This window comes from Helianthus annuus, chromosome 17 (genome assembly GCF_002127325.2).
Source record: "Helianthus annuus cultivar XRQ/B chromosome 17, HanXRQr2.0-SUNRISE, whole genome shotgun sequence".
Classification (NCBI taxonomy): Eukaryota; Viridiplantae; Streptophyta; class Magnoliopsida; order Asterales; family Asteraceae; genus Helianthus; species Helianthus annuus.
The window spans coordinates 40,720,721-40,781,668 of record NC_035449.2 but is presented as its reverse complement, the minus strand read 5'-3'; the positions used below and the strand labels follow the sequence as shown (position 1 = coordinate 40,781,668).

Below are 60,948 nucleotides of genomic sequence, written 5' to 3'. Positions count from 1 at the left end.
TATTAAATATCAATACATAATTAGTATACGTATACAAAAAGGTTTAATGTTGGGCCAAGCTAATGAAAGGGTGATGGGTGGGCCAAAGGGTAATGGATAGTATGCATAAATAACCTGGGCTGGATCATTAATGTGTGGTGGCCCCAAATACTCAAAAAAAAACAAGTGCGGTGGCCCAAATATATTAACATGTAACGTTTAACAAAAGTTACGTATAACAAAGGTTCATACTTAATAAGGTTAACACACGTTTAGGTTTAAGTTCAAACTAATCTGAAATTGCATAAGGTCAATCTGAAATTCCGCCTAACGGTGTGGAAGTAAACCAACTCACTCTTCAGGAGGCAAGTCAGAAAATTCATGGATAAGTGGAAGACACTCGATCTTCCTTTCTTAAAGCGGCAAATCGGTGACAAGAGTTAGTATGGCAGGGTAGCCCTTCCGTAGACACTTCCGGGCTTTCATGACTGTGACAATGCCAACAACGGCACCACTACGATGATCTTAAACTGATAAGGATTCCCCACTGGGGAGAGGGGACGCACGATTTTCTGTTTGCAGAGAATTTTCCGCTTGATACCTAGATAACCAAGTCCATGTCAACGACCATGTTAAAACTTACAAGAGTATTGGGAAGTAGGTCAATGTCGAACACTTGACCCACGAGATCAAGTTTACAACCAAAAAGAACATGAGAAGCTTAAGGGTCGAAATGAGGTAAAAGTCGAGTATCACATTGAAATCTACAAACTACCAAGTTTACACACAATAGGGCAGAACCCTTCCCACGCTCGTTAAGCCTCACTGGGACTTGCATGCACCTCGCGTTATTATTATGTGTGCACCCATAATAATAAGACGATTTGCATGCTTATCTCAGTGCCTCTTAACTTGCGCTAAAAGGTTCCCCACATTCAAATAGCAAGCGTAAGGTTTTATAGGATCAAGAATCACAATAGTCGAAGGGTAGTGTCACACTAACAGTTCACATAACAGGGGTTGGTAACATAAGGGCTCATACTGCTGTGTCAAGGGTGCATTCATGTGTAATGCTATACATAAGTGTACACTAGATATACTATGCAATAGTAGATGAGAAACGAACCTTGCAGTCTGGAGCTGAGTGTCATGGTCGATTTCGGTACTGTTCGGTTATAGTCTGGTTTTATGAAAACGTTTTTAAAACCGAGTTCTCTATAACCAGTGGCTCTGATACCAAACTGTCACACCCCCAAATAACCACCTAGGGCATGTCCCTATTGGAGGTGCAACGATCCAACAAAGAGCCACCAATCATATCAACACAAGTTATAATAAATTACCAAACTGAAATAAATATAACGTTTGAAAAGTTTAACCAAAGCTAAAGTATTGAGCGGAAGCATAAAAGCATAAATGTATAAATGTGTCGAAACCCAATCAATATAAATGTTTATCATGACCATAACCACTCCAGCAGCATCAGACAGCAAGTTCCCAAGTTCCTCCAGTAATTACCTACAAGCATGTAAACAAGTGTGTCAGACTACGCTGGTGAGTTCAAGGTTTGCGGTTGTTTACCAAGTTGTGTTACCGATCATGTGAGTAAAACAGTTTACAAAACGATATGTTGTTTGTTGTTATGATGTTTGATGTTTCGATGTTGTTCATGTTAGATACCCTAGGGAGTGTGCCCATGTGTATCCGGGGAGTGGATACCCCTTAACGACCGTTTGCTATGTTGCCATCGTTAGATACCCTAGGGAGTGTGCCCATATGTATCCGAGGAGTGTGCCTCTAACAACCATAGCCATACCCAGATAATTAGTTCACGCCCGTCCTTACGGCCCGGTGTGAGGTTTCCCACCTAATAGCGCTATCAACTAATCACCCCCATTGCCCTCCAGGCAATAACCAAAACCGATTAAGTTATTTACCCAATGTTTCCCTTCCAAATGTTTACCAGTTGTCCCAAACCACCGGGACGCATGCTTGAGAAAAGTGCAGTGAACTCACCTTTGGTTTGCTCGGTAAGGTTAATTACTTGTTAATAGTTGGACACCCGGATCCTAATATAGTTTCAATGCCAGTCAGTTACATACACACATAAATCACATATTCTTATTATACAAGTAATGAACAAGCATGGCACATATTATCACTCGTGTTACAACCCGTGTTCGAGCCGTAAATATACCCACATCTCATAATCGTATCTCCCCACGTCGTGCATTCAAACAGTTCAGTTTACTTTCAAGCAACATACAAGTTCACATAATACATTATAAGCATTCAGATCATAAATGATTTCATATCACAAACATTACCTACCCAACAACACTTGGTAGCACATTGCACTAATTGAATTAAGGTGCGGCCCACTATACTTAACCGATGTACGCGGCCCATAAACAATCTGTTAGCCCATAACAGCATGCGGCCCTCTAAACATAATTCAAATCAAGTGTTATGGCCCATAGTCATATGCGTAACCCACATGATCAGAACTATCATTACAAAATCCACATCTCATAGTTGGCATTAATTATAATCCATCAACAACAGACATGATGCAAACTAATAAACACATCACGTGAAGGTTAACTTAGCATTTATGACTTGCATACATGTGGGACTTTGATTGGACCTCCAACACAAGTGGTGGACATGGGGGCTTGGTTTAGAAATTAACTTGTGAAGGGCGGCCGACATACCAGGGGTTTTCAGAATGCATCATCCCACATCATCAACCTTCACACACTTCAAGAGGTACATGCAAGTCAACTCACAAACAACCACACCAATTCCTATGTTTAATTCAAGTCAACAAATATATATATATTCTGTGAATTCCATGAATCGTGCCAGCATGTGTAACCCAATTGATTTGATCAATTTATTCGGTTCACATACATCACATGCAAAAGGCATATAAGATTCGATCCACCCTATCCTTTACTCTTAGATTATCACCACCTAAAATCACAGTTCCTAACAGTCCTATACATCGGGTAACATCACAATCTAAATCAAGCACTACATTGATTATTCCATGCAATTAATCAGAATCATACGTTGCAATACATAATCAGAATCATACAATCAGTTTCGGTTCATGCTAATCCATCTATCGTTATTCCATGCAATTAAGTGTTATCTTATTCTTACAATAGTTCAAGCATTAAAAGATAGCAACAAGCAGGTTACATGAATTAAATAACATACTAACCAAGGTGTAGGAGATACGGAAATAAGACCTTGATGACGAAGAGGGGAGGGGTTTCCTGCTGCCGTAGGTAGGTTTGAGAGAGAGAGAGATATGGAGTTTGTTATAGTTTTAAACTAGATTGAATTTGATTTAGATTACAATTCGTATGAGATGTTGGGCCGGTTCACCAAGTAATAAAGATGTTGGGTCAGTTAACAAATTAACAAGGATGTTGGGCCGGCTCGCTAATTTACAAGGAGGTTGGGGCCGGTTGGTCATTTAGTCGGTCATGGGCTCAAGCCCAAGTATATATATATATATATGCGATACATGGGCCGATACATTAAATAAACATAATCATGTGAGCTGAATCAAGCAACACCTACACAAATGGGCCGATCGTTTGTTGCCAAGTCGTGTGGGCCGAAGATAAGCCCAAACCACGTATATGATTTGATTCGTATGGGCCGGACTAGGTTACATGTTTAACCCGTTTAGCAAAGCAAAGATCATGAAAGAGAAATAGCGCGGAATCGAGATTACAAACTAACCTCGGAAGCTCGGGTTGTCACAAGGTTCTCGACCGGTTGAACCGAGTCGAACAAGTGGTCCGTGAAGACCGCGAAAGCAACCGAGGCTTCTTCAAAGGTCTGTCAGACTTGCTCAAGGGGAAGTCCAAGAGAAGGGGTCATTAAAGACCTTGTTATTTATTTGTTTAGTTGTAATCAGTCCCTACGTGGACTTGTTATTTCTGTACTCAGCCCCTGCGTGGGCTTGTCTTTCAGTATTCTGCCCCTAATTGGGCATGTCTTTTAGTTAACTCCTGCGTGGGTTTGTTGTTTATTTTCCGCCCCTGCGTGGGCACGTTATTTTGTAGAAGTCCCGTTTAGGGCAATTGATGAACTATTTAATCTTTATTAATGGAATGATTGAATTTAAATTTTCATGATTGGTTATTATTAAATATATGCATAAACTTAAAATAAAAAGTAAAATGAAATAACATTCCTAATAAAGAAGATCTACCATTTCTATTAAATGGCAAAAATCTAAAAAGGGACAAGACCTAGCCACGTGTCATATAAAGACAAGGCCAAGATGGTACCTCCATAATTAGATTTAGATCCATAATTAACGTCTCAACTTAGGATTGATCTGCGTTTAAAATTAAAAGAATCTTAGGGGTAAAACCTAGCCACGTGTCATTATAGACATGGCCAAGATGGTAGAACCTGTCTAAAAGATTCCAAAATTTTGTTAACATTTGTAGATATGTTAGCATTTTGGGCAAATTGTGATGCAGTATAAATCACATAGGCCATCTTTAAAATCAGGTTAATTTAAAATTCCCTGAAATAGATAACCATCCCTTGGGGATGAAGTACCTACGGGTAATAAATTAATGTCCTCTGGGACAAAGAGACAGTCGAAGTCTGCAACTCACTGTCTAGAATAAGGTAATGAACTGTGATTCAGACCCTAATACCTTGATCCTGTAAGAATCTGGGTTATAGATTAACACTGTCTTTGTGACTAAGTTATATGTTAATTCTTAATTGTAATAAAGGATTGTAATAAAGGTCCTGAATAAATACTTGATTAATAAATTAACCAGCAATGGCTATTTAAAACCATGGTTAATAAAAATATAAAATGCTATATTAGCTTCTAAATAAAACCTTGCCTATTATCTCTTTATGTAGCAAGAAAAGCTACATGGCTAGGTCGGACGAGGTGAACAGTCGTCCGGTGGAAAATCACGAGAATGCAAAGATACAGTTAACTGGCGCAAAGCTGAAAGCGCTTGTTGATGATGCGGTTACAGAGGATTTAGAGCGACGGTACAGTGAGTACAGTGGGACCCATAGTAGGACCCTGTCTACACCGCATAATAAGTCGAAGACTCACTTAGAGTCTCACGGCAAGCCACCCTCTGTCCAACCCAAGTCTAAGAAGGATGAGACTAAGAAGGATGATGATAGACATTCTTCAAATGAAAACAGTGGTCATTCCAAGAAAATTGTGTTTGATGATGCCCCACGTGCCAAAGGTTGCACGTATAAATATTTTGTGTCATGTAAACCCCGGGATTTTAATGGGGAGAAGGGGGCAGTGGACTGTATGACTTGGCTGGATGAGATGGACACTGTTGTGGACATCAGTGGTTGTGCTGAAAAGGATATTGTAAAGTTTGTATCTCAGTCATTTAAGGGTGAAGCCTTGGCCTGGTGGAGGTCATTAATTCAGGCTACTGGAAAGGTTCCGTTGTATAACATGTAATGGGAGCAGTTCGTTGCTCTCATCAAAGAGAACTACTGTCCCCAACACGAGGTGGAAAAGATAGAATCTGATTTTCTGTCATTGGTCATGAAGAACCTGGATTGCCAGGCTTATCTCACGAGTTTCAATACTCTATCAAGGTTAGTTCCTTACCTGGTGACGCCTGAACCAAAAAGGATAGCCCGTTTCATTGGGGGTCTGGCCCCAGAAATCAAAGCGAGTGTCAAAGCCTCTCGACCCGCTACATTTCGATCAGTAGCTGACATATCTCTGTCCCTCAAGCTGGACGCAGTTAGACAGAGATCACTAAGAGCTGCGGATGCCGAGAAAAGAAAACGCGAAGATGATGATTCGCGACGCTCAGATAAGAAACGCAAGGGAAACAACGACCAGAAGAAAGGGTCGGGATCTAAGAAGGGTGATCAACAGTCGAGTGACAAACCCCGGTGCAAGGTTTGTAAGAAGAACCATTTTGGGAAATGCAGGTATGAGTCAAGATCTCAATCCCAGCCAAAAGTGTGTGGAATTTGCAAGTCCCCAGATCACAAGGCATTAGACTGTAAGAAACTCAAGGATGCCACATGCTTCAATTGTAATGAGAAGGGGCATCTTAGGCCCAACTGCCCGAAACTTGCAAAGAAGGCTGAGGAGGGAAAGAAGACCAATGCAAGGGTCTTCCGCATGGATGCGAAGGAAGCTATTCAGGACGACAATGTCATAACAGGTACTTTTCTCATAAATGATGTCTACGCAAGAGTATTATTTGATTCTGGGGTGGATAAATCTTTTGTAGATAATAAGTTCTGTGAATTATTGAAATTACCTGTTAAAACCCTAAGTATGAAATATGAAGTGGAATTAGCTGATGGAACCATATAAACCGCTTCGACTGTATTAGATGGATGCGTCATATCCATTAGAAACCACTCTTTTCCTTTGTCCTTATTACCTTTTAAGCTAGCTGGCTTTGATGTAGTAATAGGCATGGATTGGTTATCGCATAACCAAGCCCAGATAATGTGTAACAAGAAGCAAGTAGTAATCAAGACTCCATCTGGTGAGCCACTCACCATTCAGGGAGACACTCAACATGGATTGCCTGAGCAAGTGGCTATGCTCAAGGCATCCAGATGTTTGAAAAAGGGTTGTGTCATTTATATGGCACAGGTAACCATTGACGATAAAAAGCCTAGGATTGAAGATATTCCGGTCATTTCTGATTATCCCGAAGTTTTCCCGGAAGAACTACCTGGTTTGCCACCAGATAGATAAGTAGAGTTCAGAATCGACATCATTCCCGGAGCTGCACCTGTTGCTAGAGCACCTTATAGGTTAGCACCAACAGAGATGAAAGAATTAAGGACACAGTTAGATGATTTGCTAGCTAAAGGTTTTATTAGACCTAGTTCGTCTCCATGGGGAGCGCCAATTTTGTTCGTCAAGAAAAAGGATGGATCAATGCGTCTTTGCATTGATTACCGTGAGCTTAATAAGGTTACTATCAAGAATAGATATCCTTTGCCCAGGATCGACGATCTGTTTGACCAGTTGCAAGGAGCAAGTTATTTTTCTAAGATAGATCTCAGGTCAGGCTATCATCAATTGAAGGTCAAGGATGAAGATGTACACAAGACCGCGTTTAGGACTCGTTATGGTCATTACGAGTTCCTAGTGATGCCTTTTGGGCTCACTAACGCACCTGCCGCATTCATGGATCTCATGAATCGCGTATGCAAGCCTTATCTGGATAAATTCGTCATCGTCTTCATCGACGACATTCTCATCTACTCGAAGGACCAAGCTGACCACGAGAAGCATCTTCGATGCATTCTTAAGCTGCTTCATCAAGAGAAGCTCTATGCCAAGTTTTCAAAGTGTGAATTTTGGCTTCGAGAAGTCCAGTTCTTTGGACATGTTGTGAGTGAACATGGAATTCAAGTGGATCCCGCAAAGATAGAAGCTATTATGAACTGGCAAGAGTCAAAGACGCCTAAAGAGATTCGTAGTTTCCTAGGTTTGCCAGGATATTATAGGCGATTTATTGAAAACTTTTCAAGGATTGTTGCACCCTTAACTTCGTTAACACGTAAGAATATTAAGTTTGATTGGGGGCCTAAGCAGCAAGAATCTTTTGATATCTTGAAGCAGAAGTTGAGTAACTCTCCAGTACTGACTCTACCTGAAGGTTTGAATAATTTGTGGTATATTGCGATGCGTCACACACCGGAATGGGATGTGTATTAATGCAAAAAGGCAAGTTCATTGCATATGCTTCACGTCAGCTAAAGGTACACGAGAAGAATTACACCACCCATGACTTGGAATTGGGTGCCGTTGTATTTGCACTTAAGCTTTGGAGGCATTATCTGTATGGGATTAAGTGTGTGATCTACTCTGATCACAAGAGCCTGCAACACTTGTTCAATCAGAAGGATTTGAATATGAGGCAGCAACGATGGATGGAAACTCTGAACGATTATGACTGTGAAATAAGATACCATCCGGGAAAGGCAAACGTAGTTGCTGATGCCTTAAGTAGAAAGGAGAGAGTGAAGCTGATAAGGATCAATGCCAAGAGCATTGAAATCAAGAACATTTTGAATGAAAGGTTGTTAGCTGCACAAAAGGAAGCTGTGTTGGAAGCTAACTATCCTGAGGAAAAATTAGGAGTGACTGAAGAACAGTTGTCCTACGATAAGGACGGAATGTTGAGATTGAATGGACGAATATGGGTTCCTGTATATGGAGGACTTCGGGATGTTATCACAAGGAAGCCCACAGTTCCAAGTATTCCGTTCATCCTGGTGCTGATAAGATGTACCAGGATTTAAAGGCAAACTATTGGTGGATAGGCTTGAAAAAGTCTATAGCTGCGTATGTAGCTAAATGCTTGACGTGTGCTCAAGTCAAGGCAGAGCATCAGAAGTCGTCACGTTTGCTACAACAGCCTGAGATTCCCACTTGGAAATGGGAAATGGTGACGATAGATTTCATCACCAAGTTGCCAAAGACGAAGAAAGGAAATGATACTATATGGGTCATAGTTGATAGACTGACTAAGTCAGCACATTTCCTACCCATTAAAGAGACCTTCAGCTCTGACATGTTAGCCCAACTATACGTGGATAAGATTGTATCCTTGCATGGCGTACCAATATCTATTATCTCAGATCGGGATACTAGGTACACGTCTCATTTTTGGAAGAGTTTCCAACAGTCTCTGGGCACTAAATTGAATTTGAGTACGGCTTACCATCCTCAAACGGATGGGCAGAGTGAGCGTACTATTCAAACGTTGGAAGACATGTTGCGTGCATGTGTAATCGATCTAGGTGGTAGTTGGGACAGGCATCTACCATTGGTCGAGTTCTCCTACAATAATAGCTACCATACCAGCATTCAGGCTGCACCTTTCGAGGCACTATATGGTAGGAAGTGCAGAACGCCCATTTGTTGGGCAGAAGTAGGGGATACTCAATTATCAGGTCCTGACATAGTCTTCGAGACAACGGACAAGATTGTCCAGATTCGCGATCGCCTAAAAGCTGCTCGAGATAGACAGAAGAGCTATGTGGATAAGAGTCGAAAACCTCTAAAGTTTGAGGTTGGTGATAAAGTTTTGCTCAAAGTATCGCCCTGGAAAGGGGTGATGTGATTTGGTAAGAAAGGTAAGTTAAGCCCAAGGTATATAGGACCATTCGAGATCATTGAATGCATTGGATCAGTGGCTTATAAGTTAAACTTACCTGAAGAGCTCAGTGGTATTCATAACGTATTCCACGTCTGCAATCTGAAGAAGTGTCTAGCTGACGAGTCGCTAGTCATACCACACGCAGATGTGCACATAGACGAGAGCTTAAAATTTGTGGAGAAACCTGTGTCGATTGAGGATCGCTGGGTAAAAAGGCTTCGAAGGAAGCTTGTGCCTATTGTCAAGGTGAAATGGGATGCCCGCAGAGGTCCTGAATATACGTGGGAGTTAGAATCCACAATGAAGGAAAAATACCCTCAATTATTTCCATAAATCTCGTGGCCGAGATTTCTTTTAAGGGGGTGAGGATGTAATACCTTGAAAATTTATGTCCAATAATGTATGAACATGTGTCATAAACTCTGAACGTGTGAAAGAATACTTTAGAGGGACTAAAGTTGACAAACGGGGAAACTATGTGAATATAAGGGTCCAAAGTGTCAACAATGGATAAATATATTCAAAAATAGCCCCACACAATGTTTATACCTTCAAACGAATAATTCATGGATCATACGAAGCTAAATATGAAAGAACGTGAGGAATTACAAACTACAGGGGCTAAATGTGTCAACATGTGCAAAGTATACCTCTGAGTGACCTTTTGGCAGACCCGAAGCTTTGTAACAATAAAATATACTCACTAGAATATGTGGTTAAAATTTCATAAAGTTTCATTATCATATGAAAAAGTTATGATCAAATTCGTATACGAGGGGTTAAAAGCGTCAACATTGAATTCTAAGGCCTTATGAGTGGTTACAAGGTTAGCCAAGGACTTAACCAAGTTAGTAAAAGTCCCAAGGCCCTTAAAAATCAAGTTAGAAGGCTGGAAATGCAATTTAAGGGCTTAAAACCACGTTACAAAGGACCAGGGACCGAAAATGCAAATTGTGAAACTTGTTTGGCAGGTTTTGCAGGTCCAGGCGACCCGCGTAAAGGTCCCCTATGACCTTACACGGGCTGCGTCAGAGTGCCAGTAACAGAAAAACGTGCACAGCTGCCAGTCAGACCTGTTAACCGACTTTAAAGGCTTGTTTTGCACACCAGGGGCTGCCCCAACCAGTTTTCATGCACTAGGGACAGTTGTGATGATCAGGGGACATGCATAGACTTGTTTGGCATCATCTAAGGGACTTGAATTCACTATATAAGAAAAGGGAAGTTGTAACCATTCTCACTTGCATACACAACTTCTCTCAAGTTCACTCCTGGAGCCTTCTGGACAGCAAGCAACATTCCTAGTGGTCCCTAAGCATAATTAGGACTCTTGTAAGTGTCCTTAACCCTTCTAAATTCGTTTTAGCTTAGTTAATTAGCTAAAAGTCAAACCGTCGTAATTAAGGTTTGACTTCGGGATTAGTCAATAATTACCCACTAATATCCCGAATTAAAAATACCTTTAAGTAGGTAATTATGTGGGTAACAAACCCTTAAAAGGGTATTTCCAGAATCCCACTCTAACTATGTTAATTGTCGAGTCAAAGATGATTATGAAAAGTCAACAGAATGGTTATTTGCAAATTAATGCATAATTAGCAATGTAGGATACATGCAACCTGTTTGATCATTAAAATAACTTGGTAATTAATGTAAGAACATGTTCCAACATGTTCAACTCGACAATTTCTAGTTTAGGCTCGGTTTGGAACCGAAAGTCGCAAAGTTTGACTATTGCTTTGACTATCAGTTCTGACCCGTTTAAGCCAAGTTTAGGATTGCCTTAGAGCTTCTTTTGGACCTAATTGCATGTTAGTATAACTCTCTGAGATTATACAACTTGGTTCATTAGACATCCTATGCACATGCATGTTTCCGTTAATCGCTTATATGTTGACCATTATGCCCAAATGACCTTAAAATGAGATTTTTGGGAAAGTAAAAGGGTAGACACCTTAGATACTGATTTATAAACTTGCACCTAAAATTTGAGATCAGTTTGAGGTGTAGATTAAGAGTTATGCTCATTAGCGTAAAATTAAGCTTCTTTAGTAATTAAATGGCGTAAATTGCATATAGCCTATCTAAACCCGAATTTTTATACAAAACCTTATACCCACTGCTATAAAATACTATTTTGGGATTTTTGGAGATTTTTATTTATTTTTAGGCTGAGCATAACTTAGTGTTCTAAGCTTAATTCGGTTTATGCCGGTTTTGCCCTTTTGGGCTATAAAATGAGTTTTATAAATCCTTTTGACCTCAAACCTTTTTCTACTGATTTGTTATGTTAAATAAATTATTTTGAGCCTGCTGGAATATTAAAAATATCAGCTTTTTACAGAAAACCCGGAAATGGCTCTAAATCGCCTTTTTAAGCGTTTTTAGCACATAAGTATGCACTAGAACCTTACTAAGCATATGGGATTAAAACCTACTGATGTACTCAGTAAGATTTTTATATTTTAACAGTAGGCTAATGTTTTCAACTCAGAATAGCAGTTTTGACCCTTTAAGCATATGTGAAATTACCAAAATGCCCCTACGGAGCATAGTATGGTTATAAGTTATAAATTTCATATATATTGGATACCCTAGTGTTATGACTTAGTAAATTAAGCATATTTACTAATTTAATCAGACCTGTAACTCAGAATATTTATTAAACTCTTTTACACCCTTTAAAATGACCAAAATGCCCTTATGAGGCATAGTTTTGGTTTAAAACCATTTGGGGCATAATGGAAGGTATCATTCTGATATCACAACATATTTTAGGCATATTAACTTCATAAACATGTATATAACTCTTATGGTTACTCGTTACGCACTATACGCGTTCGGATCGGCTTATGTGACTAGTTTGGCCGTTTTAGCCGAAACGGGTCAAACCATATCATTTTGGTCTCGAAATTCAGAATGTGATTATGTTACCCATGTTAAACAAGCATGCAAGCTTGTTGGGTCAAAACCACATTCTAAAACGGTCTTCGCCTTATCATGCGTTTAAAACTGTAATCTTTATATAAAACTAACCGGTCTAAGCTTAAGACCCGTTAGGATTCTAATAGGTTATTAAAACCTTAATTTCCAGATCTATGAGCCCAGTAAAAGCTACGTGCACTCGCTGTATTTGATTTATACTTTGCTCAGGTAAATACGTTTAACTTATTTTCCCTATACGGGCTTGGGGTACGGTATATAAAATACCGCTTGGTCGGGGAATTGACCTTAACCAGTTGGTGGCTAAGTGTTGTCAAATTAACCCGTTTAAAAATGTTGTTTTGTTTCTTTAACGCCTTTGGGGGTTTAATGACCATGTCCCGGATATCCTTGGCATCATTCAAAGAATGGCCACGACCTTAGCACACGGGTGTAGGCGTACACCCGTAGTGTATTTCAATAAAGTATAATCGTCGGTCGAGAGAAGTCTCGCGGCGGAATTATATTAAGTGGTGTGTCTATTAATCTTTAACCCGACACGACCCGGGCAACTGAACGCATAACAGACATGTAATTCTTTTACAAGATTATTAAGCAAATAATTATCCCAAGTTATAAAAAGTTTTGTGCCACGGGCATTTAAAATCAATTTTAACATTTTCAAAAAGAGTCAGTTAAATTGTATTTACCAGTGTAAACTGACGTATTTTCCAAAAAGGCTAAGTGCAGGTACTACGCGTAATAGGCTGGCCACTCCTTAGCATCCGTAGAAGTCTCGCAAGCTTAGGATGCATGAAGTCTGTTGAAATAAAGTTTCCTTTTTGTTTGGATCCGCCTGTGGATCTATTTCGACTATTTTGTGATACTTGGATATTACAATATTATTAAGTTGAAATAAATCTTTCTTTGCTTCCGCTGTGTATTTATATATTGTATGTTTGACTATGATGATATCAACTACGTCACGGAACCCCCACCGGGCCCACCGGTGACACGTGGAAATCTGGGGTGTGACAGAAATGGCACTAATTTTGACGTTATTTACTAATTTCGTGAAAATAACATTAAAAGCGGTAGATGGTTTGTCATGCATCATGTGGTGGCGTTGATGGCCGAAAGACAAAAGGGTACATGCATTAATCGGCCTTTGTCCCGATTGTTGAGTATTATGTGCCTTATGTCCAAGGCTTGACGCAAAACTACTATCGAGTCGGGGGTCTCATTGGAAGCAGCCTCTCTATTCCCACGGGGTAGATGTAAGGCTGTCTACATCTTACCCTCCTCAAACCCTACCTTAGCTTTGCTTTGCTATTGGTGGGATTTACTGAGTATAATGATGATGATGATGATTCGTATGACCATGGTTTTAACAGAAATAGTATGATTTTATTTCATGTTTCAGGAACTTGTTTTGTTTAGTCGGTTGAGCATATGTGTTAGTACAACCTCTACAATCTACACATATGCTTCCTTTTAGTTATTTTTTTTGTTTTAAACATTTTAGGATCACTTGCATAATTCGTACCAATCCGTTTTCAAATAACCGAGTCAAACAGGGAAAATAGATCTGAAGATGCTCGTAAGTTTTGTTGCAGTTGTAGTGATTTGGAAACTCGATCAACTGATGATCACTCTCTCCTTGGTAAGCATTTGCATTGTGTTAGAGAATTTTATAAAACCGGACTATCATAGAGGCGCGTAGTCACTCTCAGATCAAATTATTTCGGTGGTTCTACTGAATAATTCAATCGGATACAACACTGATTGAGAAATCGAATAAACAGTATGTGTGTGTTGTAGAATTCGTAGTGAACCGTAATGTGACCAAGAACCCTAATTTCGAATTTGGGGATGAGGGCTGGTAACTGCCTCTTGGTAGCTATTATTTTTAAATTCAAAAAATTGCCTCTAAACCGCCTTTATTTTTATCTAAAAAATTATGACGTTTTTTAGGAATAATAATTTTTCTAAGGCATTTCCAATAGAGCAATTTAATAGAAATAAAAAAATTTCTCAACCCCAGCCTCTGCTCTGCCCCTTGGACCCCTCTTAGACCCTGCTCCCGGGGGCCTTGCCCCCTTGGAACCCCTATTCGGGGCTACGCCCGAATACTTGGAATTATAACAACCAGGGCCGTCTCCGAAAATCACAAAAAAAAATTTGGTCCTGTTCGAGATAAAAAAATTTGGGCCATATTCACAAATCTTCATATAATATAAACTCATCAATCATTCAATCAAATACATAAATACTAAAAACCCATAATACCACGATAATTGTTACGAAATAGATAAAACAAATTAACAAAAATAGTGTAGTAAAAATGATCAAATTATCGAACATACTTGCTAAGCAAACAGTGTGGTTTTTCTAGCGTTTTTTGAAGCAAAGCTCTCGATCAACTCCTTGTAATCCATAGTATCTAATATTTCACTTTCAATAGAAATTGTCGCCAACCCATTTAGCCTTTCTTGTGACATTGTAGAACGTAAATAGGTCTTCAACAACTTCAACTTTGAGAAACTTCTTTCTGCCGATGCCACGGTTACTGGAATTGTCAACAACACTTTATATGCATTTATAGCATTAGGATAAGTAGTACTGTGTTGGAAGATATAGTCTAAAACATCAAAAGGGTTGTCAATGTGTCTCGGTAAAAATGTATTAATCAACTTCAACTCCGTATACAATTCTTTAGCATCAATATCGGACTCTCCTTCATACTTCAATGCATCTTGAAGGCGATAACAACACTCCTTAAGCTTCGCTTCATCAAGAGTCTTCAACTTTTTAGGAAACAAAAACCCAAATATCTTTTTCGAATTTTTGGTATTGTTCAAATCTTGTTTCAAGTGAAAAAATAGCTTGATCAACAATACATAAAAAATAAGTTACTCTAAAAGCCTCCTCGGGTGAAAATGTTACTTCTTCGACACTTGAAAATGTTTCCAGTTTCCCTCGTCCCAATTCCCTGTGCGATATACTATACTGCCTGCGACAGTGCGACGTTTTGTTTCCTTTCCCTGATCTAGCAGACCCTTATTTTTGTTTAGACTAGTCACTTGGCTTGTTAATTGGGCCATTTTTTAAAACTTTTAAACAGGCCCTTATTTAAAAACTTTGGGTCTTTTAATTAGGCCATTATTTATACAAACATCCAAGAATTTTTTTTAAATATAGATATATATATAAAAAATTAAAAATTTTTGGGGCCTTATATTGATTTGTGCCCTGATCGCAGGCACCTCCTGATAGCCGGCCCTGATAACAACTCTAACAAGCGTGCACTCCCGCATCTCCTAACTTGTTCAATGTATATTATAATTCCCTTTAGTCACCAAGTTAATCCCAATGACACTAAAATATCTAACACATTGATAGGGTTAGAACAGATTTAGAGGAGAAGAAGCTAAAGAGAAAGATAATTCACCAAATCTGCTGCCATTATTCCTTCATACGTTTAACATAAATAGATATGCAAGTTACAATCATATCCCTTGCATAATAGAAAATAACAAAAATACCCTCAAACTAGAAATCAAAGTTAAGATACTAAAAACATTTCCTTCATACGTTTAACATAAATAGATATGCAAGTTTCAATCATATCCCTTGCATAATAGAAAATAACAAAAATACCCTCAAACTAGAAATCAAAGTTAAGATACTAAAAACATAAATAAATAACGTAACAATACTCCCTCCATAACCCACTTTTTGTCCTCAAAAAATGATTCAAGGAACTTTGTTTCCATCATCTTCAACCAGCTCATTCGGTGCCGGATCATCATCATCTATCACCTTTAGTATGTAAAGTTGTTTGTTCTTACACTTGTGGCCCGGAACAAACCTTTCGGTACACCAAAAACATTCCCCCTTTGCCCTTTTTAATTCAAGTTCATCGCTCGTCAAACGCCTCGAGCTAAGCGTTCCTGGTTTACTTGGCGACACGTTTGGAGTTGGTAGCAATGGAAGTTTTGTAGCGTTAACCGGAGGTGTTATTTTGACATCTTCGGGTTGCAGCCCATCCTCCACAGCGTTGAAACGTTTCATCAAACATGTGTTGTTGATAGTTTGAATTCTTGCTAACCCATACGCCTCACGTAGTGTTTGAGGCTTGAACATCTTTACCGGCCCTTTTATTTCCGGCTTCAAACCCTTCAAATATAGGCTAACAGCATAAGGTTCGCTAACGGTAACCTTGTTAAGCAAGCGATCGGAACCTGAATTATATTCTTGTAGACCCTTGGCGTCATCAGTAAGTTGAACGAGAGATGCAATCTCTTCCATAGGGTCTTCAAACATTGCCTCAGAAAAATGGGCAGAGATCGAACGAACATAGTCCGCCCATGGGACCTCGGCAACCGTGGCATTACGGGTCTTCAGATAGGCACGGTGCCATTGGAGGGCATCGCCTTCCAAGTGAATCGCAGCACAACGTAATTTCGAGTCATCGGGGGTGTCATCCATCGAAAAAAAAATGTTCGCAGCGATAGACCCATCCCTCGACATCGTCCCCCGAAAATTTAGGGAAATCGATCTTACCGATACGGAATGGTTTGGATGTTCGTGAGTCACCATCTGGGCCGGAGAAGGACCCAAAGGAACTGCCTGACGATTGAACTCCTTTGTCACGGACAACCTTTAAAATTTCTTCCTGTTGCTTCGATGATTGCTCTCGTTGTTTCATCAAAGCGGCTAAGGCAGTTTGGATATCAGCGATCGCCTTATCGTGGGATTTGAGAGTGTTGTCGACTTGTGGTTGCGGGTGTTAGTCATGGCGGCGGCGGCAAGGTGTTCCGATGAGGAGTCGGAACGGCTCTGATACCCTTGATAGGGTTAGAACAGATTTAGAGGAGAAGAAGCTAAAGAGAAAGATAATTCACCAAATCTGCTGCCATTATTCCTTCATACGTTTAACATAAATAGATATGCAAGTTACAATCATATCCCTTGCATAATAGAAAATAACAAAAATACCCTCAAACTAGAAATCAAAGTTAAGATACTAAAAACATAAATAAATAACGTAACACACATTGGCCCGTATGATTGATAATTCTTCTCGTTTTATCTAATCTTTCACTCTCCTTGTTCTTGCAGGTTTAAAAATCTTTCCTGGTGTAAAGAGGAAGTATGGTGATGACTTGCAACATCTTTGTAAGAGTACTTGTAAGTTGTAATCATATGAATTCATACATCTTTGCTTTTGAATTCAATGCGTTAAACCAACAAATTCTTTTAGATAAGTAATGGTTTTTTTCTGGGTTGAACAAAGAGATGTCACTAACAGTGGCGGACATAAGGCTTACCGGGGGGCAACCTCCGCTACGGCTTGGCGCAGAAAAATTTGAAAAAATTAGTGTAAATTTTAGAAAAATTTGACGTTTTTTCAATTTTGTTACGGCTTATTTATAAAATGTTACGGCTTAGTTTCGTTTCTAGATCCGCCACTGGTCACTAAGGTGTATGATTAAATGTCCCAAAGACATGCAATCAAAGAAGAGGGAAAGAAAGATGAACAAGTGCATCAGTGCATGATGACCTTGTAATACTGCCATGGCTGATCTCTGTACTATCAAGCTTCTGTAGACAACTAGACATCATCGAAGCTTCTGTGCATTGATCACTTTTTCATCAATAAGGTAGAAAAATATAACCATGACAAATTCTACAATCAAGAAATATTGTAATTAGACACCTTAAAAAAATATAAGAAAACCAACACTCTGGTGATCATAAAATAAGTTGTCATCATTGTTAACATAAAACAAGAATTATGGACAATATTTACACCTTTTCTAACCCCTTAACAGCATTCACAAATCACAATCCATCTCCCAAATTCTCTGAGGGAGGTTTTTATATTATGAAAAGTGATCGTATGTAGTTGAAAGTGGTTGTGAGTAGAAGAGAGAGAAAGTGTTACTATTCATCTGTAAATTTAAGGAGACACTATTTACCCCCTATAATTTTTAATATATTTTGAAAGTGGTTGTGAGTAGAAAAGAGGGAAAAGATAATGATAAAAGTATAAACAAATATTATTTAATTGAAATGAGAGAAAAAATTAGTTATTTTTAATGAAATTATAAGGTAAAAAAGATGGAAGAGATATGGATGCTCTAACCCACCACAAACCGCTTGACACATTTTGACTTTTGTATAAGAGTGGACGGGACCACCATCATAATCATCACACAATTTTTCTATCACACTCAATCATCATTTGACAACTCACTTTTTTCACATTTCATCACACTTGCAACACCCATCACTATTTTTTTCCTTTTTAAATAATATATAAAAAAACCAACATTATTAAAATACATAAAAGTAAATATAAAAACTAAACAAATAACAATATTGAGATGTTTTGTAATTTTGCTGATTTTTTGAAATGAATGAAAAAATGTAAAAATTTTAAATCTTGAGAGACTTGAGGCATTGATTTTTTAAAACTTGAGCGACTATTGTGTAATTTTTTCAAAACCCGCATATCATCTTCTTTTTCAACGTCTAACCTACATGTTCATCTCACACCATATCACTTTTTTATGAAATAAAAGGTCACAATCAACCATTCTCCAAACCCTTTCAATCTTTCACGACCGTAATGGTTGTCAAAAAAAAAAAACACACCATGGTCGTGAAACACCTGCATGCGATGGTGTTTCATGATATCACGCTCGCGATGGGTTCATATCACGAGGGTGCCCCATCCCCCTAACACATAGCCACTAGGCCAATAATCTTTACCATAGTAATTAAGTTTGGTCTTTTTGGACTTTATCCAAAAGCTTTTAGCTTTTTGGATTAAGCGTTACGTTTAAAGGGTTGTAAATAGGTAGACCTAAAGGTGAGAAGATAGACTTGCTAATTAGAATGAGTAATATATACAACAAATCCCATCCATGGATAATGGATAATATATATAGAAGAAACGGGTCATAACGGGCATTAAAAACCCTACCCACTAAATAAGTGGCATATGACATGGCATTTTTTTGTTGATGTGGCATCTAACATGACAGACGTGACTTTTCTGATGACATGACATCTAATGTACCACTTGTTTAGTGATGTGGCATGTGACGTCACCTAACTAAGTTAGGGTTCAGTTGATTTGAAACTACCAGAGATAAATAGAATGAAAGTTAAGAGTCGAATGGTAGAAATCGAAACCATTAAACCTAAAAATGAGTGACCCTTTCTTCTACACGATAGACACTCCACAATCCACATAATAGACATTCTTTCACTCTTTAGCAAAACTATTTCCGGTACAAGACAAAAGGTATCGACGGGTTAACTTTTTTAAAGGTTCATGGGTCAAACTGACCGGGTTGGGGAAAGCCGGGTCAGAATGAGCGGTTTGGTTTTCTTCTCATACAGGTCGAGCCGTCATTTCGTTTAATTCGTTTCCAAAGGTTTTCTTCAGCAATTTCCATTCGATTTCTGTGACTTCGAGAAGCGATATTTTTTGCAGGTACGTTCCATCTTCACTTTATTTGCAAGTCTTATAAATGGGTTTTTGCAACATTGAGATGTAGATAGCAAGCAATTGTTTTTGTTTATTTTTTGATCACCAAGTGTTCGATAAAATTCCCCAATGAAAGCACTAGTAGTAAGAACTAATTAGTAGTAGGAACTAGTAAGGAAGTTGCTACTGCAATTGTTTTTGTTTAGTTTTTGAACCCTCTATATGCATCAATACATGTTTTTCCATGGATTCATAGTGGTAATTATCAATATCCTGTGGCTTGTTAGTTAATAGTTGTGTTAGCTTATCATTTCCTGTTATTTAAATTTCCATCATAGTTAATATGAAAAGAACACAATTCCGTTTTATATATTGGTTTTTAAGAATTTTCTATGGTTGATTCAAAATGTATGCATTAGCCATCAATGATCAACCATATGTCTGCTTTTCTATATATATACACACACAGTTAGAATGTGTCTGAATTTTTTGAATTGTATCGTGTTGTAGTTTATCGTATTACAGGTGCACGATTCGTTTTTTAGAAACAGGTTCGGGTTGTTAAAAACCAGTTCGGGGTATAAACCGGTTTAGGAGGGAAAATGTTCGAACCTATCAAATCGATCGGGGTCGGGTTCAAACTGGGTTTGGGACATAAAATGTTTTCCAAATCGGGTTGGGTCCAAACCGGTTTCAGGGAACGAGACTATGAACTGGCGGGTTGGGTCGGGTTGAAACCATTTTGGGCAAACCAGAATTTTTGGTGAAGTGGGTCGGGTTTATAAACTTGGTTGGCGGGCCCAAACTGGGTTCTTTTTACACCTCTATTTAAGTACACCAAGTAATCGTTTGCCCAAACAATTAAGGTTTGTGATGATATGTTTTTTTGTTTTTGATTACGGAGTGACATATATGTTCACTGTTGAATTCCATTAGTAGCAGCAGGATATTTACTTTTTTTTTTTCCTTTAGGATAACCATTTTTAAATTGACCCGTTCTGACCTGGCATGCCACCTGACCCTAACCGCCAGTTTTCGAGGCCTAGGCTATTTTTATGTGAATCATTATTGTGATTTGTGAATCATTATTTGTTAATTTGTTTATGCCACCTATTTGTCGCTGCTAGATTCTGAATGATCAAATTTGCATTTGAAGGGTTAAATTCTGCAAAGATTTTTGAAACAAGAAGTACCATCTTCCAGAGGAGTAGCTTGAAGCCAACCACTCAGTTGACTTGATGCCTCAAGTAGTCGGTGAGTCTTACAGGTTAGCAAATTGATTTCTTTCTTGGTGTTCCATTGTTTTAAAGCTAAGACCATGTGTAGTGGGGATTGAAGTTCAAGCCCCTTCCTTGGGCATTACCCGACATGTGACGTTCCTAGTCAGCAAATGGGCATTATGGGGCTTGAAGTTAAAAAGGGGTGTAGTAGTATAATGCCCCAACAATGATTACCCAATTATTATTATTTTTTTAGAAAATAAAACAAAAACAAACAATTCTATCGGCCGAAACAAAATCATCCGGGCGTTTTTACAAACATGCTATTCGAAATTTTGGACGAATCACACTCACAGGAGCGGTGTACATGGCGTTTTGGGGCGTGAAGTGGCAAGAACACGCCCACTTCACACTACCACTACACATGGTCTAAGTTGCTCAGTTTACATGTTTTGGATGCATTAATTCTATCTATTCTTTTAGGTTGCGGTTACTTTTAGAGTTTTGAGGAAGTTGTTTCATTTTTTTTTGAGTAAAATGCAAGGATAGTCCCTGTGGTTTTGCAAAATAACAGCTATAGTCCCCAACTTTTGGAAATTACATTGGTGCTCCCTGTGGTTTGACAGTTTGTTACTCGGATAGTCCCTGAAGTGGATGACGGTTAGTTTTCTCCGTTAAGTGGATGTGAAATGACAAATTTACCCTTCATCTTCTCCACTCTATAAAAACAAAACAATCCCACCCCACCCCAACCCTACCCACCCCCCACCTTTCTCTCTGTTTCCCCCCACCATTAACCACCACCCACCTCCACCAACATCTAATTTAATTTAATTTTGTACAAACCATTGGTACAGTACTGTGAAATTTATTTATGTTCATTATTGAACCGGTCACTTGCTCGGTTTGAATGATTAAAAACAGGTGATTTATGTGGATATGATCTATTTATTTTTCTAGGAACTCAATACCAAGAGTGAATAAGATATACAACTATACAACATACTGATACATACTTTAATCAAATATTCAAATCTCAGCAACTCAACCGTATATAACAGTATCTGAACGCCTTTTTTTTGGTTAAAAAGGATCAGATATACATCACGGTTACCTTATTATATGTCACATTTTTTTTGGGTAAAGGGTTTTACTCTGGTGATTTCATTAATAACTCAAAAAAAACAAGTGGAGTAGAAAGCCTACACCAGTTCTCTTACATGACACACCACATAAGAGTGGAACCGACTACACAAGAAAAAACAAAAACACCCTATACACTAGGTAAACTAAGCCAAAACTCCAATTTCTTCATATGTCTCCAACGGACTGATCTTCCATTGTTCCAAGATGTTTCGGACATTTGGCTTCTCCTTGTACTTAAAAGTTAATTTCTTTATTATATGTCACATTTTAAATAGAAAAGCTAAAAGTCAAAGAAACACTAGAGTGCCGCTATGCATTCAATCTCAATCCTAGCATCAAGCGGTAATGCCGCAACCTGGTACGTTGATTGTGCAGGAGCTGGTGCTGGGAAATCTGCAAAACACCGTTTTTAAAAAAAAAATTGTATAGTTTTTTGTTTCGGCTTTCAACCTTTCAGGGTAGTTCAGACATTTTGGACGCGATTAAAATGGTTTGATCTCAGGTGCTATATCTCACACTGGCAAGAAGCATCTTCGATAAAGGCGGTGTGATGAAATTTTGACGATTATTCCGATGATTCAAACGGGAAATATCTTTTACAGGCCTCGGGAAAAACAAGCGCAACCTGATCAAAAAGGGCGAAGTTTTTCCAAGCTGAAGGTGATCAACTCACTTTGCTGGCGGCGTTGATATGATCGGCGGTTGAAGGTGGTTACTTGTGGTGTAGATGGGAGGTGGGTGGTGGTTAATGGTGAGGGAAACAGAGAGAAATGTGGGGGGTGGGTAGGGTTGGGGTGGGGTGGGGTTGTTTTGTTTTTATAGAGTGGAGAAGATGAAGGGTAAATTTGTCATTTCACATCCACTTAACGGAGAAAACTAACCGCCATCCATTTTAGGGACTATCCGAGTAATAAACTGTCAAACCACAGGGAGCACCGGTGTAATTTCCAAAATTTGGGGACTATAGCTGTTATTTTGCAAAACCACAGGGACTATCCGTGCATTTTACTCTTTTTTTGGTTTTTTTTTTTTTTTTTTTTTTTTTTTTTTTTTTTTTTGTGATAACTGATTAGGAAGCATCTCAATTTTCAACTATTGAAAGTAAGAGTAGTTATGATAGAGTCTAGGGATTAAAGCAGGTACGATTACTGGAATTAATAGGCCCAATTCGAGAGGGGCAATCTCTCCAATTACAAACAAAGATGATCAAAATTTTCTGGATGATATAAAACTAAACAGAACCTGCCCTTTATAATGCATAAACTTAATAACCACTCTTGGAATTTGGATGGTTAGGCCATGTGTAGTCATAAAGCTCTTTTGGGGGCCTTATGCGACATGTGGCATGCCACGTCACCCCGGGGCTTTATGGGGCGTTATGCAATTTGAGGCCGTAGTCATAAAGCCCCTGTGTAATCATTACTCATTTTTTAATTTTTATTTTTTTAATTCATTTGTAATTTTTTTAAAAATAAAATTCATTTCATTAAATAAAAAAAAGTACAATAAAATAAAAAACCATTAAACTAGAAAAAAAAACATTAAACTAGCATAAAAAAATTACACAATCAAAGGTTATATTTTTTTTCAATCCGCTCCTTTTGTGCCAACGCCATTTTCAAAGCTTTTCCCGTTAAGTGGTCATGCGGTTTCGAGTAGAACTCAAAGTCGTGAGCCCATTGTCTATCCTGCATAATCTCCGTAACTTCGCGGTTCTCCTCCAAACGTTTATTACCGAGTTCGTGTATGTCTTGAAGTCGCTTGTTTATCTCCGAAAATGCGTTACTCATATCCGTTCCCATAGACATCGACGACGACTCGGGTTTTTTCGCCCGGCTTTTTCTTCCAGGCGGTCTTGGCAGCTCCTCCACCGGCTCGTCATCCGGAATATCCTCGTTCAAGTCGGTGTTTCGAGCGTCGGAGGTTGGCGTTTCGGGTTCACCCGACTCGTTTGTTTTGGACCTCTTTGATGGCCGTGTATTTCCCGAACGACCACTAGAGTAGATACGATGGCCCATTTGGGGCTATGGCGAAGGATTTGCCAACACCTCATGTACGGGAAATGGCCATTAGCCTCCGTATACTCGACCAATGCCTGTTGCGTAATGTCTTCATCGCTACTTCCACTTTTCCATCCGGAAAACAAGCGTTGGTACACGGTTTGAAAGTTTGTGCATTTCCTGTTTATATCGGTCCACTTCCCCGATATAGAGTCCGGTAGGCGGTATTCCTCTCCTCTACCCATAAGATCGAAAAAAAGTTCTCGTATTCGGTTCCAAAATACGGTTTTACTTTGATTGTTTGCTAAAAAAAAAAAAAAAACAAAACAAAATAAAATGTTAGTGCAAAATTTTAAAAAATAAAAACTGAAAATAAGTAAAAAACAGAAAATAAATTTACAACAGAAAATAAAAAAAACAGAAAATAAATAAAAAACAGAAAATAAAACAAAACAGAAAATAAATAAAAAACAGAAAATAAATATAAAACAGAAAATAAAAAAAAACAGAACATAAATTAAAAAACAGAAAATAAATTTAAAAACAGAAAAAAAAAACATACATATGACCGGGTCCTCCGAAACATCGATGAAAGCGCGGGTTAACGCATACTCCTCTTCGGGCTCCCACGTTATCACATTTTTTTTCGCTCGGGTGTTGGTTTCCACTTTCTTTTTATGTGCCCGTTTTGCTTTTCCTTTTCCTTTTTGCGTCTCCGGTTGCGTATCCGGTACCTCGGGTTGCGTCTCCGGAACAACATCGGGTTCGTGTAGTGGGGAGCCGAAAGCTTGAGCCGACCCCATCCCATCCGTGTTTTGATTTGGGTTCCACCCGTAGAGATTAGGGTCCCATGATAGCGGTTGGTTCAAAAGATTCATGAACCCGGGACTTTGTTGATTGTAATCGAGAAAACCGGAGCCGAAAGGGTTGGGTCTAGTGGGAACCGGCGCCACGGGGCGAGTAGGATTACCACTTTGGTTTGGGTCCGCACTTGATCGGGGAGGAATGAAGCCACGGTTGAATGGATGCATTGTATAAAATATCAAGAATTTTAAAAAAATATGGAAGAGATGAGAATGTTTGAGTGTGTGTGGTAAAAAAAAATAGGAGAGGAGAATGATTTAAAGGAAAGTTTGAAAAATAAATTGATTTTTTTTTATTAAAATGACCGTTACAAATGGTCAATAAATCAATTCATCATTCTCAAAACGCCGCGATAATTATCGCGCTTTCAAATTTTTTTTGGGCATAGCGCCCTTGGTTTTGGTGTGCACGGCGCCATGTGGGCACTATGAGGGCTTATACCGCCCCAATACGCATGCTCTTAGGGACTCCCCACATTCCTACTGCCATGTTTCTTGGTTGACCAAGGGGATCCTGCCAATCACTAAAGATGGTATTAAATTGCTCCCGTTCAGCCACACCCGGACCCGCGACGACCCGTTTCTTCTTCCGTTTATAAACTTTAAGTGGAATTGTATCAAGTTACATGATATATGAGCCCAGTGTGAAATGTGAACCGTTTTATTGATTTTAAAATTATTGAAAACCGGCCCAAAATCCACAAGTTTGAAACAATACAACTGTTTAAATTATATATTTCTTGAAAAGCAATAGAAAATGGGTTGAGATTGACATTTTCTAATTTCTACTTTTCATAGTTTATAAAAACATTTAAATACTATTTGTGTATGATAGTCGTCGAGAAACAATTGACCTTGATTTTGACAACAATGTAGGTTGGGTAAGCTTACTAGTTCGAGATATGATACAAACAATTATTTGGCAACAATCAAATTCAGGTCAATTGGTGAACTGAAGTGGAACTATTGTAATGTCCGCTCTGATACGACCACCACACTTAACCACGCTCCTCCACGACACTGCCAAGCTCCTCCAGTATTTAGCCGGGACTAGAAACCTTGAGCTCGGAAAAGTAGTCCATGCTCATTTGATTGTGTCTAATCAATACTCTGGAGACCATGTACTCGAGATAAATTCTTTGATCAATCTTTACTCAAAATGCGCAGAACTAAAATCTGCCCGCCAAGTGTTCGACAAAATGCACAAAAGAAATGTGGTTTCATGGAGTGCTTTACTGGCGGGTCATTTTCAAAACGGGATGGATTTTGAAGTTCTCAGATCGTTTAAATCTATGGTTTCACAGGATTTTGACTTGTGCCAGCCTAATGAGTATATATTTGCAACGGTGATTTCGTCTTGTTCTAACGTTGGGTACCTTTCATCAGGTAGACAGTGTCACGGTTACGTGTTGAAATCTGGTTTGGTGTTCCATCAATACGTGAAGAATGCACTTGTACGCTTGTACTCCATGTTGTCAGACGTTGTAGGGGCTATGGAGGTTTTGGTTTCGGTACCTGGATCCGATACGTGTACGTATAACCTGATCTTAAACGGACTCGTTGAGAATAAGTACTTAAATGAAGCATTAGATATACTAACGAGAATGTCTGCTGAACATTTGGTGTGGAACAAGGCCACTTACATTTGTAGTTTCGGGCTTTGTGCCCGGCTTAAACATTTAACCTTGGGGCAACAAATTCACAACAGACTGCTAAAGAGCGATGTCGAGTTTGACGTGTTTGTATGTAGTACGATTATCGACATGTATGGGAAATGTAAAGATGTTTTAAGTGCGAGAAAAGTATTTGACATGTCTCGAGATCGAAATGTGGTTTCATGGACTGCAATGTTGTCAGCTTACTCACAACATGGGTTCTTCGAGGAGACGTTAAAGTTATTTTGTAGTATGCAAAGTAATGGAATCGCCCCAAACGAGTCTACGTTTTCTGTAATATTAAATGCAAGTGCGGGGTTATCGTCACTAGGATACGGGTATTCGTTGCACGCGCTTGTAGAGAAAAAAGGGTTCACGGGTCATAAGAACGTTGGAAATTCTTTAATAAACATGTATTCAAAGACCGGTGACATCGAAGCTGCAAATAAAATGTTTTCAGGTATGACTAATCGTGATATTATAACGTGGAATACAATTATATGTGGATACGCGCATCATGGTCTTGGTAACAAGTCATTGGCGTTATTTCAAGAAATGTTGAAAACCGATGAGAAACCTAGTCACGTAACTTTCGTTGGTGTTCTTACTGCCTGCGGACATTCGGGAAATGTTGAATTAGGGTTTCACTTCTTTCACGAGTTAATGAAACAAAAGGGCGTCGAACCTGGGTTGGAGCACTATACCTGCATTGTTGGACTTTTAAGCAAGGCTGGCCGATTAAACGAAGCTAAAGACTTCATGCTTTCGACGCAAGTTAAATGGGACTCCATTGCGTGGCGGACTTTGCTGAACGCTTGTAATATCCATAGAAACTACACTTTGGGTACCGAAATCGGTAACATTATCTTGAATTTGGATCCTAACGACGTCGGGTCTTATACCCTTTTATCTAACATTTATGCTAAGGCTAATAAGTGGGGTCGAGTTACTGAAATACGGGAGTTAATGAAGAAAAAGAAGATAAAGAAAGAGCCCGGGTTGAGTTGGTTGGAGATCAAGAATCAAACACATGTGTTTGTTTCGGATGATAATGGACATCCGGAATATGTCGCGATTCATGAAAAGTTGAAGGAGTTGTTTGGTAAGATCAAATCATTTGGTTACGTGCCTAATATTTCTAACGTGTTACATGATGTTGAAGATGAACAGAAGGAAGATAATGTTGGTTATCATAGTGAAAAGCTTGCAGTAGCATATGCCATATTGAGAACACATAAAGACACGCCGATTCGTATTATAAAGAATTTGAGGATATGCGATGATTGCCATGTTACTATGAAACTAATTTCGAAAGTTACAAATCGGGTTATAAGTGTAAGAGATGCTAATCGTTTTCATTGTTTCCGAGATGGAAGTTGCTCGTGTGGAGATTATTGGTGACTTGTGACCAATCATCAACCACCTCGTCTCACTAGATTTTTAAATTAAGGCTCCAGGTAAGTTCTAACACCAAGTTTAATTGATGTAAGTATATATTTTTTTCGGGTATTTTTAAAATAATCAAGCTGTGATGTCATGTGTTTATGTGTTACAAGTTAAAAACTTTCTGCCTCTGGTCTAGTTTATATATATATATATAGATGCCGGTTATTGTAAAAATTGCCTTAACGTACGCTGCGTACGAGATGCAGTATCAACATGCGATTTTTCTTTTGAACATGCAATTTTGGTTTTTTTCAGCAACATGCGATTTTTTTTAACATGCGAAATTATTTTTTTTAACATGCGATCTTTGGTTTTTTTCAACATGCGAGATTTCCTTTCTGGGGTTATAACATGCGAACTTGCCATAGCGTACGCTTCGTACGTTAAGGCATTTTGTACGATACACTTTTTCTATATATATATATTTGCTGTAAATTCATGTAAATCAAATAGCCTTCAATAATCGATACAATTTCAAGTCATTGTAAAAGAATGATTTATCACACTTTAAAAAATTATATAAATATAGGAAAAACTTAGAATATGAATTTAGAATGTGCCTTCCATAAACTTTATAAACTCATCAAAATCTATCCTACCATCTTTGTTATCATCAAACACTTTAATCATCTTCTTGCAGTCATCAATGTCTGTTTTATCCTTCAATCCCAAAGCGGATAGAACTCGCTGCAACTCTCTTGCATCGATAAACCCATCTTTATTCTCATCGAACACGTCAAACGCTTCCTTCACTTCATCCAATCTCGGCTGTTCTTCCTCAAACATGTTCAAAAGATCTTCAGAATTTAAATTTTTCGAAAAGTAATCACCGTCAAAATTGCAAAGGATTCCCAGATTCCCCATCACCATTTCCACTTCATCGCCCTGTATAATTCGGTCTTTCGACGAAGGTAATCGTTTAGACAGTTTCGTTTCTTGGTTCTTGTGTTGAACATGAATCTTGGAATGATCCAAGAATTGTGGGTAGATGATCATGTTAAGCATTATATGGGAAAAAAAGTATTGGATGAATTCTGGTATCATGAAAGTCATGATTAATGGTTAATGATTGTCTTTTTTTTTTTTTTTTTTTTTTTTTTTTTTGTGAATGAAAGTAAAGAACTAAAGAATATGAATGCTACTCAAGTAAGAGAGACTTGTGGGTTTGAATAAGTTGGGAATGATGGTGAGTGGCTTTTATAAGAATTATGTTTGTGCGTGTACGAAGGTGTGTGAGGTCAACTGTCAAAGTAAAGACAAGTGTTTGGAATGTGGAGGGAAAAAAACTGGTATTTGAACGGAAATATTCAAAGCAAGTTTCATGTTATTTCATGTAGGGTTATAAATGAAATAAGCCGAGTCTCTCGTGAGATACCTAAGATCGGTTTGAATTGGGTCGCACTTAAATGAGTTCAAGCTTGAGGTTTTGGTACTGGGTATGACTAAACTCGTGAGCCTAAACATGTTTATTGTTTATATCAATATAATTAATTTTATATAACACAATAGTATGATTACATAGTGAATATTTTTTTTTTAAATAACTAAATATATATTTTAAAATCATATATACACATGTATATAGAAAATTAGTCATAGGTGTATATAAATAACATAATTAAACAATAAACAACACAACTCAAGCTTTAGATTTATAGCTCAAAACTAGCTAAACTCAAGCTCTCTTTAATTAAACGAAAACTTGAGATTAAGTGAGTTCAGACTCAACTCCTCTCGTTTACGCCTCTAGTTTTAGGGGAATGATATGGAGGAGATTGCCATACTTGATTTTGTTATAGATAAATGTTCTCTACACAAATACGCAATTAGAATTGATTGCCCGTGATAAATACTGAACTTTAGATAATTTATCATCAAATATTGGCAAAAAAAGTGTCTATATTGATTAAAGAAAAAGAAATTGTATGGCATTCAAGTTTTGGTTATTTGGTTTGAATTATTCTTTCAAATTATTCTTTAGATATAAAGTTGGGAAAACTTTAGCAATTTCTTGTTATTAAATATTAAGTATAGTAATCGGGAGCCTAGTGTGGGCAAGAGTATTTGATTATAGTCAAAAGTTGGTCAACCAATATTCTACGTCATGGGTCAAGATATATTTTTTTTTTTTTTCAAAATGTGAAACCTCAATGCAGGGTTAGCAGCTGTCAGCTGATCAAACAAGTTAATTGGTTTGATTCATGACAACAAATACGTGTTTTTTATTGTGCTTTTTTCTTTCTTTCTTATGACTCGTATATATCTTTACATGTAACAGGATTTAAACCCTTCAATTTTTTTTACCACATCATGTCCCTTAGAGGGCCCGGACCCCTCTATTTAACTTTACTAAAAAAATATAGAAAAAATAGTGAATGGTGAGTAATGAGTAATGAATATAATATAAGTTGAATGACGAAGATAAATGATGAAGGAGGTGGCATTGAAGTGGCAAAAACCTTTTCAAGTGAAATTTAGCTCTATTTTTTGTCAAAAAAATGAACTCACCTTTATATTCAAAACTTATGGATTCTTGTTAATACTCTTTAACATTTTCTCATTCCTTAATAATAGCTTGAATCAAATCTTGTAAAATTAATTCCCCATAAAAGTTTTGGGATACTATAATAAATCTTTAACTGTGTTTCCCCTTAAGGTGTAGTGTTTGTACCACAATTGTGCTTTACCCCATACTTCCTTTGCGAGCTGACAAGTAACTAGCAAGTGATTAGCCGATTCAGGGAGCGACCCACAATTACTGCAACTTAGTGTTGACACCGCCACATTTCTTTTTGCAAAATCATCTTTTACCGGAATTCTATCTAAACCGACTCTCCAAACAAAAAAAAAATTAACCTTAAATGGAATCTATTTTCGCTATCATAGATGTATTGAAAACATTTTCTTCTCTATGAAAGGGTGCCCGAGAACACACCTGAGGAGTCCCCCATTCAAGACCATTTGTCCTTCCCTTCGGAAAGCTTGTTGGTAATTTACGAACTTCAAGTCACAAGTCGGTAAACTTGAGGACCAATTTTTTTATATATATATTTTTAAAAATTGTATGTACTTTAAGTTTTTAAACAACAAAAAACATAACTAAATTACATAACCAAAACTTATCCAAAAATATTATACCTTTTTCTTTTGTTATATATCTTCGTTAAAACTTAATCACCAAATATATTAAATCCTTTAGATTATCCATATAAATTTATATATCTTCGTTCAAAACTTTATCATCAGCAAATATATTAAATACTTTAGATTATCCATATAAATTTGTCTTTGTCTAAATTCTTTACACATATCTGTTGAGGATTAAGTTCAAACGTGAACAAAATCCCAGAGTAAACTACATGAACTGATCTGGGCCCTTGATTTTTATGATATTGAGATTAAAGTGAGTGGCATGATGGTAATTATTTGGTTAATGTTTTCCATTTAATTAAATACAAAAAGGGTATATGTGTAATTTCAATCTTAAATTGATTGCATAAATCTCTCACAAATCAAATAATCAATTATCCTCTTAAATTGATTGCATAAATCTCTCACAAATCAAGGATTAGGAAAGATGTAACTTAATTCAATTATTAAAATAATTATTTGTTTAAATGCAATGTACACATGTGTATTCTGATTTTGCCCTCTTTTAATGCGATGTACATATGTGTATATCGTCTGTTTTTGTGATATCTCGGAAATTTTTTTTGTATTGAATGTTGATGTACACCTGTGAATTATTGTACACATATGTACGATGCTGAGTACACATGTGTACTGTTCTATTTATATCCAAGTACACATGTGTATACCATTGAAATATGAAGGTTACGTGGATCTTAAAAATCAAAATTTGAATTCTGGTGATGAAATCTGAAATAAAAATTAAAATTGAAATCTGGCGATTTGTTGTTTGTTTTGATTATCTGATTAATAAATAAACATAATGTGGATAATGAATTTAAATTAGGAAAGATGTAACTTAATTCAATTATTAAAATAATGATTTAAATCTATTTTTTATATAATTATAATCCTACCCTTAGCAACTAAAAAGGAAATCAAGGGTCCATATTTGTTCACGCAATTCACTCTTGGGAGGTTGTTCACGCTGGAACCCTAACATATCTGTTGATAAAGTAACAAATATATAACTATTTTGTTATATAGTAATAAATATATAATTATAATTGTAATATAAAATTAACGATTAAGTAGTGATTATTACTTGAAAACTCATGAATGCAAGCACATCATAAGTTGTCAATGTCATCATATATGGCGAAGACAAATTGTTGGTTATCAAGAACTCACTTTGTTGGTCTCAAAATTTTTGGCAAGTGAATGAATGTGATTCTTTGTATCATGTTCCCTCATTTACTTATTAAACAAATATCTCTCAACAAACGGCATTAACCTAATTGTATCAAAGTGTATTAAAAACGTACCCTTCCTCGTAAAGTTGAGACTTCTAGTCCCATAATGGACAAAGATGTAGACTTAGAAGTATGATTTAGAGGGGATGATGGTATTTTAGTACTATACTTGTTGTATAGGTAACCATTAAATTAAAAACGTAATTTAGGGATTAAAACTAAATATATCATACCAGCAAAACAATTTTGTGTAATTTATTCCTTAAAGATTGTATTGTATTCCCTTAAAGAGTGTCACCAATGTTGACGGGATCTCTCGATCTCTCTCTGTCCTTTCACGTTGTTGTTTGCGGGCATGCATCCCCATAGAAAAACCTCCTCCTTGTAGATCACTTTTAAGGGTGTGTAAAAACTATACCATAATCGAAAATCAAACTGTTAACCGAAAAAATAATCAAAACCGACCAAACTGTTCAATTATGCTTAAGTGTATCTTCATAGCCGTGCCATCGGTTATAGTTATGGTTAAGCAATCTTTCATAACCGAATTAATCAAAACCTAACCAAACTTTTAAAATATATGATTCTAGTTGGTTCGATTTTGATTAATTCAATTCAGTTCGGTTCGGTTCGACTTTGGCGTTTATGGAATAAATGGTTAAGCAATCTTTCATACCCGTCAAAGCCAAACCGAACCAATTATATATATATATATATATATATAGGAGAAAGATCCGTTAGGAACCACCCTTTATTGCGAGAACCGCGAGAACCAGTGTGAACACATGGCAAAATTGTAATTATGTGATATTTATTATAAAAACACGCCCCCTCTGTTTCACAACTCTGTTCTGGTCCACAATTAGGGTTTCATTCATCAGATCCACAGTTAGGGTTTCATTCATCAGATCAGAACTTTGTATACATCGACGACGGTGGCCGACGGCGTTCACGTAACTCACCGGAGTTCACGGCGGCGGCATCCGGTCACATTGTTTCCAGCGGCATTCACAACGACAACCCACCATTTACACCCTCTACATGGCATCCTCTGATTCATCAAGTGTCGATTCTTACACATCTGATGTTCCTCCTCATACATTCTCTGATAATCCTCCTCATATCTACATGGCATCCTCTGGTTCATCAAGTTCGATTCTCACACATCTGATGTTCCTCCTCATACATTCTCTGATAATCCTCCTCATACATCCCTCATACATCTGATGCTGACATTGTTGGTGACATTGTTGGTCCATCTGCTGATAATACAGTTAACCGTAACAATACATCTACAAATACAGAACATCAAGAGTTGCAGTTCATTCGATTTGGGACCAAAGGTATTATGTTGATTGTAAATGATGTATATACTTTGTAAATGATATTATATTAAATGATATGCACATGTGCATTATATTTACTGTAAATGATGTTGTATTAAATTATATGCACATGTGCATTATGTTGATTATAAATGATATTGTATTAAAATATATGCACATGTGCATTATGTTGAAAATTAGATTATGTCGTTGGTGTATGGATTCTGAACAAGTGCCTTATGGATGACTATCCAATTATGTACAGGATGGCAGCAAACAAAGGGGCTTGTGTGGCGGACAACTAAAAAAAATAGGGGAGGTGACTGTGTGGGATTGGCAATGGAAGAACAGTCCGACAACCGGGGAGGCATTGGTGGAGTTTATGTAGCTTTTAGCGTTGCTGAGTGACACCAGAATGAAGACGGGTCAATATGGGTGGGGTTGGCACTCGGAAAAATAAGCCGACTTTCAATGTTAAAACCGTTAGAGGGTATTTGTGTGTCACAAGCGGGGACCCGTCGAGTGGCTTTGTAATGACCTGGAACGGCTGGGCTACACCTAAAGCCAATATGTTAGCATGGAAAGGCGTCGAAGGCAGGTTACCGACAAAGACGGATCTGGAAAAAAGGGGAATTCAGATCAGCAACACCTTGTGCCCGGGTTGCGGATACAAGCAAGAAACTGTTGAACACATCCTCATTACGTGTTTTGACTTATATGATTACTCAGTTGAATACATCATTTATCCGTTAATCACAACAAATTACATCCTTTTTTTTGTCCGATTATATTGTTTTTTGTCCTCTGATTCATCACATATATACCCTCCTCGTCAATCTGATAATGACATTAACAAAGTTAGGTCAACTTCAGCTTATAAAAAGACCTATTTTTGATATCCATACTATTGAATCTATGTCTACATCAGAAAATGTCGTTGTAATGTCTACATCAAAAAATGTCGTTGTAGCCGAACACTCAATTTCCGCTGAATACTCAATTTCCTTTGAATACTCAATTTCCGATGACAATACTTCAACATCGACTGCTACATCACCCACAAATCTGAACCAACAACAATTGCAATTTATACCAACAATTACAATTTATACGATACGAGACTAAAGGTGGTATACCTAAATAGTTTTACATGCTTGATAACTTTATGTTCCTATAACAGTGTTTATTTATCATTGTTCATTGTTTGTTTTTCTAGTTTTTACATGCCTTACTACTCTATGTTACTATATCATTGTTTATTTAACATTTGCTTGGTTACTTTATATTCCTGTATCATTGTTTATATAAATTGTTCATTATTTTGTTTATCTGCTTGATCAACATAACGATCATGCACATGTGCATTATGTTGATAACACCCATACTCGTCACGATCATGCACATGTGCATCATGTTGATAACACCCATACTCGTCACGATCATGCACATGTGCATCATGTTGATAACACCCATACTCGTCATCCGTAAACTGTTAACCATCATTAACATGAACATGCACATGTGCCAACAATCCATAATCATCACAAATAAATTGTTAACCATCAGTACATAATTATGCACATGTGCATCACATTACCAATACCCCATACTCATCACCAAAAACAATTGTTAAACATTTATACATCGTGCGTATACACACCATAAACCATATACCATATTAATCACAATCTTATATGTTTTTCTTTTTATTTATACAGGAACAATTACGACTTCTACACCTAATGGCACACCATATTGGATACCCGTTGTTGATGTTGAATACATCCCTATTATAAAAAGTACAATTAGCAGTTAGGATGACGTTGATTCCAATGATACTGATGAAGATGTTGATGATGATGCTAAAGACCCTACATATATATATGAACCTGAGCAACCTCGTAGACATTCATCTAGACGTGTAGACATTCATCCAGACGTCATAAAACAGTCAACGATTCTTGATTATCCTATATATAATTACAAACAATTTCTAAGCATTATTCATCTTGTTTATAATCATTTTGCACTGTATGTATACGTATTCAGTAACGCCTCGTATTTTTAATCTTTCTATTTATAGCTTTATGGGTTGTACTTTCTAATTTCAGTCGGTTGTACTCTAATCTTGTATTTCGAGACTTGATTCATAATGAAAAATGCATTGTTTTGATCATATTCTTGTTTTAATACTATGTTACGTTATTACTCTTGGAAACACGTTAAACTCTGTCAAACACATAAAAACAGTAGAAAGATATCCTAATCTTGACTCTCGAAACAAGTATTATCAAGAGATTACCCTAAACCAGACAAAAATCAGGAATTCGTACGTTAATTCAGCGAAATACCCAAAATTTGGGCTAAATCAAATAATTATAATATATATTATTAGTTTAAAATAAATAAATATGGTAATTAAATAAATTAATTAATTAAATAAAATAGTATTATAAGTAAATACAAAGAATTTTATTGAATTCTAATAAATTTAAGCTAACTAGTTTAGTGAATTCGTTATAACATTGCAAATAACCTAGTTAAGTCTAACCTGGTTAGTATTTACCAAAGGAAACAACTAACTGGGTTAGAAAACTCAGTTAGTTCAGTCAAAAAGGAAGTAAAAAGGGGGGGTCTCCTGGGTGAGAACCGGCCACCCCTGGATTCGAACTCGTGACCTCTCGCTCAACAAGCAACACACTAACCGCTCGGTCGGGCATGCCACATCCAAACGAATAAGGAAACATGTTATATTTAAACAATGATTAAGATCCTTCCATTTTTAAACCTTTACCGCTAAACCGCAGCATCAGTCAACTTTCCCTTCAAGATTGCCGGCCAGCTATACGTGATTTCTAATTTACCAAGTTTATTCCTCCCCAATCATTTCTATAATTATGGTTGATTGCCAATCATACCATAAGACTCGATTTTGTTTCCGAAACCGTATGATCCTTTCGACACCCTATAAATACCGGCTCAACCTTTCTGTTCGAACGCCACACCCACAAGCATTCTTGTTCCGAATCAAACCACACCCCCCTGTTACACTGCCTCGTACCTGCTCTCTGCGTTTAGCCGGAATCCCGCCGGAGAAGATAGTCGGACTGCCGAAACTCGCTTACATCCCCACTGCTCGGTACAATTCCTCATTTTCTCTGTTTTGTTTGTTCCTCCTTTAACACGGTTGTCACACATCTTCTGTAAACAATCAAAATATAAATCGGGAAAGCATAACAGTTTAATTGTTGTGGAAGATGAAGCCCTTTAGCGTTTAAAACAATTCGAACTATATACCAGTCACCAAACTGGGCTTAACCCAGTGGTGATTTCCCGCTATTGTTGGCCCCCAGACCCGGGTTCGCGTCTGGCTGGAGTCTGCGGTTGGAATTGGTCATAGTTGGGCCGCCCTTAGGGCCTGGGTTCATATTTTTGGGCCGATGTAAACGTTATTATTAATATTGCTTATGTTAACTTTATGTTTATAAATCAGAATTTTCATTGACATTATTAATATTTTAGCATTAACCTATGTAATATTTATTAATATTAATCATTCAGAAACCATTAGTAACAACAGAATTATTGTTATTATATCAATTATTATATTAAACGGATTTAGTATTATTGTTAATACTAATCAGAATTTTTATTGCTAATATAGGAATTATGATTATTATTACTAATATACATTATTAGAATTTTTTATTTTTATATAAATCAGAATTTTATTATTATTATTAATCTCATATTATTTCCAATATTACAATTTCGGTTATTTTTATTCAGTTATTATATTGTTATTAAAATTAATACCACTAATATCTTTTTATAAAATATGTTAACCATAATTAGTATCGGTAGCATTAAACAATATCAATATCCTAAAAACCACTATTGGTAAAGGTCTAAACCTAAATTATAAAGCGTCGCAATATTTAATTCCTTTTAAATCACCTTACGAGTCTTAGCCTAAAACACACCATATTAACACACCTCACTTAATTAGGGTAATCGCTTGGAGTTCCTTGGATAGATCTCCACTCTAATTCTTTCCCAAGAAACGCAACGCAATCCAAGGTGTGTATACTCGATCCCATTTTCGTTTTAAACACATTTGGGTGCAACATGTATTCCATATTCAAATTACACAACACTTGAGTCTTGTTTTAATCACACTCTATCCACATTTAAACATGAAACAATTTGATGCTTGTTAATCTCTTATGCTATGCAAGTTGAACGTGTTAATCTCAATGCCCTTGAGTCTTGGGGTATTGCGATGTTGAACGATATTTGAACGATATTTGAACGATGTTGAACGATATTTGAACGATGTTGAACGATATTGAACGATGTTGAACGATATTGAATGGCAAAGTAGTAACTTGTATATTGTATTTCACATTTGGATATGAGCAACATTTTAAACACGTACTATGCTATGTATGAAAACTTGTATACTCGCCAACATGTTTTTGTTGACTTTATTTTAATACATATTACAGGTTGATTGATCAAGATACAAGAAACCAAGCTAGGATGGCTTAGAAACCCATTTTAGTTATAAACTTTATTTGAATTTATGTTTTGGATATTTGAAACCTTGTATTATTTTCTAGATTTAATAAAATGATTAAATTCATATTGTCACATCTAGTGTTATGTTGTTTTGAGCAATTTGTTCGTCTCATCCCGATGTTTCCGCCATCGGTTGGGGTGTGACAGATTGGTATCAGAGCCATAACTATAGGGAATTAGGTAGGAATTGCTATACTTTTCCCTAGTCTATAATAGGAATACTCTAATACCAGATTGGTATCAGAGCCATAACTATAGGGAATTAGGAATGCCTTGCCTAGTCTATAGTTTAGGAACTTTTTCACTATATGTTGCTTAAAACAACTTCCTTTCTACCTCACTTGCTTCTCTCTATTCTTTGGACTTCTAATATACATGCCTTTCCTAAGGCTAACACAATACACACTTGGAAGACACTCTTACAACACAATCGAAATGACTTATCAAGATAGGGGTGATTCCCACACTTGATGATGATTTTCACTCAGCTGTACTTTGATTTTTGCACGAAATCTACCCTCGAGTTAGGAGTGACATCCAAACCTTGATGGGAGCTTTCCATTTCATATTCCAGTGGACCCTTATCTTAGGATAAGTACCAACCACATTAAGGTACGATGTTATCAAGTTAGAGGTGATACTCGCATCTTGTTTAACTAGTCCCACTCCTCGATTTTCGTTCTCGCCAAAGTTTCGATTTCCCAATCGATTAAGGACGTGTAGTAACTGGAAGGACAAATATCGTTAGTCGCTCCTCGATGAGAGTATTTGTCTATTAGGCCAAAGCACGTTTCCTTAATACGAGAAGGTCTTCGATTCACTTTGGAAGTGTCATATGTTACGTTCCGTGACAATCCATGTTTTATGTTAAATCTCTTTTATGTTATCTCAATTTCTATGTGATTTTACATTGAGCGTAGGAAGTCACAACTCACACTATTGTCGCAATCTAAAACAATTAATGATGCTCTCTCGTGAACAAACTAAATTTATTACGCTTTCATTTTACATGTTACTCTATGTGAATAATTCATGTTATACTATGTGAAATTCTATGTGAAACAAGGTGCTATATGGTGCATTCATGAAAACGAGTTTTTCCTAAACAAACATTATGATCAAGGACTCATCTATTCTCATTTTTGAAAAAAAAAATTCATCTTTTCTAAAGTCTCTCTTAGATTTCGCGGACGAAATCTCCTAAAGTAGGGGAGACTGTAACGCCTCGTATTTTTAATCTTTCTATTTATAGCTTTATGGGTTGTACTTTCTAATTTCAGTCGGTTGTACTCTAATCTTGTATTTCGAGACTTGATTCATAATGAAAAATGCATTGTTTTGATCATATTCTTGTTTTAATACTATGTTACGTTATTACTCTTGGAAACACGTTAAACTATGTCAAACACATAAAAACAGTGGAAAGATATCCTAATCTTGACTCTCGAAACAAGTATTATCAAGAGATTACCCTAAACCAGACAAAAATCAGGAATTCGTACGTTAATTCAGCGAAATACCCAAAATTTGGGCTAAATCAAATAATTATAATATATATTATTAGTTTAAAATAAATAAATATGGTAATTAAATAAATTAATTAATTAAATAAAATAGTATTATAAGTAAATACAAAGAATTTTATTGAATTCTAATAAATTTAAGCTAACTAGGTTAGTGAATTCGTTATAACATTGCAAATAACCTAGTTAAGTCTAACCTGGTTAGTATTTACCAAAGGAAACAACTAACTGAGTTAGAAAACTCAGTTAGTTCAGTCAAAAAGGAAGTAAAAAGGGGGGGGGGTCTCCTGGGTGAGAACCGGCCACCCCTGGATTCGAACTCGTGACCTCTCGCTCAACAAGCAACACACTAACCGCTCGGCCGGGCATGCCACATCCAAACGAATAAGGAAACATGTTATATTTAAACACTGATTAAGATCCTTCCATTTTTAAACCTTTACCGCCAAACCGCAGCATCAGTCAACTTTCCCTTCAAGATTGTCGGCCAGCTATACGTGATTTCCAATTTACCAAGTTTATTCCTCCCCAATCATTTCTATAATTATGGTTGATTGCCAATCATACCATAAGACTCGATTTTGTTTCCGAAACCGTATGATCCTTTCGACACCCTATAAATACCGGCTCAACCTTTCTGTTCGAACGCCACACCCACAAGCATTCTTGTTCCGAATCAAACCACACCCCCCTGTTACACTGCCTCGTACCTGCTCTCTGCGTTTAGCCGGAATCCCGCCGGAGAAGACAGTCGGACTGCCGGAACTCACTTACATCCCCACTGCTCGGTACAATTCCTCATTTTCTCTGTTTTGTTTGTTCCTCATTTAACACGGTTGTCACACATCTTCTGTAAATAATCAAAATATAAATCGGGAAAGCATAACAGTTTAATTGTTGTGGAAGATGAAGCCCTTTAGCGTTTAAAACAATTCGAACTATATACCAGTCACCAAACTGGGCTTAACCCAGTGGTGATTTCCCGCTATTGTTGGCCCCCAGACCCGGGTGCGCGTCTGGCTGGAGTCTGTGGTTGGAATTGGTCATAGTTGGGCCGCCCTTAGGGCCTGGGTTCATATTTTTGGGCCGATGTAAACGTTATTATTAATATTGCTTATGTTAACTTTATGTTTATAAATCAGAATTTTCATTGACATTATTAATATTTTAGCATTAACCTATGTAATATTTATTAATATTAATCATTCAGAAACCATTAGTAACAACAGAATTATTGTTATTATATCAATTATTATATTTAACGGATTTAGTATTATTGTTAATACTAATCAGAATTTTTATTGCTAATATAGGAATTATGATTATTATTACTAATATACATTATTAGAATTTTTTTATTTTTATATAAATCAGAATTTTATTATTATTATTAATCTCATATTATTTCCAATATTACAATTTCGGTTATTTTTATTCAGTTATTATATTGTTATTAAAATTAATACCACTAATATCTTTTTATAAAATATGTTAACCATAATTAGTATCGGTAGCATTAAACAATATCAATATCCTAAAAACCACTATTGGTAAAGGTCTAAACCTAAATTATAAAGCGTCGCAATATTTAATTCCTTTTAAATCACCTTACGAGTCTTAACCTAAAACACACCATATTAACACACCTCACTTAATTAGGGTAATCGCTTGGAGTTCCTTGGATAGATCTCCACTCTAATTCTTTCCCAAGAAACGCAACGCAATCCAAGGTGAGTATACTCGATCCCATTTTCGTTTTAAACACATTTGGGTGCAACATGTATTCCATATTCAAATTACACAACACTTGAGTCTTGTTTTAATCACACTCTATCCACATTTAAACATGAAACAATTTGATGCTTGTTAATCTCTTATGCTATGCAAGTTGAACGTGTTAATCTCAATGCCCTTGAGTCTTGGGGTATTGCGATGTTGAATGATATTTGAACGATATTTGAATGAGGTTGAACGATATTTGAACGATGTTGAACGATATTGAACGATGTTGAACGATATTGAATGGCAAAGTAGTAACTTGTATATTGTATTTCACATTTGGATATGAGCAACATTTTAAACACGTACTATGCTATGTATGAAAACTTGTATACTCGCCAACATGTTTTTGTTGACTTTATTTTAATACATATTGCAGGTTGATTGATCAAGATACAAGAAACCAAGCTAGGATGGCTTAGAAACCCATTTTAGTTATAAACTTTATTTGAATTTATGTTTTGGATATTTGAAACTTTGTATTATTTTCTAGATTTAATAAAATGATTAAATTCATATTGTCACATCTAGTTTTATGTTGTTTTGAGCAATTTGTTTGTCTCATCCCGATGTTTCCGCCATCGGTTGGGGTGTGACATATTCATAGTTTATGATTGTGATCATGATACTTTCATATCAATTACTTATTATACATGAGCATATGTAATTTCATTATTGACCACCTAACATATATTACCAACATGGTTACTGTTTTGAAAAATGCACATGTGTATACATGTTTACTGTTTCACCCCACATGGTAATTGTTTCAAACAATGCACATGTGCATACATGTTTAATGTTTCACTACATATTGTTATTGTTTTGACCAATGCACATGTGCATACATTGTGCATACATGAATATCTTAACTACATGTAATCCGTTTTCCTTTACATATACATCATCATATGCAATGTGGTACCCCATACGTAATAGGGTACCACATACGTAATATGATACGCTATATCAAACTTTGCACATGTGCAATACCAACCTTTTCTATACCAAACAACATAATACATCAAATATTAACAAACATACCAATATACCTGAACAATCAGATAGAGTTTTAACCCATCAATCACCATATAAAACATCATATACGTCAAACTTCTTATATCAACTGTTATCGTAAAAACTACCCACATATTACAATCAAAAGACATCAAGAAAACAAAAAAGAAATTGTCTTTATAAATTGCATATCCACAAACTACCTACATAACATTCGCAATATTTCACAACCTCACACCTTCTGATCTTCTTTCCATTTCATAACTATCTTCCAACACTCCTCCTGTTTCAATGCCTCTTCATCCATCATTTTCCCTGGTATTTTTCATCCGTCAACCTATTAATCAAATACGTCCTTGTTGTCAATCCATGAGCAGTTTCGAATAATTTTTTCCTGCATACATTACATATATTACATCAATTATTTCATGTATGCACATGTGAAGTAAACATATTACATACAATATATACAATGTTTATGTTTTAAGGTAATAATGCACGTGTGCATATGTCGTAATATATTCATATTAACTTAATCTGACAGAATATGCATATGTGCATAATTATGCACATGTGCATTAACAAGACTGACTTTATCAACAGGTTTGTTTCAATAAAAAAAACTTAACCCATACCAAATCAAATTTCGTAATACTACCAATCATATTTAACATTAATTAGTAACAAAACTATTATGACAAACTATGCACATGTGCACAAGTTTTTTTTAATGTAAATGTTATTCACAGAAGCCAACCTCCAAAACAGAGGCAGCCGAACCAACCACTACAGCAAAACGAAAAACAACAACTCAACACAAGAACCTAAAGACCGAAAACTAGCAGCTACCTTATATCGAAACTACACCATTTTTCCCAACTCACGGACCTATTTTTAGACCGATTCTTATACCATAAAAAACCGACGGACTTAATATTACGGATAATCTCTCCGGGTTTAACTTGAGTCTCCGAGAACCTTTTATTGTTCCTGGCTAACCATATAAACCAACTTGTCACGAACATAATGCCATGTAAGTCTTCTTTCACTTCTCAACCCAGATTGCAAAACTCAGAGGCAATTACGATACCCTTAGCCAAAAACAGAATACAAGGACTCACCTTGCACCACTGACTGATGTGATAACAGACAGTCGACGCTACCCTGCACGAACAAAGAAGGTGTTTAGCTGTTTCATCGCCATCTTCACACAGACAACATTTCACACCTCTGCCCCAACAGTTCCGATCGATCCCGGAGTGCATTCAGCGTGGGAATACGATCTAAAACCACCCTCCAAACAAAAAAATATTTCATTTTTTGGGATCCATTTCGACCATTTCACAACATGCCTGCTGCTGAAATCGGAGCCGCTATACAGGAAGTTCTTGACAGTCTTGACCGAAAAATCAGAGTCATTACCTCCCAACCATTCCCAACCATCTTTGCCATCGGAAAAAGTGACATTATCGAGGAGCCCGATCAACTCGTGCCATTCCAGTAATTCTTCGGCCGAGCTTGGGCTTCTCGACCAATTCCAAACCCCCATTAAGTTTCTATTATCTTGATTGTACCGGTCCGCCACCAGGCATCATTTATCTTGTTCCATTCTAAATATATCTAGGAAACGAGTTTTGTGCATAATTGACCTTATTAACCTATTCTATCAGATTATGCACATGTGCATAATTATACGCATTTTCATCAATATGACTGACCTTGTTAAACTAATATGGCAAAATATGCATATGTGCACAACTATGCACATGTGCATTAACATGAGTGACCTTATCTACAGGTAGGGCTGTAAACGAACCGAACGAACATGAACAAGGCCATGTTCGTGTTCGTTCGTTAAGGAAACTAACATGTTCGCGAACTGTTCACGAACGCATACCGAACATATGTTTATGTTCGTGTTCGTTCGTTAAGGAAATTCAGTTGTTCACGAACAGTTCGTGAACACTGGTCTCGAACACAAACGAACGCAAGCAAATAACAACGAATGTAAACGAGCATTTAACTTGAAAATAAAAAATAAAAAACATTGTTATCCTTAAACATTGGATATAAGTAATTAAATACAACCATCAAATGATAAATCAAAACACAAGAAGTCTACTACACCAGTAAATGATAAATCAAGGTTAACTAACCTAGACATAATTATCCCAAAAAAATGTCTTAGAGAGTCCAAATTTTGGCTAACTTAGAAAAAGAAAGGGTTTCAAGTTTTCAATATGTTTAGATAAAAGATTTATTATTTATTATTTTTAATATAATCACACGAACACGGACGAACGAACCTGAACAAACATAAACAAACATATTACCGAACGTTCACGAACGCAGTCGAACGAACGAAACTTGTGTTCGTGTTTGTTCGTTAAGCTAACCGAACGAAATTTATTGTCCGTGTTCGTTCGTTAAGCTAATCGAACGAACATGAACGAACTTCCCGCCGAACAGTTCACGAACTGTTCGCTGAATGTTCGGTTCGTTTACAGCCCTATCTACAGGTTTGATTCAATAAAAAAACCCTAACCCTTAACAAATTGAATTCCGTATTACTACCAATCATATTTAACATTAATCAATAACAAAACTACATACAAAAAACACATAAATACCACATTACAGATCGTGATATCACAACAGTCGCCCCTAATCCCTCAAAAATTATATACATCACACCATTTTCACTAATGCATATATGAAACTAAGATTTAAGCCTCATATTCACATATAAAAAGGTCTGAATCGACCATTAAGCATCATGTTAACATATAAACGTGCAAGTTGACAAATTCTCGCAAACTATGCACATGTGCATGGCATAACTATGCACACGTGCATCAACATGAATGACCTTATTAACCTATCCTGACAAATTATGCACATATGCATAGTTATACACATTTGCATCAACATGATTGACCTTATTAACCTAATCTGGCAAAATATACATAGGTGCATAACTATGCACACATGCATTAACACGGATGACCCACAAGTTTGCTTCAATAAAAAACCCTAACCCTTACCAAATCAAATTTCGTATTACCACCATCATATCTAACATTAATCAGTAACAAAACTACGTGCAAAAAAACACATAAAAACCACATTACATATAGTTCTATCACAACATTCACCCCTAATCCCTCAACAATCATATATATCACACAATTTTCACTAGTGCAGATATGAAACGATGATTTAAGCGTCATATTAACATATAAAAGTCTGAATCGACGATTAAGCGTCATGTTATCATATAAAAACTGCAAAACAAAGAGTATAAACTTACAAATTTACGAAACGGTGTAGCGACGCTGAATAATCTGTCAATTGGACGTTTGTTCTTCAGATTCTTCCTAATTGTGACAGAGTCTTCGATGATTATGCTCTTATTGCCCTAATTTTGAGCAGATGACGAATATATGATCGATTATTATGTTCTTAATGCCCTAATTTCGATTACACGACGAATACACGATGAATGGTAAGATTGAGATGGCGAATTTTGGATGTTCTGGTGTGTTGAATATGAACTGGGATGATGAAGTTTGTAGATTTTTGGAGTGTCGGACGTGAACTGAATAAAAAAGAGGATTTAATTGCTGTTTAAAGTCCAGTAAGAGGAGAAGTGATAGCTGATTTAATTTTTGTTATGTATTTACAAAATTGCCCCGTGTTCACATTGGTTCTCGCAATAAGGGTGGTTCTCGCATGAACCCTACCATATATATATATATATATATATATATATATATATATATATATATTATGGATTATATGTATTTTTAATGATACATAATCAACTTATGTATAAAATTGTGTAACACCCAATTTATTTCATGGTCAAAAATATTTCAAACCCAAACTTTCAGGCCAAATAATGCACAATTATATTGTTTTGAGGTATTTTTAACTAGACACATATTCACGGTTAACCGACCCGCTATAACCATCAAAATCGATTAACTGAAATTGCCATAGCTGATCGGTTATGGTTATAGTTATCAATTATCAAACATTTCAATTATTGTTATGTTTTTATGCCAAAACTGACCCATGCACATCCCTATAAAAGAGTATGTGGTGTGGTAAGGGCGAAGAGTGCGTGAAGCCCAACCAGTTGGGGAGTGAGGGCATAAACACCACCCTGGTTGGGCACCAGAGGGGCAAACGTGTTGGTCTTTGCGGGCGCTTTTTGTTTATTTTTTTTAATTATCAATTAACATATAGACCAATCATTTTTCTCCACCTCACCTTTTATTTTATTTTTTTTATTACTCACCAAAGAACATTTCACATTATCGTAACATATCTAGGTGAAGAGAACACACACATACACTCACATTTTCTCCACATCACCTTTTATTTTATTTTATATATATATATATATATATATATATATATATATATATATATATATATATATATATATATATTATGGATTATATGTATTTTTAATGATACATAATCAACTTATGTATAAAATTGTGTAACACCCAATTTATTCTATGGTCAAAAACATTTCAAACCCAAGCTTTCAGGCCAAATAATGCACAATTATATTGTTTTGAGGTATTTTTAACTAGACACATATTCACGGTTAACCGACCCGCTATAACCATCAAAATCGATTAACTGAAATTGGCATAGCTGATCAGTTATGGTTATGGTTATCAATTATCAAACATTTCAATTATTGTTATGGTTTTATGCCAAAACTGACCCATGCACATCCCTATAAAAGAGTATGTGGTGTGGTAAGGGCGAAGAGTGCGTGAAGCCCAACCAGTTGGGGAGTGAGGGCGTAAACACCACCCTGGTTGGGCACCAGAGGGGCAAACGTGTTGGTCTTTGCGGGCGCTTTTTGTTTATTTTTTTTTTAATTATCAATTAACATATAGACCAATCATTTTTCTCCACCTCACCTTTTATTTTATTTTTTTTATTACTCACCAAGGAACATTTCACATTATCGTAACATATCTAGGTGAAGAGAACACACACTTACACTCACATTTTCTCCACCTCACCTTTTATTTTATTTTATATATATATATATATATATATATATATATATATATATATATATATATATATATTATGGATTATATGTATTTTTAATGATACATAATCAACTTATGTATAAAATTGTGTAACACCCAATTTATTCCATGGTCAAAAACATTTCAAACCCAAGCTTTCAGGCCAAATAATGCACAATTATATTGTTTTGAGGTATTTTTAACTAGACACATATTCACGGTTAACTGACCCGCTATAACCATCAAAATCGATTAACTGAAATTGGCATAGCTGATCGGTTATGGTTATGGTTATCAATTATCAAACATTTCAATTATTGTTATGGTTTTATGCCAAAACTGACCCATGCACATCCCTATAAAAGAGTATGTGGTGTGGTAAGGGCGAAGAGTGCGTGAAGCCCAACCAGTTGGGGAGTGAGGGCGTAAACACCACCCTGGTTGGGCACCAGAGGGGCAAACGTGTTGGTCTTTGCGGGCGCTTTTTGTTTTTTTTTTAATTATCAATTAACATATAGACCAATCATTTTTCTCCACTTCACCTTTTATTTTTTTTTATTACTCACCAAGGAACATTTCACATTATCGTAACATATCTAGGTGAAGAGAACACACACATACACTCACATTTTACGTGACTTATTCAAAGTCAGGTGTTACCACGTACAGACTGTTTGTTTTTTCGAATACGTTTCATTAAAAAAACGTCTGCGCGAGCTCTTCTTGGTGCAGACTTGGCCCAGCCACTTCTAAGATCTTCTAAGGTCTGCAGAGAGTTAAACATCACCAACGCCCATCACCACCACCACCGCAGTTCACCGCCCACTACCGTCCATCACCACCACAACCACCGTCCATCACCCACTACCGTCCATCACCATCACCACCACCGTCCACCACCACCGTCTACCACCATCACCGTCCACCACCACCACCACCGTCCGTACACAACCACCAGTTTATTTTAGAAGTATGCATACGTCAAAAAACAAAAAAACCTTGTTCTTACAGACTGCAGAGGTTTGATCTACCTCTTCTTTTACATATATATGTAGATGTGGTCCGCAGACCGAAGACATTTTAACTCTTAAAAAATAAACAACATCTCAGTTAATCTAATATTGAGTTGAGTGTTAAAGGGTGGTCTAGAGTTCTGGGTGTGTGACCCCGTCCGTCTTCATGATAAAAGCATGAAATATGATATTTTAACATGCATGGTGATGGTGGAGAACATGATTGGTGGATTGGAGTGACTCAACATTTTCCGGCGGCAGGCATGGACTGTGGAGAAGGAGGCCACGCGTTTTCATACGTCACAACATTCACAAATATAAAATATTGCCCCTAAACTTTATTAAATACATACACATTTTAACAATCATTTTGGTTAAAAAGTCTATTTTTAGACCAACTTTTAAATTCTATAAATTCATATTTTATTTTAAACACATACAAATGATAGTATTTAGTAAGTTAGAAATCAACAAGGATAATTTATACTTTGTTTTTAGTTTTTTATTTATTTATTTAGAAGGATATTTGTATTACCATTAAATAATGCATAAAAATAATTTCAAGTTTACACACGTGAATTAATAATATTAACGTGAATAATATCAATTAAATACGACATAAATAGTAGTTTAACCGGTAACATACTCAACAAACTTGTTTGGATCAAATTTAACACATGTTTTTTTACTCAAAATAATTATTTAATTTGAACTGATTTCATAACAAATAATTGAAAAACCAATAGTAGGTTTGTCTTAACTCTTAAACTCAACATGTTAAAACATTATGTCAATATACTATTTATAATAATATTAAAATGAATGATATATATCAAGCCCAATATAAATAATAACTTGATTTTGATTTCAAACAACTTGTCACACTAGCCTTAACATAATATATTAAATTCCTAACAAGATAAAAATACATCATAACTTACAAAGGTGGTATATATTCCCATATTCTAAAATAGAAATTGGATAAAAAGTTACAATATTACTATCTAAATTCATTAAATATATAAGGCAAAAAACTTGAAACTAACCAACCCCAAGTTGTCTAGCCTCAAACAGAAAAATGAAAAAGAGAGAAGACACCCAACCCAATGAAGCCACTTGTCTTTCTTCCCCCATAAACCCTATTTATAGCTTCTTGATCCAAAACCCATATATATATTTCATGTTTCAACTCATAACTCCTTACAAAAATTAAAACAAGTTCTTGATATTGATTATTACTCAAGATTCAATGGAAATTAATTTTAGCAGCCTTGATCATGAAGAGCCAATGGAACTGCCTCCCGGTTTTCGATTTCATCCAACCGATGATGAACTCATAATTCACTATTTATATAGAAAGGTTTGTGATGCTTCTTTTGTTAGTCGAGCGATAGGAGATGTTGCGTTGACCAGATTCAAGCCATGGGATCTTCCATGTAAGTTTTATGATTAAATTTCATGCATGATGGCCTTTTTTTTTAAAAAAAAAAAATTAGTGGTTGATTGCTGATTTTGAATTTGTGATTGGAATTTTGAAATTGAAGTGAGGGCGAAAACGGGGGAGAAAGAATGGTATTTCTTTTGTGTTAGGGATAGGAAATACCCGACGGGTTTGAGGACGAATAGAGCTACAGAAATGGGATATTGGAAAGCTACAGGGAAGGATAAACAGATTTATAAAGCGAAAACGCTTGTCGGTATGAAGAAAACACTTGTGTTTTACAAAGGGAGAGCTCCCAAAGGCGAAAAGACAAATTGGGTCATGCATGAATTTAGATTAGATGGTGAATTAGCCATCAAAGATCTTTCTAAACCAGCAAAGGTAACGTTTTTTCTCTGTTTTGATGGTTCTTGCTCTGTTTTTACTCTGTTCTTTTTCGGTTCGATGTTTCTTGCTCTGTTTTTACTTGATTTTTCTCGGTTTTGTTGTTTTTTGCTCTGTTTTTACTCTGATGTTGCCAACTTTTGATCATTCTTGCTCTGTTTTGTTACTATTTTGCTCACTTTTGATGATTCTTACTCAGTTTTTACTCTGATTTTAATCGATTTTGATGTTTCTTGCTCTGTTTTTACTCTGTTTTTGCTCGGTTTTGATGTTTCTTGCTCAGTTTTTACTAGATTTTGCTTGGTTTCGATATTTCTTGCTCTGTTTTTAGACTGAATTTGCTCTGTTTGAATGATTCTTCCTCTGTTTTACTCAATTTGGCTGACTCTTGATCTTAAATCTGCAGGGTGAGTGGGTGATAAGTAAGGTCTTTGAAAAGATTTATATGGAGAAGAAGATTCAGACTATAAATCATGATGGGTATGAAAACGAAGTTGAATTTGATTCTTCAAACTTGCCTCCATTAACCGACATATCATCGAGCTCCAAAATGGAACCAATCTTTGATGCTATCCAAGAACAAAGACCTAAACATGAAGACTTTAATCAAGGTTTCAATAAATCTATTGAGTTCATGCCTTCAATGACCAACATTCCTTTGTGGTATCCAAACACGCAAACGGTTCAAACCAACGAATACTTACACCACCACGAATCCTCGATTCTCTTGACCGACAACGTTAATCGTTTAAACATTTTACAAAACCAGAAACTTGAATTGAGGAATGATCAAGATTACACTATGGGTTCTGCCGGATCAGGGGATCTTAATTGTTTTTGGAACTATTGAGGTTGATAGAAACATGGGAGTAAAGTATATTAAACTTGTTACTAGTTAATGTTGGTAGATGAGTTCTTTTTATTACCCTTTTGCTATATTCTAATGATCTGAAGGAAATTATGGGGATTGGAACATGTAAATTATGAAGTTGATGGATTTTTTTATTTAGTGAGATTATATGTTACAAAATAATTGAATTTCCGTTGTTCATTTTCACTTTAACATTTTTATATATTTACTTATATAGTTATCTTTCATAGGGTTAGGATCACCATCATACTTAGTATATCCCACTAATAGCAAAGCTAAGGTAGAGTATGAGGTGTTAGGATCAGACACTCTCACACACGAACTCACACCACACACTCTGCTCTCACACAATCTGCCACAATCAAGAACACAAGGATTTACGTGGTTCGGTCTAAACTGACCTACGTCCACGGGTAACTAGGAGTTTATAATACTTGGAGAGGTACAAGGAATTACAATACATATGAATCTATTATATAGAGATTGAAGAAAGAGAAAGAAGTTTAAAATAAATCAAGATCAGTGAATAATGGCCTCTGCCCCTTATCCTGACATCAGAGAAGTTTTTCTTGTCCACTTGATCAAGTGGCTTCATACTCAACAATCTCCCACTTGAAGCCACGGGATAATCTTCACCTGTGCTTCAACTGTGCATCTGCATTTCTGTAAAAAAAACTTTTGATCTTAGCTCCTTCCTAGTTACCCGACCTTCTCTTCAGTTATCCTGAAGGCCCGTTGAAGCTTCCGTTAGCTCCAACACATCAGTCATGGCTAAGTCTGCCCCTGACCCATTCTCTGTTCCTATCGGCTCCCACTGACATGAACTGCCCGATCCTGGAACAACCTGAGAACAAACACTCTCCGAATAAAGCAGATTATCAACTGGAGAGACTTTGACAGCTGGAATACTGGTTCTCTTAACCCACTGTCGTCTGGTAACTCTGACTGAAGCACGTCTCGTGCTCCCACTGCCATGAATGCCCCTGACTGGTTTTACTGAACCTTTTCTAGCACGTTCATCCTGAATCTGACCTGTGGCTCTGGGTTTGCCATCTGCAAAACAAACCTTCTTCTGCCCACGAGATTCTGTGAACCGGATCTTGGTCTTCTTCTGAACTGGGACGGTTACTCCCTCAGACGGTAAACTGACCATATACAGCGAACCCCGTTTCTTTCCTCGAGCTACGACTAGATTTCCCTTTAGAACCTTCCACTGCCCGTTCCTGAACTTAACCTTGTGCCCCTGTTCATCCAACTGCCCAACAGAAATCAACTGTTTCTTCAGACTTGGAATTACCCGGACATCCTTCAAAGTCCATGAACCGACTGGAGTCTTCAGATCTAAGTCACTCATGCTCGTCACATCAAGAACCTCATCGTTCGCCAGTCTTACCTTACCAAAATCACCTTCTTTCAGATTTCGCAGTGCTTCACTGCTGTGGGTAGCGTGAAATGAAGCACCCGAATCCATAACCCAGGAATCCACACTACTCTCCACACTACAGATCAAAACATCATCATCTGAGTGGGCTACTGCAGCATTAACTTCTTTCCTCTCATTTGGACATTGATTCCTAAATGTCCTACCTCTTTGCAGTTCCAACAGGTTACATCACCTCGAGCCCTAGACTGACTCCTATTTCTGTTCCTGCTCCGACTATCTCTGTTATTCTTCCTTCCTCTGCCAATATTTAGTAATTCACTCGATGATCCACTCGAACTTCTTCTTCTGACGTCCTCGCTCAGAATTAGATCACGAATCCCTTCAAAAGTAAATCCGCTGGTACCTGATGAACTGGAAATCGCTGTAACAGTTCCGGACCAACTGTCTGGCAAAGAAGATAACAGTAGCAAAGCTTGAACTTCATCTTCGAATTTGATGCCCACTGACGCAAGTCTGGCCAAAATCGAGTTCAACTTGTTGATGTGCTCTGTGACTGAACTGCCTTCCCTCATCCTAGTATTCACCAGCTCTCGAATCAGAAAGACCTTAGTAGCTGCAGAAGGCTTCTCGTACATGTTAGATAGGGCTAACATCATGCCACTAGTTGTAGTTTCCTTCATGATGTTGAATGCCATAGTCTTTGATAACGCCAATGTAACAACTGCTCTGGCTTTCCTGTCTTTTGATTCCCAATCTGCTGGTTCCACCCTTTCTGGTCTAACTCCTGATAACACAATATCAATATCTTTTTGAACCAATAATGCCTCAATCTGCATCTTCCACCAGCTAAAATCCGTACCATTAAACTTGTCGATTTGCACCTTCCCGTCTTCTGCCATGATAACTCAAACACGACTAAACGAAACTGAAATCGAAAAAATAAACCGAAAATCAAACTGAAACAACCGAAAGAAGCACTGGTCTACGGTTTTGTTTCTTCGATCTTCAACAAAATGATACTCTGAAAATTTGCTGGTTTAACCGGTCAAAAAAAAAACTGATCTTGAAATTTTAAACCTTCTGCCTAATGCCCAAAAAAATTTAGTTCTTTGAAAAATAAAAGTTTAGCTACTACTGTCAAAGGATTAAATAAAAAAGAACTAAACCCAATTTTCTTCTTTGTTTAAAGTTGAGGGGTCTTTCTGATAAATTTGGAAGTTCACCAGAAATAAAAACACATACGTGCTTCTTCTTCCCCAATTCTTCTCCACTGAACAAAAAAAAAAGCCCTGCTCTCCTTCTTCTCTTCTCTTCTCTTTTGGACGCAATCAACACCAGAAAAGGCAAGGATCGAAAACCCTAGGTAACGGCGGCTACTGGGTCAGCAAACCCTAGTCACGTGGGTGAAGAGTACGGAGGCGGCGACGGTTCTGGCGGTTTCTGATGGCGGTGGAGGCGATTCTGATGGCGATGGAGGCGATTCTGACGGAACCCGGCGGTGTGGGCGGCAGCGGCTTCGAACAGAAAATGGCTGACGTGAACAATCCGGTAGAAACTGATGCAAATTGGAACCCTAGTTCAGATTTCTGCACCTTCAGGTATCTTCTTCTTCTACACCTTCGTTTATGTTCGGTTTCTATTCATTCAGTTCGGTTTCTGTTCGGTTCAACAACATGAGCCTGAGCTCTGATACCAGTTGTTAGGATCGGACACTCTCACACACGAACTCACACCACACACTCTGCTCTCACACAATCTGCCACAATCAAGAACACAAGGATTTACGTGGTTCGGTCTAAACTGACCTACGTCCACGGGTAACTAGGAGTTTATAATACTTGGAGAGGTACAAGGAATTACAATACATATGAATCTCTTATATAGAGATTGAAGAAAGAGAAAGAAGTTTAAAATAAAACAAGATCAGTGAATAATGGCCTCTGCCCCTTATCCTGACATCAGAGAAGTTTTTCTTGTCCACTTGATCAAGTGGCTTCATACTCAACATGAGGAGGGTAAGATGTAGACAACCTTACCTCTATCCCATAGGAATAGAGAGGCTGCTTCCAGTGAGACCCCCGGCTCGGTAGTAGTTTTGCATCAAGTCTTGGACATAAGGCACATAACACTCAGCAATTGAGACAAACGCCGATTAGTGCATGTACCCCCTTGTCTTTCGGCTATCAACGCCACCACATGATGCATGATTAACCATCCCACTCTTTTAACGTTATTTTCACGAAATTAGTAAAATAATGTTAAAATTAGTGTACTTTCACTTTTGCCCCTGAGCGCCCACATATATATACATTATATGAGCATAGCACAAGCTGGGCGTTTTCATAGGGTTAGGATATATTAGGAAATTTACTTTGATTAAGAAGACTTGGATTAAATGGGTATAATTAATAAAAAAGGAGACGCGTAAGTTTGTGTAGGGATATTCTAGTCAATACAAATCAATAGTTTATCTCTCCTCTAATTCCCCTCGTTTTTTAAACGTCAATAACTCTTTCATACTCTTTCATACGACATTATTTTTTTTATAAAATTGCACAAAAAACGAGCTTTTTTGTACGTTTAAAGCGAGTATACTATTACTATATTTTTGAAAAAAAAATCGAAAACCAAGATGCGTAAAACGTAATGGACAAAAAACATAAAAAATGATTTTTTTCTAAAATGCAATTGATAAAAAACACAAAGAAATGCCTTGTTTTTAAAACGCAATAGACAAAAAACACAAAAGAAATGTGTTATTTCTAAAACGCAATGGCTGAAAAACACAAAGAAATATTTTTTTTTTTTGTAAAACACAATGGCCTAAAAACACAAAGAAATATATTTCTCTTTGTAAAACGCAATGGCCTAAAAACATAAAAAAAATGTCTTATTTTATAAAACGCAATGGCCAGAAAAACATAAATAAATGTTTTTTTTCCCTAAAACGCAATAACCAGAAAACAAAAAAAAATGTCTTTTTTCTAAAACGCACTGGCCAGAAAACAAAAAAAATAATGTTTTTTTTTTCTAAAACGCAATTGATTAAAAACACAAATAAATGTATTTTTTTTCTAAAACGCAATGGATCAAAAACAAAAATAAAAGTCTTTTTTTAAACGTAATGGACTAAAAACAAAGACAAAAAGTGACTAAAAACACAAAGAAATGTGTTTTTTTTTTCTAAAACGTAATGTAATAAAACACAAAAAAGTGTTTATTCTAAAACGCAATTGACTAGAAATACAAAGAAATGTATTTTTTTTAAACACAATGTACTAAAAACACAAAAAAAAGTGTTTATTATAAAACGCAATGTACTAAAAAACACATAAAATGTGTTTTACCTAAAACGCAATAGACTAAAAACACAATAAAATGTGTTGTTTCTAAAATGCAATGGATCTGAAAATACAAAAAAAATGTTTTTCATTCCTTTATAAAACGCAATGACTCAATTCAAAAACTCATATCATAGAAATGCAATTCAAAATTTTCTTGCATGGATCGAAGTCGATTTCTTCAGATTACTTCAACGATTGACGAAATTTGAATGCTAGAAACACTTATCAGCGAACGAATCGAGTGATTCGCTTTAAAATCACGGGAAAAAATGAGATATTGTATGAAAAACTGGGTTTCTTAAAAGTTGAAGAACATGTTGATTAAGTGTTTGACTCATTGATTGGTGACGAAATCGCACTATAATGTAGTGATTATTGAGATAGAAAGTGAAGAAAAGGTTGAAGATAGTGGGTTTTGAAGTTACAGGGAGAGAAGAAGGGAGAAGATTAGATAAAATTGACTAAAATATCATTCCCCTTTATTTTTAAATTTTTTCACATGTCCTTCCTAGCCAAACTAAACTTCCTATTTTATCATCTCCCATCTTTTCTATACTCAAATATACATTTTCACTCTTTTACTCTCTCGTTAATAACACTCGCTAGTTTTTGTTTAAACAAATATTCGTTAAAAATATATATACTTGAACAATTGTATACAAAACCAACATTTTATTATCTACAATATCATATCAATCTTGTTATATTTTCTTCAAGTTTTTTTTCTTTTAATTTTCATGATGTTGTAGACGTCATTCATGATATGAGAAGATAGTTCGTGAATGTTCACAATATGCAATGAGTGTTCGTGATTCTTTTATGATCGCCTACAATCAAGTTTGTTTTTGAATTTAGTTGGTATGGATATTTTCGATTTTAGGATCGATTACTCTTTCTACGGTTTTAGTGAATTTGAGGTGTCTGAAGTGTGTTTATGGGTTTGTGAGATGTGTTTGCTTTGTTTTGAGGAGTCCAATGTGCAAAAGACGTGTTTATAACAATTCTAGCAAACGAATAATACAAGAGGAGTCTAGGGAGTTGGCTGCCTTAAACGATGCTTTGGTTTCGGTTTCTTTGAGCAGCAGGAACGATGAATGGAAGTGGATGGATTGGGTGATCAGTCGGGCTCCTTCTCCGTCAGTTCAATTAAGAAAGTTCTGGTTGGATCCGTTGACGTCAGCAATAGGTATGTGATAGATTGGTGTAAGTGGGTCCTGCTTAAGTTGTAACAACCCGGAATTTATAAAACTTTAAATCAGAATTATTAAGTGTTAATTAAACAGGAACCAGCTAACTAGGAAATTACAACCCAGTTAGTTAGTTAACTTGTTTTAAAGCATGAATGAATTTAAATTGCCAAAATATAAACTAAATACAAGTGGAGGGACCTAGGTTTTATAACTTGAAACTTAATTCAATTAAAACAAAATAAAACATACCAGACACACACAAGAGGTGTGTGTGGTCGACCAGGAAACGCAGGGGGCGACATAAGCTCCTCAACAAACCCTAGCTTCCACAAAAGTGATCAATTGAAGGTCATAATCAAGTCCAAATCGATTTTCAAGCACAAATTAATGATCACCTAGTTGAAGGGATCATAAGGTATGTAAAATCTTGATGTTTTGATTCATCTCAAATTCTTGGTTAATTGTGAAGAACTGAAATTGAGCTTGATTATGTCTTGCATGGGTGAAATTAGAAGTAATATGGTGTCTAAGGATAAACCCTAGATGATTTCTTATCAAAATCTTGCATGAGGCTTGTAAGGTTTTTAATCACCAATGTAGGTGACTAATAAGTTGTAGAAACTTGATGAACACTAGGATTGTGATTCTTGTTTTAGTGTAATCTGAATTCCAAGAGGTAAATTCTGAAATTTAGAAGTTAAAACATGTGTAAATATGCCTAATTGAAGTTGGCTTAGATGAAAATTACAAGTCATGAACTTGGTTATGATTATGTAAAAATCTGACCCGCTAGGTGTTTGATAAAACGCCTAAGTGAGGATTAAAATGTAAAAAGATGGGTGAAAACGCAGATTCGATTATTATAGAGAATTGTGCGTTAGGGCGTATGAAAGAGTTCTAAATTTATTTTGAATTGAACTCTTTAGGCAAGGAATCCGGATCGTCAAGCGGACACGCCGGAGTGGATACGCGTTTGAAAGGTGTGCACTAAAGGTACGCGACTTATAGTTTCGCTACATTATGTCTAATTGTTGGTTTTACGTTGTTATATTGAAATTTTGGTAAACAAGAAAAACCGTTAAGTCACGGAAGTGACAACGTGCATTAGACAAGTAAAACGGGTCAAAACATGAGTTAGAAATAGAGTTTGGATGTGTTTAGCAATGGGGATACCCATTTGGGACCCAAACGGGTCAAAACAAGTTGTGTTACAAACATAGAAACTAATAGCCATCACTTTTGACTGGTTATGTATCAAGCGTAGGTCGTGTAACAGACACGCAAATCCGTTTCAAGAGCATGAGCCCTTGTAGAGGGATTATAGTTCGGAACATTCACTTGTCGAATGATTCCGAAAGGCATGATTAAATCCTTGAAAATAAGCATGATGGTTATTGCACAAGCATCCCTCGGGAGGGGAGCAAAAGCTCATACTTGGTAAACGTAGAAACGGGTGCATTGGCCTAAAGTTTATGTGATAGTAATACATGTTATGGAACTTGTAAACAAATGGGTCAAATAAATAAGAGACAAATTATAAAACAACTGTTTTTGAAATAATATTTTTATGCAAAACGTGTTGATAAACGCGTCCGTAATTAAATTACGGTCACGTAGGAAAAAGAATCGGTTAAATCGGACTTACGGATCCAAAGTTATGACCATTTGAAGTTGAATATAGTGAAAATCCAGAGCTGGCAGAAAATGCAGGTCCAGAAACTGGACCTGCTGGAAAACGTTTTCCCCCGCGCCACGCGACGGGGGTAAGTAAATCTGGCGCGACACCCGGGGCCGCCCGCGCCATGCGAGGACCCTTCGCGACACGCGACAGGGTGAAAAGTTGAATTTTATTTTATTTTTGATGGTTCAATACTAGAACTCGTTTATAAGCATTGTATATATGTCATATCTAACTTTTTAAGTGGTTTTGACTCTAGGTACTAATGGGGTCCTTCCGGATGGTGATCAAGCATGTTACAAGAACCGAACACAAATTTTGGATGCTTCCGCGTTAACTTAATCTTGACTAGACAATGTTTTGATGTAAATGAATTGTAATCAATGTTTTAAACTAGTCGGTAGTTGACTAGTAGGTGTTACTTAAAACTTTGCTTTTGTACTTATCATGAATATGTTTGGTCTTTAAATATGAAAATTTTTGTAAACTCAAATTTTAGTATGAAATTCATGTAATATATCATTAAATCTCGTCCTCTTAGTAAGGGTCTTACAAGTTGGTAATCAGAGCTCAAGGTTGTCAATAAAGTGTTCGGTTCAAGCTTGATCAAGCATCCAGTAAGAGTTAATCGTTTTAAGTAGATTTAGAGAATATAGAAATAAATCATGAACAAATATGCACGAAAAGAGTGTGTAAGCTCACTCAAACACAGGAAATGCATGAAACAAGAACGGTTGAATCAAGTTATGAACTTGATTAAATCAAAACAAGTAAATCATATGTTATAAATGAAATGTTTAACAATTAATGTAAGCATTTCAGTATTAGAGATGGCAGATGGAGGTAATGATGACGCGGTGCCAAGAGTCACCGAACAAATAAGAGAAGTGATTGCCGAAGAGGTTGGAAAGGCGATCGAAAATAGTTTGTCGAGCTTTATTGATAAAATTCAAAACACGGTTCTATCAATAGTAGACGAGAGAATCAAGAAATTGGAAGATAGTTCTAATCTAGCAAAGGAAAAGCCCGGAGGACGAAAGCCTTGTTCATACAAGGAATTCATGGCGTGTAAACCACCAATATATAATGGGGAGGTTGACCCAATAGTATGCCAACGATTTCTAAGTGATATTGAAGGGGTATTCGAGAGGACCCATTGTGATGAAGATGACTAAGTAGCCTACGGTACGGGTCAATTAAGGGGTCAAGCGAAAGACTGGTGGGATAACAAAGAGAAAGAGATTGGAAGCGAAGCAGCTAAAGCCATGACATGGGAGGAGTTTAAGACGCCGTTTCTTAAACATCATAGTCCCAAGGCGGTCATTAATAGAATCAAGGAAGAGTTCATGCAACTTAGGCACAAGGGCGAGACCATAGACAAGATTGCGGCAACGTTTATGGATAAGATGAAGTTTTGCAATGAATTGGTGATGAATGAAGAACAGAAGATATACTACTACTATAACATGTTGAGCGCCGAGTATAGGGAGTTTATGACTCCTTCAAAATACGAGACCCTTACCGAGATCATAAATGTTGCTCGGGAACGGGAGATTGAACTGAAAAAGCAGGTTGAACGGGGCGAACGAAAGGCACATGATGTTAATCCAAGCTCTACCAAGAAAGCGCGAACAAATGAAACAGTTAAGAAATCGGATGCAAAAGGCGGGTCGCCAAGTTGCAAAATCTGCGGAAAGGGTCATAAGGGCGAATGCCGCTTCAAGGATAAACCTTGTCCCATATGTCGGAAGACGGGACATATGGCTACATCATGCCCGGAGAAAGTGACGGTTTGCTACAATTGTTACCGACCGGGTCACAAGAAGTCGGAATGCCCGGAGCTGGTTGGAAAGAAAGATGGGCAAGACCCGAAAGGTGAAGCCCCAAAAGAAAAGGCAAGATCTTTCCAATTGACTACCGCAAAAGCAAAAGTTGAACCTGAAGTGGTCTCAGGTATATTTGCTATAAACTCGATTCCTGCACGTGTATTATTTGATACGGGTGTGAATAAATCCTTTATTTCATACGGATTTATTCGACATCCTTCATTTGTTCTAAC

At 36.7% G+C, this 60,948-nt stretch overlaps 4 protein-coding genes and 1 long non-coding RNA gene across 9 annotated transcripts; 3 read left to right on the top strand and 2 right to left on the bottom strand.

Moving 5' to 3' along the window:
* Window positions 1-19,303: 19,303 nt before the first annotated feature.
* Window positions 19,304-28,689, top strand: LOC110921340 (pentatricopeptide repeat-containing protein At5g39680). 5 transcript variants are annotated; one of them, XR_002582367.2, is made up of 4 exons: window positions 19,304-19,590; window positions 20,741-20,851; window positions 25,690-27,925; window positions 28,555-28,689. XR_002582367.2 is itself a non-coding variant. In XM_022165648.2 (3 exons), the coding sequence occupies exon 3, from the start codon at window positions 25,785-25,787 to the stop codon at window positions 27,867-27,869; it is 2,085 nt and encodes a 694-aa protein (XP_022021340.1). In that variant the 5' UTR covers window positions 19,304-19,590; window positions 20,741-20,851; window positions 25,690-25,784; the 3' UTR covers window positions 27,870-28,399. The 5 variants fall into 5 exon arrangements, 4 of the variants coding, with proteins under 4 accessions (XP_022021340.1, XP_035842886.1, XP_022021341.1 ...); XM_022165648.2 differs by lacking the exon at window positions 28,555-28,689 and having other exon boundaries at window positions 25,690-28,399; XM_035986993.1 differs by lacking the exon at window positions 28,555-28,689 and having other exon boundaries at window positions 20,712-20,838; window positions 25,690-28,150.
* Window positions 23,519-24,981, bottom strand: LOC110921341. The gene is made up of 3 exons (XM_035986203.1): window positions 24,513-24,981; window positions 23,959-24,254; window positions 23,519-23,914 (listed from the first exon to the last, which is right to left on the bottom strand). Exons 1-3 carry the CDS (start codon window positions 24,979-24,981, stop codon window positions 23,519-23,521), a joined length of 1,161 nt encoding a protein of 386 aa, XP_035842096.1.
* On the bottom strand, window positions 28,394-29,183 carry LOC110921342 (probable calcium-binding protein CML46). Its single transcript, XM_022165652.2, has one exon. It carries the CDS (start codon window positions 28,965-28,967, stop codon window positions 28,464-28,466), a length of 504 nt encoding a protein of 167 aa, XP_022021344.1. The 5' UTR covers window positions 28,968-29,183; the 3' UTR covers window positions 28,394-28,463.
* Window positions 29,184-49,721: 20,538 nt separating this feature from the next.
* Window positions 49,722-51,460, top strand: LOC110923323 (NAC domain-containing protein 92). Its single transcript, XM_022167449.2, has 3 exons — window positions 49,722-50,033; window positions 50,142-50,419; window positions 50,829-51,460. Exons 1-3 carry the CDS (start codon window positions 49,847-49,849, stop codon window positions 51,270-51,272), a joined length of 909 nt encoding a protein of 302 aa, XP_022023141.1. The 5' UTR covers window positions 49,722-49,846; the 3' UTR covers window positions 51,273-51,460.
* A 6,049-nt stretch (window positions 51,461-57,509) lies between these two features.
* LOC110920579 lies at window positions 57,510-59,341 on the top strand. Its single transcript, XR_002581752.1, has 3 exons — window positions 57,510-57,626; window positions 58,138-58,204; window positions 59,149-59,341. It is a non-coding gene; the product is annotated as an uncharacterized LOC110920579 (long non-coding RNA).
* Window positions 59,342-60,948: the final 1,607 nt, after the last annotated feature.

Coding starts and splice junctions, on each gene's coding strand:
- LOC110921341 (XM_035986203.1), bottom strand. CDS start 24,981: ATGCATCCATTCAACCGTGGCTTCATTCCTCCCCGATCAAGTGCGGAC. Junction 24,255..24,512: donor TTCGGAGGACCCGGTCATAT/GTATGTTTTTTT, acceptor TTTTTTTTTTAG/CAAACAATCAAAGTAAAACC. Junction 23,915..23,958: donor ATAGCCCCAAATGGGCCATC/GTATCTACTCTA, acceptor CGGCCATCAAAG/AGGTCCAAAACAAACGAGTC.
- LOC110921340 (XM_022165648.2), top strand. CDS start 25,785: ATGTCCGCTCTGATACGACCACCACACTTAACCACGCTCCTCCACGAC.
- LOC110921342 (XM_022165652.2), bottom strand. CDS start 28,967: ATGACTTTCATGATACCAGAATTCATCCAATACTTTTTTTCCCATATA.
- LOC110923323 (XM_022167449.2), top strand. CDS start 49,847: ATGGAAATTAATTTTAGCAGCCTTGATCATGAAGAGCCAATGGAACTG. Junction 50,034..50,141: donor CAAGCCATGGGATCTTCCAT/GTAAGTTTTATG, acceptor TTGAAATTGAAG/TGAGGGCGAAAACGGGGGAG. Junction 50,420..50,828: donor ATCTTTCTAAACCAGCAAAG/GTAACGTTTTTT, acceptor TTAAATCTGCAG/GGTGAGTGGGTGATAAGTAA.